Source organism: Eurosta solidaginis, chromosome 3 (assembly GCF_040869045.1).
Source record: "Eurosta solidaginis isolate ZX-2024a chromosome 3, ASM4086904v1, whole genome shotgun sequence".
Lineage (NCBI taxonomy): Eukaryota > Metazoa > Arthropoda > Insecta > Diptera > Tephritidae > Eurosta > Eurosta solidaginis.
Genome location: NC_090321.1, coordinates 256,538,652 through 256,610,740, shown reverse-complemented (window position 1 = coordinate 256,610,740; position 72,089 = coordinate 256,538,652). Strand labels below are relative to the sequence as shown.

General features: G+C 36.5%; 2 protein-coding genes across 4 annotated transcripts in view; both read right to left on the bottom strand.

Annotated features, from left to right (window-relative positions):
- Positions 1 to 5,284, bottom strand: part of Tsp42En (Tetraspanin 42En) — a 9,849-nt gene extending 4,565 nt beyond the window's left edge. Inside the window, exons 1-2 of one of the 2 annotated variants that reach the window (XM_067778168.1) lie at positions 4,825 to 5,284; positions 4,577 to 4,750 (exon numbers count right to left, since the gene is read on the bottom strand). In XM_067778168.1, coding sequence (XP_067634269.1) covers positions 4,577 to 4,750; positions 4,825 to 4,884 — 234 coding nt within the window. In that variant the 5' untranslated portion in view covers positions 4,885 to 5,284. The remainder of the gene's footprint in view (positions 1 to 4,576; positions 4,751 to 4,824) is intronic. The other variant, XM_067778169.1, reaches the window with a different exon arrangement.
- A 27,721-nt stretch (positions 5,285 to 33,005) lies between these two features.
- On the bottom strand, positions 33,006 to 53,619 carry lbm (late bloomer). 2 transcript variants are annotated; one of them, XM_067778166.1, is made up of 4 exons: positions 52,855 to 53,619; positions 33,822 to 33,980; positions 33,406 to 33,744; positions 33,006 to 33,324 (listed from the first exon to the last, which is right to left on the bottom strand). In XM_067778166.1, the coding sequence occupies exons 1-4, from the start codon at positions 52,912 to 52,914 to the stop codon at positions 33,253 to 33,255; spliced, it is 630 nt and encodes a 209-aa protein (XP_067634267.1). In that variant the 5' UTR covers positions 52,915 to 53,619; the 3' UTR covers positions 33,006 to 33,252. The 2 variants fall into 2 exon arrangements, with proteins under 2 accessions (XP_067634267.1, XP_067634268.1); XM_067778167.1 differs by lacking the exon at positions 52,855 to 53,619 and adding an exon at positions 52,268 to 52,370.
- Positions 53,620 to 72,089: the final 18,470 nt, after the last annotated feature.

Sequence of the window (72,089 nt, the reverse complement as noted above, 5' to 3'; positions counted from 1 at the left end):
TTACCTTCTTTTAAAAGTGGACGGTGCCACGCCCATGGTCCAAAATTTTACTAATTTTCTATTTTGCGTCATAAGTTCAACTCATCTACCAAGTTTCGTCGCTTTATCTGTCTTTTGTAATGAATTATCGCACTTTTTCGGTTTTTCGAAATTTTCGATATCGAAAAAGTGGGCGTGGTTATAGTCCGATATCGTCCATTTTAAATAGCGATCTGAGATGAGTGCTCAGGAACCTACATACCAAATTTCATCAAGATACCTCAAAATTTACTCAAGTTATCGTGTTAACGGACGGACGGACGGACATGGCTCAATCAAATTTTTTTTCGATCCTGATTATTTTGATATATGGAAGTCTATATCTATCTCGATTCCTTTATATATGTACAACCAACCGTTATCCAATCAAACTTAATATACTCTGTGAGCTCTGCTCAACTGAGTATAATAAGAAAGTTTAGTTTTAAAATGAGAATATAATATCGTACGTGCTTAAGTTTTAAATGAAAACAACTATGCACAACAGCACCTCTTTAATGGAAAAGACATCAAGTAGGCAACGAAAAATCAGAGTCACCTATGCGAAATATGACAGGAAAGAAAATAATAATATTATTAATCGAGTAAAACAGAGCAGAAGTAATAATGCAGTTCTAGGACAATTGTGCTATTTGCGTTGAAAAAATTGATAGAAGAGCGATTTCGCGTATTCTACCATGTAAGCACCTATTTCACGAACACTGCATACGTTTTCCATTGAACAGGGATGACAAAATGTGCCCAATTTGTCGCCAAGAAATAGATGGTATGGTCAAATGCAGACAAGCTAAAATCTTTGTATACCTATATGTATTTCTATACGTATAATTTTTCAGATACCGAAGAATGATCGAGAAAAGTTTATAAGAAAAAATCAAAGGAAGACCGAAACAGAGTTATGGTTGGGGCTGGATAAAGTCTGGACGCACCGAACATGAAACAAGGGGCGGCTGCAAACCCAAACTTCTTTCTCGGGAACAAGTCGATGTCATGGTTTCGTGGTTAGAGCAGAACTGCAGTATTACCCTTACTGCAATTCAGATGCGAGTTTGTGCTGAGTTCAACGTGTCTCAATAACCATGAACAGCAACATTAATATAAAAAAAGTTATAATATGCGACAATGCTCTATATCACTCTATACTAGAGAACGCTGTAGGTAGCCATTCAGGGGGACGATCGCAGGTGTTACGCCTTGGCCCTTAATCGCACATGATGAACCCTATTGAAACCATATGGGCTAAGATAAAAACATATTCATATATGTGAGGAGTCACATGACCATTCCCATTGCAGTACTTGGAAATTTTGGTAAACGGAGCTAAAGTAATCATAACTGGCGGTGATTGTGCACGAGCGTTTCAACACTCATCCTCTTTCCATACAAATGCTGTAGCTTTACATAGAAAATATGCCTGTAGGCAATTAGTTATAATCAAATTGTTATAACATTTTTTATACCCTTCATGAACATGAAATGGTATATTAACTTTGGTCCGATGTTTGTAACGTGAGAAATATAGAAGATATACTCACCATTAAGTATACCAATTTGATCAGGGCAACGAATTGAGTTGATATAGCCATGTCGGTCTGTCCGTCTGTCTATCTGTTTGAACGCAAACTTCTCCCTCAAATTTTGAGATATCCCAATGAAATTTGGCACAAGAATGTATTTTTGTTTTATATTAGACATTTGTCGGACCCGGTAGGATCGGACCACTATAACATATATCTCCCATACAACCGATCGTTCAGATAAGACGATTTTGGTCATTACTGCCGCAATTTAGGAAGTATAAACGTGAAACTCGGTGATATATATTCTAATATATCATATAAGATATCCTGAAAAAATCACTTTGATGGGAGCTATATATAGTTATATCCCATACAACCGATCGTTCAGATAGAAAGATTTTTGGCCACTTCTCCCTTAATTTAGAAAGTATAAACGTGAAACTTGGTGATATATATTTAAATATATCATAGAAGTTTTTCTGAAAAAATCACTTTGATCGGAGCTATATACAGTATATATCCCATAAAACCGATCTTTCAGATAGAAAGATTTTTGGCAATTTCTCCCTCAATTTCCAATATAAAAACGTTAAACTTGGTGATATTTATTCTAATATATCATAGAAGATTTCATGAAAAAATCATTTCGATCGGAGCTATATGTAATATATATCCCGATCGTTCAGATAGAAAGATTTTTGGCCATTTCTCCCTTAGTTTCCAATAAAAAAACGTGAAACTTGGTGATATATATTCTAATATGTCATAGAAGATTTCTTGTTAAAATCATTGCCATCGGAGCTATATATAATATAGATCCCATACAACCGATCGTTCAGATAAGGGGGTTTTTTGCCATTTTCTTATATTTATCTTAATATCGTTTAGGTATGTACATCTGTTCACTATATATTTCCTATCTTATACAGCGCATTATTTGGAGATTACGAATGGGATAAGATTATTGTTCAGCACCATTCATGAAAGGTATGAAGTCGCGTCCTTACTTGTTTTTTCTCATTTTCAAATGGTGGATTGTCGTTTTCAAATAAAAATTTCTGTTTTTGAAAATATATTCTCTTATTTTTAAATGAAATATTCTCGTTTTCATGTGGCTTGTTTTATTTTCAAATAAAGGTTTTCTATTTTGAAATGAAACATTCCCAAATGAAATTGTCTCATTTTAAACTGAAGTTTTCATATTTTAAATTGACTATTCTGATTTTCAAATGAAATTTTCTCACATTAAACTGAAGCTTTCTCGTTTTAATTTGTCTGTCCTGATTTTGAAATGAAGTTTTCTTATTTCAAGTTGAAGTTTTCCCATTTTAACATGAAAATGGTGTACTTTTCTATGGACTGTAGTGGCATATTCATAAACCATTTCTTGTTCGTCGAATCTCAGTAACTAAGTCCGTCGAATGTGATGCCTACCGAAACCTACCAACGCGGAACACATTTCCTTAAACAGATATTACAAACTGGCAATAAAAAATCTAGAATTTCTCTGAAGGATCCATGCTATCGAAAATCTAGACAAGGTTATTCTTAAATAGAACTTCATTTTCGAGTCTGGAAACTGTATATACGAATATAGTCGATAGATTAAGGCAGTACTTAAAACCTTCAGGCTTACAGTTTCTTTACTTTTTCTACAAAAAACTATATTTACAAATAATTTCCAGTAGCGCGTAGATACTTAGGTAGGGTTGAATTGGAATAATTTCATTTAATGTAAGTGGCGTCGTTGGAAACCACAATTCATTTTACCAGGAACTTCTAATCCTATATAGTAGAAAGTGGAGCTATATAATGACTAGCTTTTGCGAGTATTGCGACGCAAAATGTCGAAAACTGACATTTTGGCTGCAGTCTTGGACATCGAAAAAGGCAGCGCTCTCTCTGAATATCCTGATGGCTACTCTAGAAACAAATTTACTGGGATTCTTTGTAGTCAAAATATCAGTTTCATACTAATTATAGTAGATATGAGTTCTCTTCACATGCCCTAGAGGATAAATCGCTCCAGATTTTTTTACCAAGCATTCGAGGTATTTAGGCAGCCAGCCTGTAGAAGGTATTAAGCAATATAGTCTGCAGTTCGCCACAAAACCATTGCAGATTTGATTACTACTTTTGAAGGTTTGGACTTATCTATGACTGTGAGCGCTATATCTTGGTCATGTTAAATGTTATTAAGAACATTATCATCCTCGAAGCTTAGACATTGACATTAGCAACCTTTGCGTTACTAAACTTCTCGCTCGACAATGGGTTCAAAGCCTTTTCCACCACCTGGTACTGTCTGTTATAATCCTAGCTTATTGTTGTTGTTGTGTTAGCAGTGCTTTGCCTCATTCATTGGCGCAACCACTCAAAAAATGTCACCAAAGTCTTCTAACGGGAGTCCAAGGAAACTAGCAGTTTAAACTTGTTATTGCTATTGTTATTGGATAGGTGAGCGTTCAGTTAATTAAGCTGGCACCACATCTTATCAGGAGTCGAGGTCTTTCTAGCGAATTGTTGACTGAAAGCACTCAGCGGGACTGTTCTGTTTTTACTAAAGTTCATATATCCATGATCATTGGAGTGCTAACAGAGCGAAACTCTGTAGAATCCCAGCAGGGGTTGGAGAGTGAGGCGTAAAAGTCCCGACTGAGACTTTTTCAAGTCTCCAGAGGAAATATCCAGGATCCGTAACTTTATCGTGCATTATCAGCATTAGATAATGTAATAACACAGGGGACCATTGAAGTGTCCAACTGAGATGTCTCTTAACAGGGCATAGTTCACCAACCTAACCTAAATAACCCTAACGCCAGCTATGGAATTGTTGAAGTCAAGGATATGCTGCGCAGAATTAGTTTTACGAAATGCTTAACTTTCTCGAATATTTAAAAGAGGAAAAGCCCTCTATCTTAATTAGTAGTACCGCAATGCGCTCTTTACTATGTTGAAGCTCATCCATCATAAATTTAAAATAACTTATTTTTACAAACTATGACAACGAGACTTACCGTCCAAGTTAGACTAAAGGATGCACCACATAATCCAAAACAACCGAGGAATGAGGTGAGCACAACAAATGAGCCCACAAATATTTGTATAACTATCGAAATGTGTTGCATAGTACCAGGCGTTGATGTATTTAGTTCATAAACAGAGAGGGCGACCAAACCAGTACCAAGTAACTGTAAAAAATACCAAAAATCGTATTTGCAACACAAATTTAGCAACAAACTTAACAAATGTTACTCATACGCACCGGTAGCACTGTGTTTATTATTGCCAAAATGGCTTTTAATATAGAAAGTTTTAATGCCATTTTTGAAAATAACTTAAATTGGTTATTTGCTTTGTAGTTGCAGTTAGCTTCCTCCAAACACTTTTCATTGATTTCAATTTGCTGATTACGTTATCTTATGCCAAGCTTACTCTAATCGGTATATATGTAGATGTGTATGTACACGCTTTTGTACGTCACAGCGCTCGGCTCATCTACGCGCATGTTCAGTTATTTAATAACAAAACAGTTTATCAATTTGTTATAACTTCAGTGAATATATTAAGTTCTCCATCTCTTACATTGCTTCAATATAGAAAATTAAATTGTGCTTCTTCTACAATTCAAGTTGCAACTATTTTTCCAAAACATTTCCTAAATACAGAAAAAGTTGCGTCCTTGAAAAGCACTTCCTTAACAAACTGCTCTTGACATGCAACTAAATCGTCGAATTACGTTAACACCTCTTACAACTCAACTCCATCATCATCTACATCCCCCAATATGCTTTACCTAAGGGTACTCAGCGGCTACTAACAGCTACGCATTATTACGGCATATACGATGTGTGCAAGTATGTGTTTTCTAAGCAACACACACCCACACATGGGCAGCTGCGCCTTATTTTGCAGCCCTTATTTTCAGTTTGTTTTCAATTCATAAATTAAGACTAATGTGCTTCTTCTCTCCTTACTTGCGCTATATGGTTTTTGTATTTATACTCAGCTGAGCAGAGCTCACAGAGTATATTAATTTTGTTCGCGTAACAGTACCCCGTAATGGCATAAACTAATCGAGATAGATATAGACTTCTATATTTCAAAATAATCTGGGCGAAAAAATAAATTCATTTAGCCATGCCCGTCCGTCCGTCTATCCGCAAACACGATAACTTGAGTAAATTTTGAGGTATGTTAATGAAATTGTAAGTTGTATGTAAGTTCCTGGGCACTCATCTCAGATCGCTATTTAAAATGAACGAAATCGGACTATAACCACGTCCACTTTTTCGATATCGAAAATTTCGAAAAAACCAAAAAGTGCGACAATTCATTAACAAAGACGGATAAAGCGATGAAACTTGGCAGGTGGTTGACCTTATGACGCAGATTATAAAATTGGTAAAATTTTGAACAATGGGCGTGGCACCGCCTACTTTTAAAAGAATGTAATTTAAAAGTTTTGCAAGCTGTAATTTGGCAGTCGTTGAAGATATCATGATGAAATTTGGCAGGAACGTTACTCCCATTACTGTATGTGTGCTTAATAAAAAATAGCAAAATCGGATGACGAAACGGCCCACTTAAAAAAAAATTTAAAAGTCAAATTTTAAGAAAAAATTGAATATCTTTACAGTATATAAGTAAATTATGTCAACATTCAACTCCAGTAATGATATGGTGCAACAAACTACAAAAATAAAAGAAAATTTCAAAATGAGCGTCGCTCCGCCCTTTTTCATTTAGTTTGTCTAGAAAACTTCTAATGCCATAAGTCGAACAAAAATTTACCAATCCTTGTGAAATTTGGTAAGGGCATAGCTTCTATGACGATAACTGTTTTTTGTGAAAATAGAATAAATCGGTTGAAGCCACGCCCAGTTTTTATACACAGCCTACCGTTTGTCCTTCCGCCCGGCCGTTAACACGATAACTTGAGCAAAAATCGATATATCTTTACTAAACTCAGTTCATCTGAACTCACTTTGTATTGGTGTAAAAAATGGCCGAGATCCGACTATTACCACGCCCACTTATTCGATATCGAAAGTTACGAAAAATGAAAAAAATTCTATACCAAATACGAAAAAAGGGATGAAACATGGTAATTGGATTGATTTATTGACGCAAAATATAACTTTAGAAAAACTTTTTAAAATGGGTGTGACACCTACCATAATAAGTAGAATAAAATGAAAAAGTTCTGCAGGGTGAAATCAAAATCCCTTGGAATCATGGCAGGAATACTGTTCGTGGTATCACATATATAAATAAATTAGCGGTACCCGACAGATGATGTTCTGGGTCATCCCGGTCCACATTTTGGTCGATATCTCGAAAACGCCTTCATATATACAACTAAGAGCCACTCCCTTTTAAAACCCTCATTAATACCTTTAATTTGATACCCATATCGTACAAGCACATGCCAGGGTTACCCTAGGTTCATTTTCCTACATGGTAATTTTCCCTTATTTGACAAGGATGAAGGAAAATCGTTCCAAAAAACGTCACCCCTGGTCTACAATTTGGTCGATATTTCCCAAACGTATGTGATATGGAATTAAAAACCACTTATAAAACATCTGCGAAACCCTACGAAACCAACGCAGCTAAGCTCTCAGCTGAGTTTGTAATGTTCGGTTACACCCGAACTTGGCCTTCCTTACTTGTTTTGTTTTGGCTTTACCCAAAGATTTATATCGCCAAATTTTATACAAAGATACTTACGCATATTAGGGTGCTTCTGATCGCCCCAATGGGTTAGGGGGCTTGGAATATACCCGCGGCAGGTATGCCTGTCGTAAGAGGCGACTAAAATACAAAATTGGTTCAAGGGGTTGTGTAGCGCAACCCTCTCAAGAGGTTGCCATAGCAATATATAGCTTCTCCAACCCAAATGTCAACCTCATCTACCCGTGGTGAATCCTGTTTCATTAACCGCCGAGGCTCTGGCGACCCCGAACTCCTGATGGATCTAGGGGTTGGGAGGGCGGGATAGCGTATAAGGTTTCATGTGGTCATACCAAATCGTTCCCTAGATGGTCGGGCTAGTACCTTTATGGTGCTTGTTACCGTAACGTACCGGATCTGCATCGGGCAAAGGACCGTCAACATCGATAGCACTCCCCAAGGCCTTCGGAGAGTGTTCTTATCGCTACAACAACAACAACAAGGTGCTTCAGGTGAAATATAGGAATTTTTATATATAAATATTACAGCATCACTCGTTACACTTAACTACATGGTTGACTTAATATAAGTCAAATGGACACCGAGGAAAAACTCAGTGAGTGAACATAAAGCAAACCATTACAATAAATCAGAGAAGTGGTAGAAAAAGAAAAATAGGCAGGAAAAGGGAAGGAGGCGAGAAGGTATTAAATTGGATAATTCCTAGGAAAAGAGAGCATGGATATTAGGGAAAAGGTAAATGTAAGATTTGAAATTGAGAAGAGAAAAAGGAATAAGAATTAAAAAAAAAACTCTTAATATCGAAAACCCAAAGCTCGAAGGTTCAAATTCTATCAAAAGTTTCCACCCTTAAACCAATCGCACTAATTCCACACTAGCACAAAACTATCGAGAGAGCTACTAACACGAACTCTGTCTTCTCGCTAAGTTTTTTAACTAGTTTAGTAGAAGGTGGATCTGGTTTAGGCGCTGCCTTTGATTAATTGATTCAAATCAAAGATTGCATTTAATTTTTACATAGAAAACGTTATATACGTTAATCACGGATTACATTCGATATCCAAGAACAATAAAGGGCTTTCTCAGTGTTTTATTACCTACGGTTTTTTTAGAACTGTTAGGTACTTTTAGGATCAAGATTCAGCACCCGAAAAGCTGAGCCGATGAAGAAGTGAAGTTCAACTAAATGAATCGGCATTAACAAGCCGCTACTAAACCGTTATTTTTCGATAACAAATCAATATTTTTTCGACGACAAATAGATGATTTTTCGATAAGAAGGCTATACTTTTTCGATAACACATCGATATTTTTTTCGCTAATATATCGATATTTTTACGATAAAAAATCTATATTTTCGATGACAAATAGATTGTAATCTCTTCCATAACAAATTAATATATTTTCGACAGCAAATATATATGTTTTCGATAAGGAACCGATATTTTTTCGGTCAAATTTCGATAGCTTATCGATATTTTTACGATAACAAATTGATTGAGTTTTCATTAGCAGCTCGATATTTTTTTGAAAATGTATCGATAATAATCCGTGAAGCCATCGATAACGTTTACTATCGATCTTATATTTATATCTCTTTGATAACAATACTAGGTCGAACGAGATTTGTATTTTTTGGATAGTCGGTTGTTCTTCTTTACTGACCATTTCGTTTATTTTGCCTCCAAAACGGTCGTTCTCTGCGAGCAATCCAAACCAGCAGTACCTGCGTTTAACAGTTATTTAAAAAGTGTTCATTAAATAACTGTTTTAATTGAATATATTGATTTGGAGAGCTGTTCTGTTATGTGCAGTTCAGAATTCAGCACCGCTCTGCATACGACTCATGTTTTCTAAAAAGTAGTAAAAGAGCATACCCGATTCATAACCGACAAAGGACTTTCCATATCCCAGACACTTCTCAAAAACTTCGGGGAGTATTGATATGGTCACTTATTTACTTAATTAGTTGGTGCTTAAAAGCTGAACAGTCGCCAACGCGAGTTCTCTTGAAGAACTTTTTTTCGAACACTACCAGAGCTACCTCATATGTGACCTGTATAGCATGATTTTCGTTTGTCTAGAGAGGATTTCACTTTTTAATTGCCTACCTAGTCCAAAGTAGTATTTATTGGCAAGATTGATTCTTTGCTGGATTTCAAAACTGATGTTGCTCGTGTTAATGCTGGTTCCCAAATAAAAGAAGTCATTTAATATTTCGAGATTATGGCTGCCAACAGTGGCGTGGTAGACAGTAGATACTCCATTTTGCCCTCATTCACCATCAAAACCCATATTCTCGGCTTCTTTTCCCCAGTTTGGAGTAAGCAGAATTTACGGCGCAGGTGGTTAGGCCGATGATATCAATTTCGTCAGCCTACGCCAGTAATTGCTTGCTTTTATAGAATATTGTTCCAAAGCGGTTAGGTTCTGCAGCTAGTATAATTTTCTTCAGCATCAAATTAAAGAAATTGCAAGATCGGGATATAAGCTGTCTGAAATCTCGTTTAGTTTCGAACTACTCGGAGCGGCTCTTCGCAATTCTGACTGAGGTGATGGTGTTGCTCAACGTCATTATTTTGTACAGCCGTATAGAGGCATAAAGGCATCACCTTTTCGTGCTGTTGAAAGCGGCTTTAAGTATAATAACCTAGAAAAATACGCATTTTTGGGCAGCTACTGTTGTGGAATTCAGCTAGGACAAATGCAAAAAATCGCCTTAAAATAAATACCCTTATAATACACATACATACAACAAAAGCTTTCACTTATTTATACATACGAACTTATTAAAGAAATTTTCTTATCTTTCACCCTGTTTAATGATGTCATAGTTGGTGCTCTTAAACATTTGGCTCACGTCATGTTTTCCTCGTTATTAGCGCCTTCACCTTCTGCTGCCAAACAAATTTGACCTTGTAGTAAAAAATGTCATAAGCATTTCATAAATATTGTTCATTAGTTTTCTTGATGGCCAAATGACAGTTCTACGTCTAGTCATATATTTTTAGATTTCTTTAAATTAAATTCTTATTATAATTTTATTTTGTTTGGTTATTCTTTTAATTTTGTATGATATAAATATGTATGTGTGTATTAAATTAAAAATCTATTTGAAACAAGTAAGGAAGGCTAAGTTCGGGTGTAACCGAACATTACATACTCAGTTGAGAGCTATGGAGACAAAATAAGGAAAATCACCATGTAGGAAAATGAACCTAGGGTAACCCTGGAATGGGGTTGTATGACATGTGTATCAAATGGAAGGTATTAAAGAGTATTTTAAGAGAGAGTAGGCCATAGTTCTATGGATGGACGCCATTTAGGGATATCGCCATAAAGGTGGACCAGGGCTGACTCTAGAATGTGTTACGATATGGGTATCAAATGAAAGGTGATAATGATTATTTTAAAAGGGAATGGGCTTTAGTTCTATAGGTGCACGCCTTTTCGAGAAATCGCCATAAAGGTGGACCAGGGGTGACTCTAGAATATGTTTGTACGATATGGGTATCAAATGAAAGCTGTTAATGAGTATTTTGAAAAGCAGTGATCCTTAGTTCCATAGGTGGACGCCGTTTCGAGATATCGCCATAAAGGTGGACCAGGGGTGTCTATAGTTGTACGATAAGGGAATCAAATGAAAGGTGTTACTGAGCATTTTAAGAGGGAGTGGGCATTAGGTCTATAGGTGGACGCCTTTTCGAGATATCGCCATTAGGGTGGGCCAGGGTGACTCTAGAATGTGTTTGTACGATATGGGTATCAAATGAAAGGCGATAATGAGTATTTTAAAAGGGAGTAATCCTTAGTTCTATAGGTGGACGCCTTTTCGAGATATCGCCATAAAGGTGGACCAAGGGTGACTCTAGAATGTTTGTACGATATGGGTATCAAACGGAAGGTGTTACTGGGCATTTTAAGAGGGAGTGAGCATTAGGTCTATAGGTGGACGCCTTTTCGAGATATCGCTATTAGGGTGGGCCAGGGGTGACTCTAGAATGTTTGTACGATATGGGTATCAAACGAAAGGTGTTACTGAGCATTTTAAGAGGGAGTGGGCATTAGGTCTATAGGTGGACGCCTTTTCGAGATATCGCCTTTAGGGTGGGCCAGGGGTGACTCTAGAATGATTGTACGATATGGGTATCAAACGAAAGGTGTTACTGAGCATTTTAAGAGGGAGTGGGCATTAGGTCTATAGGTGGACGCCTTTTCGAGATATCGTCATTAGGGTGGGCCAGGGGTGACTCTAGAATGTTTGTACGATATGGGTATCAAACGAAAGGTGTTACTGAGCATTTTAAGAGGGAGTGGACATTAGGTCTATAGGTGGACGCCTTTTCGAGATATCGCCATTAGGGTGGGCCAGGGGTGACTCTAGAATGTTTGTACGATATGGGTATCAAACGAAAGGTGTTACTGAGCATTTTAAGAGGGAGTGGGCATTAGGTCTATAGGTGGACGCCTTTTCGAGATATCGCCATTAGGGTGGGCCAGGGTGACTCTAGAATGTGTTTGTACGATATGGGTATCAAATGAAAGGTGGTCATGAGTATTTTAAAAGGGAGTAATCCTTAGTTCTATAGGTGGACGACTTTTCGAGATATCGCTATAAAGGTGGACCAAGGGTGACTCTAGAATGTTTGTACGATATGGGTATCAAACGAAAGGTGTTACTGAACATTTTAAGAGGGAGTGGGCATTAGGTCTATAGGTGGTCGCCTTTTCGAGATATCGCCATTAGGGTGGGCCAGGGGTGACTCTAGAATGTTTGTACGATATGGGTATCAAACGAAAGGTGTTACTGAGCATTTTAAGAGGGAGTGGGCATTAGGTCTATAGGTGGACGCCTTTTCGAGATATCGCCATTAGGGTGGGCCAGGGGTGACTCTAGAATGTTTGTACGATATGGGTATCAAACGAAAGGTGTTACTGAGCATTTTAAGAGGGAGTCGACATTAGGTCTATAGGTGGACACCTTTTCGAGATATCGCCATTAGGGTGGGCCAGGGGTGACTCTAGAATGTTTGTACGATATGGGTATCAAACGAAAGATGTTACTGAGCATTTTAAGAGGGAGTGGGCATTAGGTCTATAGGTGGACGCCTTTTCGAGATATCGCCATTAGGGTGGGCCAGGGTGACTCTAGAATGTATTTGTACGATATGGATATCAAACTAAAAGTATTAGTGAGGGTTTTAAAAGCGACTGGCCCTTAGATGTATATGTGAAGGCGTTCTCGCGATATCGACCAAAATGTGGACCAGGTGATCCAGAAAATCATCTGTCGGGTACTGCTAATTTATTTATATATGCAATACCACTAACAGTATTCCTGCCAAGATTCCAAGGGCTGTTGATTTCGCCTTGTAGAACTTTTTCATTTTCTTCTACTTAATATGGTAGGTGTCACACCCATTTTACAAAGTTTTTTCCAAAGTTATATTTTGCGTCAATAAACCAATCCAGTTACCATGTTTCATCCCTTTTTTCGTAGTTGGTATAGAATTATGGCATTTTCTTCATTTTTCGTAATTTTCGATATCGATAAAGTGGGCGTGGTTATGGTCGGATTTCGGCCATTTTTTATACCAAGATAAAGTGAGTTCCGATAAGTATGTGGGCTAAGTTTAGTAAAGATATATCGGTTTTTGCTCAAGTTATTGTGTTAACGGCCGAGCGGAAGGACAGACGGTGGACTGTGTATAAAAACTGGGCGTGGCTTCCACCGATTTCGCCCATTTTCACAGAGAACAGTTACCGTCACAGAATCTATACTTCTACCAAATTTGAGAAGGATTGGTAAATTTTTGTTCGACTTATAGCATTAAAAGTATTCTAGACAAACTAAATGAAAATTGGCGGAGCCACGCCCATTTTGAAAATTTCTTTTATTTTTGTATTTTGTTGCATCATATCATTACTGGAGTTGAACTTTGACTTAATTTACTTATATACAGTAAAGATATTAAATTTTTTGTTAAAATTTGAATTTAAAAAAATTTTTTTTTAAAAAGTGGGCGTGTTCTTCATCCAATTTTACTAATTTTTATTTAGCACATATATAGTAATAGTAGTAACGTTCCTGCCAAATTTCATCATGATATCTTCAACGACTGCCAAATTACAGCTTGCAAAACTTTTAAATTACCTTCTTGTAAAAGTGGGCGGTGCCACGCCCATTGTCCAAAATCTTACTAATTTTCTATTCTGCGCCATAACGTCAACCCATCTACCAAGTTTCATCGCTTTAACCACCTTTGGCAATGAATTATCGCATTTTTTCGGTTTTTCGAAATTTTCGATATCGAAAAAGTGGGCGTGGTTATAGTCCGATATCGTTCATTTTAAATAGCGATCTGAGATGAGTGCTCTGGAACCTACATACCAAATTTCATCAAGATACCTCAAAATTTACTCAAGTTATCGTGTTAACGGACGGACGGACGGACGGACGGACGGACGGACGGACATGGCTCAATCAAATTTTTTTTCGATCCTGATTATTTTGATATATGGAAGTCTATATCTATCTCGATTCCTTTATATATGTACAACCAACCGTTATCCAATCAAACTTAATATACTCTGTGAGCTCTGCTCAACTGAGTATAAAAAGTTTGCTGACTTTCATGATACAATGAAAGATAATTTTTTTTCAAGATCTTACCTTTTTAGTCTCTAAAGAAAGTGGGAAGGAAGGAATGGAAAACCCTTAGTTATATCCTAAGTATGAATGCCATTTCAGCGTATTCCAAATTATCTTCGGGAAGCGTTTTACCACAACAACAAAAATACGAAAGAGTAACAAGTGAAATATCACCAAATGTTACTCATACGCCACGCCCTGAAAAGTGTACCGTCGGAAAAACTCCTTAGAAAAACTGCTCTAAACGAAAGCAGCGTCCTATTATTCTTATCCATAAAATCATAGACTTTACAGTGTTTATGTTTTAAAACAATAACTTATAACTGACGAGTCAAGAAAGATGCTCAGCGAGTTTACATAAACCTAATCAGAACAACAGGAAAGTTAGAAGAGTAGATAAAAGATAAATGTAAAGGAGCAGAATAGGAAAATTGAATGGAAAATGACTAGGGAAATAAAATGAAAATATGAAAAAGGTGAGAGAGAAGAAAGGGGAAGGTAGACAATAATAAAAAATAAAAATAAATGTAAGGCGCGATAACCTCCGAAGAGATCTAAGGCCGAGCTTCTCTTCCAATTTGCGTCGTGCTCCTCTTGATTTTCCCTACAAATTGGCCGGACGGGACCTACATGTTTTATGCCGACTCCGAACGGCATCTGCAAAGCAGATGAGTTTTCACTGAGAGCTTTTCATGGCAGAAATACACCCGGAGTGCTTGCCAAACACTGCCGAGGGGCGACCCCGCTTAGAAAAATTTTCTTCTAATTGAAAAATCTTATTTCTAAAATTTTGATGTTGCTTTGCCCGGGAGTTGAACCCAGGGCATACGGTGTGTTAGGCGGAGCACGCTACCCATCACACCACGGTGGACAATAATAAGAAGAATATTTATGATAATGAAATTTTCGAGTATCGTGAAGACGATGGAAATGATAGGGATGGTTCCTTGAGAGGCTTCTAGATGTGCCTATCAGCAATAACATTCACATAGGAAACCTTACGATCAACACGAATACTTCTACATTTTCAAATTTTATGCAAGCTGATGCAGACCGCAGTAATCCTCGGACTCAGGGCGCTACAAAATACCATCTTTCAAAATATTGAAATCAAACTGGTAAGGCTCAAACTTTCACCAGAAGCTATTTTGGAGTTATTTAAGACAATAATTTGAACTGGGATGTCGAGGAAAGATCCAAGACGGTTATGAAGTCACGCGTTATGCATAGGTTGCACACCACGGTCGTTAGAACAATCTTATTCAATAGTATTACAGTTGGGTGGCGGGTATTCGAAATATACAGCCCAGTTGGCAAGATAAATAGACTGCAGCAGTCAGTCGCAATGCTTATCTCCGGGGCACAATCCCTTCACACGGACAAAGGCTCTTCAAGTAATGCTCAACATTCTTCCAAGGGACCTGTATCATAAAAAGAACTCCAGTGGGTTAGGGGGTTTAGAATATACCCGCGGCATATATGCCTGTCGTAAGAGGCGACTAAAATAACAAATTGATTCAAGGGGTTGTGTAGCGCAACCCTATCAAAGGATGTTTCTTTAGCACCCGAAGCTCTATCGACCCCAATTTCCTCATGAATCTAGCGGATGGGAAGGCGGAATAGCCTAGAAGGTTTCATGTGGTCATAATATATCGTTCCAGATATGGTCGGGCTAGTACCTTAATGGTGCTTGTTACCGGTACTGCATCCGGCAAAGAGCCATACACATCGATAACACTCCCATGAATTGTCCTTATCTTTACAACAACAACAACCTGTATGATAAGCTACAAGCGATTTGTAACGCGGTTAAAATGAATGGTAATGGTATCTACTTAGAAGATCTTTCTTAAGTATTAGGCTGTCAAGCCACTCTTTCAGGCAGAATCATACGGCCATCGCAGAAACAGCCAAGCAGCGATCAGGCAATAGCGCTTCCTCAAAGGTGGGAATAGATTGCAGATAGTCTCTAAATGAACCAGCGCACCTAAATACTGAAGTGCATCGCAGCTCACAGTAATGTAGCTGCATTCCTGACGAACTAGCGAGGAAAGCCAATAAACAAACCGCGATACGGTGAGATGTCTCGACTAATTGTATCGACTCATTTAATCTATTTAAAAGAGGTTTCCTATTGCCTGCCATTTAATTCAATTTACGTAAATGTCTGCGTGTAGGATTGGTTGGCTTCTGTTCATGGCTTGATTAACCGGACAGTATTGCTTGTTTTCAATTAATATAAAAATGTATATATGTCATTCGGAAAGATGTTACTACCATAATTGGAATAAGAACATACCCACTTGCCCATCCAGATAAAGTTTAAGGTCAACAAGCGTCATGACTAGTCAACAAATGCATCGCATGAGCAACAAGTGGCTGTGTATGCGCCCTTCCTCAATTTTTTTGCGACACTAAGAAAAACATAAACAACCTAACCACATGGCGATAAAAAAATTCCAGAAGGAACCATAAACACTGAACTCATATAGCATATCCCTCACACTTAAATGAGCTATTTTGCGAAACCGTAAAAGTCAACACTTTTCTGGTTCTCATGCACTTTTAGCTGGTTCCCCGGCGAGAATTTCAAAAGAATTTTTCAGCATTGCATTGGCTGCGAAACTTTTATGCACCATATTAGCTTTCACATGGAGTAAAGGGGCACATATCTTTCCATGGTTAAGTTAAATTTAACTGACCGGTCCATGTGAACAACATATAAATTGAATGAGTCCGTAGTTTTAACAAAAGTTTATTTAACGACTAAACTGAAAACCCCTATCAAAAACCAGGACCTGTGCTATAAAATAACTCCGCCCTCTTGGAAAATACAAGAAACTTTCTGGCAACTATGCCATTTGCTGCTTCTAGATTCGGCAGCCGTGTCACTCCTAATAGCTGGAGTCTTAGAGTTGACAAGCGCAGGCCGCGAGTACAAAACGTGCTCGATCGTTTCCTCATCCAATCTGCAATTCCTACATCTACTATCACTGGCTTAGCCTAATTTGAAGGCATGTAACGCCAGTAGATAGTTTCCAGTCAGAATACCCGTCATGAGCCTACAGTCGTCTCTTTATAACGATAGGATTAACTTTACAGTGCCGAGCTTAGTTCCACGTCCTACACGCTGGGTCTATCATGTGCACCACTCGCCTTCTCTTAATCTCGCCCAATCTAGTTTGGATATCTATATAGCCTGTGCATCCGCTTTTTCATTGACATCTATTTCCATATACCTTTCTAACCAGTCTTATTTTATTTAACGCAGATTTTAGCGTTATAAGGTGATGAAGTCAATTAGGCATTAAATTTTGAGTTGCTTAGTCCTGCGCTCACGATGAAAACGTCGGACAAGCTTTTGAAGTTTCTCTCCGCCCTTCTCAAGTGTTGCCGTTTACCGAGCTTGATAGTTAGGAATAAACAATATTTAAAAGTGTAGTCTAATTTCATAAAATGGCGTTATATCCCATGATTTTATTTCACTTCATCAATATAATGGTTTATTGAAAACAAAAAAAGCGTGAGCACCCCGTACTCGTAAAGTTCGTTGTGGAAACACGCAGGTGTACGTCTATAAAACTAATGTTTTTAGGTTTAGCAAAGTTAAACCACAACAGAGGCCACAGGTAACTTCACGAGGAACAAATAATTTAGGGTTTTTTTAGAAGAGCTACGACGGCTTCTTATCGGTAGCAAACGAGACCGGCAAGTTATTGGTTTCTTAACGGCTTATTATCAACAGCTGTTTAATCGTATGTACATTGAAAGTTTCTCCAAGCTTAGGCATAAAGCGATTAGGGAACTTATACCTCCTTATAAGCAATATCGTATCCATCGTCCCCAGTTGCCCAGATATGTATATTCCGAAGCGCCGGATCCATCAGAGAACTAATTATTGGAAGGCACTTTCCAATTTTTCCAATTATAATAACTGCAATGTCATCTGGGCACGCCGAAAGTTTGCAGGTCTCACTTCGGGCCACCTGACCAGTCGGTTGATGACCAATGTCCACAGCACTTAACACAAAACTTGATTCAAGACATTTCCACAACGCATCATTGCTATTCAGCCGTTCTTCAAAAAAGGGCATTGCTTTTTACAAGGCTCTACAAACCCTCAAAAGGACGAATGCTCCAATGTCCATTAAAAATATGCTATTATGACGAATATTAGCATCACTAAGCTGATACTAAGTGAATAAAAGTACAACAACAATAAAGCAAGCTGCCACTCTTGTGTACATCAAATCAATCATCAATTACACACATACATACAAGGCAACGAAGAGATAACTCACACACAGATGTAGTCATCAGCCGAAGTGTTACTCACACATACATACGCATATATGTATGTAGCTCAATTACCAAGCAGAAGATACAGCAGTTCTAGAAGGCGAAACGTCTAGACTTTAGTATAAATATGCGAATGAAGCAGCGGAGAGCATAAAAGCAGCGCAAGCTGAGTAATCAGTAATTAGTTTTGATTTAAGCACGCTATTGGTTGTGAAGTATAAGTGTTATTGTGAAGTACTCTCAAAGTAGCATAATAAAGACCATTTTGCATTATTGAATATTGGAGTTATTTATTGAACAGTTTAGCGATTCGTACGTTTGCAGAAGGTGTAAAATAAACAAGATTTCCCAAAATTCGTTACACTATTTTCCCCATTTATTTCAGCTCACGTCTGCTTTGGTAAGCTGGGTATAGTCTACTGTCAACCAAAGGATATAACATACAGATGTATGCTTTTAACAAATACATATACTTGTTTGTGGCATGGCCTGGAAAAACACTGAATTTTCACTGCGCAAAGCACAAAAAACACGTAGGTACATACATACCATAAAAAATTTATTTTATTATTGGTTTAGTAAATTCTTTTTACGACTTATTTCACTTCTTTGTCATTTTACAAAACGTGCTTACGAGTTAGTTACCCTAAAGTTATTCAACTAAGATTTTACGGGTTTTCACATGCAGACGATTTTTTTCTACGCAATTAATTAAGCTAAAATAGCAACAAGTGGCACTGGTAATGTCGGTCATATTTCACTACACAATACCAAAGATATTTATCTGTTATTTGCAGATGCTTTAGAGAGATATTGAAAGCTTTCGGTTGGTGTTTTTTTTATTTAGAACAAGTAAGGACGGGACTCATATCCTGCATGAATGGGGCTCAACAATAATCTTATCCCATTCGTAATATCCAAATAATCGGCTGTATAAGATATGAAATATATAGTGAAAAGGTACATACCTAATACCGATAAATTTAAAATAAACAAGTAAAGGTGTCTAAGTTCGGGTGTAACCGAACATTATATACTCAGCGTGACTTTCAAGTGCACATTTCATTTCAGATAAATTACTTTTCTACATAACACGTGGCACCGCCCGTTTAAAAAAAATGTCTCCTCATTTCCTCTTACAATAAAACTTGATAAGTGAAATATCATTGATTCAAAACTATTGTTTGCTAAGTTATAGCTAAATGTTATATATATAAAAGGTGGGCGTGGTTATCATCCGATTTCCAAATTTGGTGAAGATATCTCAATATTTACTCAACTTATCGTGTTAACGGACGGACGGATATGGCTCAATAAAATTTTTTTTTCGATACTGATGATTTTGATACATGGAAGTATATATCTATATCGATTCCTTTATACCTGTACAACCAACCGTTATCCAATCAAAATTATAATACCCTGTGTACAAGTACAGCTGGTTATAAAAATAGGTAGGTACATTATGTGAGAATGCATAGTTTCACGTTTTTTGTGGTCTGCATGAAATAGCTTTCACCATGCATCACTTATCTCAACAATATATAACGTAAACGTAAGCATTTGGTGAAATTTGAAATTTCTAGCTGTTAAAATGCGGAAAAAATTACGAAAAGCTTCTTAGCTGAACAATCGGTTGTGGGGGATATATGCTATATATACGTCCGATCTCATCCATTTTTTCAGACAAGAGCATGTGCAATATACGAAAGTAAGTGGTGAAGTGTGAAGCTTCAACCTGATAAAATGAGGAAGATATGACACAATTCCTCTTTTCTAAAAAATCGGTGGTATGGGGGATATATGCTATAGTGGTCCGATCCGACCGATTCGGTAAAATGTCTAATCGGACACCAAAATATACCCACTCACCAAATGTTATCAAGATATCTCCAAAATTGAGGGACTAGTTTGCATACAAACGTACAGACGGACATGGCTAAATCAACTCAGCTTCATCCTGATCATTTCGGTATACTTATTGGTGGGTTTATCTATTTTCCTTTAAGGACTTACAATTTTGATATTCGTGACAAACTTAATATTTATATCGTTTCATTTTCAAGAAAGGTACAAAAATTAGGTCAAAGTTTACTTCATTAATCCATTCAAATATTCATTAGCTGTCTAGAGAGCCTTGCAACTGCCTCGTGGCAGCTTAGCAAACAAAAAGACCCACTCACCACATCCTAGCGACAATCGTCAGCAATTGGCAACACCAAGGCAGATCACTTCCTGCCTTTTGCTATTGGTGTGGCAGGTCAATACAGAGCGCAGTACTTTCAGGGTTGTAACTATGTCATTATTAAATCTTTTGCGACACTAAACGTTGGCGAATACAAAACGTTGCTATATACGATGATGACCTACTGTTTTCCCGTTCCGCCAATTTATAGAAAAAATTAAAAAGAGCACGATGAAATTTCGAAAAGACTCTGGGCCTAAAATGTATTCGGAAGTTATCGTCCCTTACAGTTTTATTTGAACATCAGATTTATGAATTTTGTTTCGTTGTTTCGTGTTGCTTGTTGTTGTTGTTGTAGCGATAAGGTTGCTCCCCAAGTTTCATGTGTTGTTCGCGGTACATTCTTCTATACCTTCCGCTGAGGTAAATTTACCTGTTATTGAAGCTACAGAATTTAAGTGCATTAGAACCCAGCTGGGAATAGGTTTTACCTATATTGGCATTTGCTATATCCCACCATCTTCAGATCCCTCGGTGTATATGAACCATATTTCGTTACTGAAAGATATCAGTACAATGTTGAAGCCTATTGACTCGATAATTGTCTTGGGTGACTTTAATCTTCCGCACGTATCATGGACCACATCCGACCGTGGTATTGTACCGTTTTCTTCAAAATTGTCCAGCATCGACTTTTTAGCTGAAATAACTGAACTTTGCCTAAGACAGATAAATATAGTTCCAAACATGTTCGGGAGGGTACTTGATCTGGTATTTGTTGATGATACATCAAAATCCATTCTTAAAAGGGGTGAACTACTTACTTTACCTAAGGTCCCTTACCATCCTTCGCTGGAAATAGTTTACGAATTGGAAAAAAGTTCTCGGAGTTGCACTACCACAGAAAACGACTCTAGTTTTAGATTCGAATACGCGAAGGCTAATTTTAATAAATTCAACCAAATTTTATCTACAATAGTTTCGCCCAAATACGGTGCAGATATTGACAAAAACGTTTCTGACTTCAATGCCATCATTCACGCTATTCTGGAAAGATATGTGCCTAAGCGTAAACGTGTTTCCACTGAACTAGTCCAAATATGGTACACCAAAGAACTGAAATTTTAAAAAAACAAAAAATTGCGTTCCTTCAAGCTGTACAAGAAGACGGGTTCACACTCCGACTACTTGAAGTACTCTATATTGCGTCATAAATATTTTGAATTAAATAAAAAGTGTTACAATACCTATCTCTGTGCGATGAAAAAGAAAATAACTTGCAATCCGAAAGCTTTCTATGATTTCGTGAACTCTAAACGTAGGGTTAAAGGCTTACCTTCTGGTATGAAATACCGTGATGATTTCTCTAGCGACGATCAAGATATTGCTAACTTATTTGCACAATTTTCAAATCTAACTATTCCGCTGAATTAATTTCTTTGTCTAGTGAATACCCGTATCAACTTAACTTACTTAACGCAATTAATATTCCATCAATATCTCCAGAAGAGGTTCTTGCATATTTAACTTCTTTGAAGGAATCTTATAAATACGGTCCTGACTTAATTCCCACATGTTTTCTCAAAAAATGCGCAGAACACATTTATCAGCCCCTAACTGATTTATTCAACATGTCCCTAAAACATGGAGTTTTTTCTTCTGCTTGGAAGCAATCTTTTCTACTACCCCTCCATAAAGACGGCAGTAGGCCATGTGTAGAAAATTATCGAAGAATTGCAAAATTGTCTGCCATCCCAAAGGTATTTGCAGCCATTGTTACCAAATAGCTAATATTTTCCATTTCTGCATTGATTGCAGACTCTCAACATGGATTCTGTAAAGGCAAATCTACCATTACCAGCCTACTTGAATTCACAACTCATGTTTCTAATGGATTTAGAGAAAATCTGCACAGAGATGTTATTTACACTGATTTCAGTAAAGCATTTGACAAAGTTTCCCATTCATAGCTTATCCACAAGCTGGATCGACTTGGCTTCCAACCTGGTCTCACTCAGTGGATATCTTCGTATCTCTGCGGTAGAACGCAACAAGTAATTTTTCAAAATACTCTTTCAGATGTCATTAATGTTCCCTCTGGCGTCCCACAGGGCAGTCATCTCGGTCCAATTATGTTCTTGCTCTTTATTAATGATATCTGTACCATAATAAAATATTCCAAAATTTTAATGTAAATAAAAAGGAACGTAGTGTCTGGAAACCCTACGAGGAACTGCAACAAACAATCGGCTGAAGTCACTTGGCTTCCTTTTCCTGGGCCGATTAAGCTTTACAGGGAAATAAAGTTCAGGCAAAGCAACCTACAGACAACAGAACGCGTGCTTTCGGCCGACCATATTTTAAATAAGCGATTGATGTCTGCTCTTAACCAACACTTCGCATGCATTGTTTCCTAACGCTTTGCTGTTTCTTGGTCGGCAATTCTTTTCGTCAAAGTAGGGTGCCGAAAAGTGTATTCCGTCATTAAGTATTGGGGTATAGCATTCATCATCTCCGTGGCTATCTATGAGGAACATGTTCCAACTTAAGCACGCTCTGTAATATGGCTAGCATTATCGTTCCTGTAGGAACTTGCATTATTCCTATTAGCCAGCATCTTTAACTCTTCATACTCCTGTCGACCGGCTTTTATTCTAACTAGGTCTCTCACTTACCTCTACACGTCACGGAAGTGCTTACAAACAACGTTCAGTGCTATGTGGGTACTTACACTGTGGGCAGTGTTGTTCTTTTCCGATATAGCGCGAGTATTGTTTCGCAGTAATATAAGTGGATTTTCCGGTACTACTGTCTGAATCGACGGTATGCAACGAGTAATAAATATGCTCTCACTGCTCAGTTATATCGTCAGTTTGGAGATTAGTCTTAGCGGGATGATGTGAGAGCTGAGTGGAGCAATCCAGTGTTTTCTGCTTGGTTTTGTTGTTGGGCTATCGCTGCGTGCAAGAAAATATATATTTCCCACCACAAATCCAACATCATATATATCTATCGCTGTAATTACACATCCAAATGTGGTAGTTGTCCAAGATACTCACTATAGCTGGCAAAACTTTTAAATTACCTTCTTTTAAAAGTGAGCGGAGCCACGCCCATTGTCCAAAATTTTACTAATTTTCTATTCTGCATCATAAGGTCAACCCACCTACCAAGTTTCATAGCTTTATCCGCCGTTGGTAATGAATTATCGCACTTTTTCGGTTTTTGGAAACTTTCGATATCGAAAAATTGGGCGTGGTTGTAGTCGTTCATTTTAAACAGCGATCTGAGATGAGTGCCCAGGAATATACATACCAAATTTCATTAAGATACCTCAAAATTTACTCAAGTTATCGTGTTTACGGACAGACGGACGGACGGACGGAGATCATTTTGATATATAGAAGTCTATATCTATCTCGTTTTTTATGCGGTTATGGGGTACCGTTATGCGAACAAAGCTAATATACTATGTGAGCTCTGCTCAGCTGAGTATAAAAGGCTGAATTAGCTAAAGGAAGGTAATGGTCAGTTTCCACCTTACTTGGTGATACTTAAGTCTTTGAAACAGCTGGATGGTAAAATCGGGTGAATCTGCATTGCCGCAGAGCAATTCTTCAAACCTTAAAAGGCAAAACGGCGCAAGAGTGAAGGTTGTGGATATAGCACTGAATCCCGTAGCGAATGCTGTTACTTTAGCAGCCGAGGCTCTGGCCTTAAAGGTTTCATGTGGGCATACTAAATCGTTCCAGAGATGGTCGGCCTATTGCCTAGTTACCGGAATGTACCGGATCTGCATCCGACAAAACGAGTATCACTGCGGAAAATACTCTGTAAGCAACGTCTTGCTTTCTTGAGATTGTGAGTCATCCTTCACCCGCAGTGCTTGATTACATCGTTAATTCAAAGATTGGTTTTAGCGATAAAATAATTATGCGATTTCTTTTTGGTGATCAGCTCTCGACGGCAGCAAAGTTTCCTTGTGTCCATGTGTGTGAAATATTCGTTCACAGAAGTCTTTGCTTATTTTGTCCCAATCGACATCCAGACTCTAGGGCCATCCCAGCAACCGATCACAAACCGCCAAAGATCACACTATTGCGACGAAGTGGGTCAACCCGTTGGGAGATTTTACGGCTGAATTTTCCAACCCCTTTTTCACCAGCTCGGCATTAAAGCCAACTAGCGTGATTTTACAGGTCAGCCATCTTATATTTTTTCTAAGATGGCTTCTTTAGTATGGTGTGATTTGGAGGCTAATTTTGTTTTTGGGTTCAGTGTACTCCACTGCGTGATATGCTAATTTTCAAACAAATTTTCGCGTTTCACTCTCTACAGGAGCATGAGTAAGTGGTATATCGCTAAATAAGTAAATATTTTCCTAAATTTACTTTGTTTATATTTATTTTCAATGGCGCAGTGACACATCTGACGGACTTATTTGTTTATTTTTATACGCATTTAATGTGCTATTAATACAAGTTCTCTGGATAAACATTTAATGCATAAACATTTTGAAATGCTTTAAACCCTCGTGTATTTTCTGCACACATGAAAAATTAATTTTAATTTAATAGATTATTTGGGTTTATTGGGCTATAAAAAGTCGTGAGTGATTGCTTGTGAAAAGGAATGCGTGGGCGAATACGTAATTTTTGTGTACACCACTTTTAATGACAATCGATATCGAAATTTCGAAAAATGGGAAAAATGCGGTAATTCATTACCAAAGATAGGTTAGGTGCTGGTACTCGATATGTTGGTAGACGTTATGCCTAAAATTGATATGTTGGTAGACGTTATGACTAAAAACAGAAATTTTGTAAAATTTTTAAAAATGGGCGTGTGGGCACACACCACATTTAGAAGAAGAGAATTAAAAATTTTTAAGCCGTAAATCAAAAGCCGTTGAAGATATCATATTGAAACATGGTCCATGCATTATCCTAACTATTAGCCGTGTTTTTTAACACGCGCGTATACGTTTCGTTTGCGCGTGTTAAAAAACGCCTATCTTCGCTTAGATAATGCTTAGGAGACCCATCTAGCGGCTGTGGTAAAACAACTAGCTACAGCAACAGGGTGTACCGAAAAGCGGAGACGCAACGCTCTGATGGCCATAGGGTATAACATATAGCTGAATCAGTTGCGATGAATTGTGGACACACATTTTATACATAGAATTAGTGTACAGGGTGAAACAAAGACACATATTTCAGTTACATCTGAGTATAATGCGTATTGAAATTTAGTAGGACAAAATTTATGCGCAGCAATTTCAGAGGTGTATTTATAGTTTGTCTCTTAGCAGTCAATATAAAGTTTAAGCGTAAACGGATATACGCGTGTTAAAAAACACGGCTATTATCTATAATATTGTCACGGGTATTAGCATCACTAAGTTATCCCATCACTAAAGCCCCCATTACTGCTACTTAGCATAGACTTGACTTGACTTGGCGTAAACTTGGCAACTTAGCCACGATTATACTCCACTTGGCGCATAAAATCTGGCATCATAATCAGCGTTGAAATTTATTTTTAAATAAATGTCAATTTGTATGACAAAATGTCAAAATGAAATGGAATCAAACAAATGGCATCTCAAAATGTAAACGTCACTTAGAACTTACATAGAAAATCAAAATTCAACAGACTTCTAAGTCAAGTTAAGTTTTGAGTAATCAGTAACATGCAATGTTCATTTATCAGAACTGTAAGTGACAGTTCGCCAGCCAAGTCAAGTCTATGCTAAGTATCAGTAATGGAGCCTTAAGGCGATGCTAAGGCCACGATAAGCAGTATTTACGTCAATAATCAAATCATGTATACACATATATAAGGCAGCGGAAATAAGTCACACACAGATGCATTTACTTATAGGCCTATGTATGCGCGAGAGACTGTAAACTAAAACATTCACATCAATAATTCAATCATTAGCCGTGTTTTTTAACACGCGCGTATACGTTTCGTTTGCGCGTGTTAAAAAACGCCTATCTTCGCTTAGATAATGCTTAGGAGACCCATCTAGCGGCTGTGGTAAAACAACTAGCTACAGCAACAGGGTGTACCGAAAAGCGGAGACGCAACGCTCTGATGGCCATAGGGTATAACATATAGCTGAATCAGTTGCGATGAATTGTGGACACACATATAATACATAGAATTAGTGTACAGGGTGAAACAAAGACACATATTTCAGTTACATCTGAGTATAATGCGTATTGAAATTTAGTAGGACAAAATTTATGCGCAGCAATTTCAGAGGTGTATTTATAGTTTGTCTCTTAGCAGTCAATATAAAGTTTAAGCGTAAACGGATATACGCGTGTTAAAAAACACGGCTATTATGTATCTACATAAACGAATAAATAATTGCGTGTACACATATGTACGTATACGAGCAGCGGAGCGGCAATGCACAAACACATGCATATATCTTATCGGAGTTGTCACAAGAGAGAGCAATAATTTGTGCACGTAGTTGTGGCTGGCGATTTTGTAGCCGAAACAAACTAGTAAGTTCTGGAAATCGAAGAGCCTAGAAGTATGCAGCGTAAACTATAAAAGCGGGGCAGGCGAGTAAGAAGTAATTCAGTTTGAGTTGAGCTATCCATCAGTTATTGATTAAGCACGCGATCTGGCGGCCACTAGTAGAGTTTGGTTATTAAGCCAGGGAGTAGCAAAGTATAAGTGTTATTGTGAAGTACTTTAATAAAGGTCATTTTTCCATTATTCAATATTGGAGTTATTCATTCAACAGTTTAGTGATTCGAACTTAGCAGAGGATTGCAAATAAGAGGATTTGCAGAAAATTCGTTACAATATAAAAATAAGTCGCTGAATTGCGCGAATCTCGAGAACGGTTGGACCGATTTCGGTAATTCTTTTTTTAGAATATACATACCTTGAGGTACGAGGATTGTTCTTACGGAGAGAAAAATTCTAAAAATTGCCTAAACAAGTCTAAAAACTGTACTTTTGTAGTAAAAAATAATTAAATTTTTTTTACAAAGCTATAAATCCAAAACGGATTGATCGATTGGAATACCTTTTCTTTGCTATAAAACTTTGAAATATTTACCCTCGTTTTGCATGAAAAAAATACGTGATTCCTTTCTTATATCAGCAAAAGTCTTTAAACAAAAGTAACATTTTTACAAAAAAATGTAGTGCGTGTGATTGTTCGCTATCAACTGTGCGCGCAAATTGCTTTTGAGTGAGACATGATCATAGGTGGGCACCACTACATATACACGATTACCAACTTGATAATGTGTTATTATACACGAACGCGTGGCTAGCACGAATGCAAAATCAAATATTTATTTAGTTTGATTCCAGCGCTTGTACTATAAGCACGTATCACACGCAGTCTTGGTACAGTGTTTGGTCGTACAATACGAAAGTATTGTACGTACTTATGAATGCAAAATGTTTCAGATTGAATGGGAAGTAGAGTTTTTTTTTTTTGTTTTAAATAGCGCCAATAAGCAATGCTTAGTTTGCGGGAAAATTATAAACTTCATTTGCAAGCAAAGCTTAAGTCGACATTTCGTTTTACTCCACAGGAGCGTAAATACTCTTACACCTGAGGAAAAAATGATAAAAGTTCTTCGAATGTAAGCTTGCTTTTTTGGAACGTTCAAAAATAAATGAAATGGAAGAAAATTTGTCTCAAGCAAAATTGAACGCTTCTTTCGTGGTTAGTTTTGCTTTAGCAAAAAAAGGTAAGCCATTAGAAGACGGTACTTTTTTTAAAGATTTGGCTGTAGCCGTCCTGGAGTGCTTTAAAGAAAAAGGGCTGGAGTTAGCCAAACATGTTGGTGATATTCCCTTATCACGACGTACAATTACGTGACGGATAACTGATATTTCAAGATTTTTAAATTTACAATTGAAACAAAATATATTAACCGCCAGGTCTTATTCCATTCCATTTGATGAAAGTACCGACATTAGTGACACCTGTCAACTTTTGGTATGTGTGAGGACTGTTGACGGTAACTTTAACATTTCGGAGAATATGTTTTGTTTGCGAGGACTCGAATTGAATGTGACGGGAAGCACAATTTATGCGTGTATTGAACGCGAATTGTTTGGATTTGCAGATAAAAGCAAACTATCGTCAGTTTGCACTGATGGTGCTCCCGTAATGATTGGTGCAAAAAACGGACTAGTAGGTCAGTTCATTCGCAATGGCCTAAACGTGCCCACATTTCATTGCATTTTGCATCAACAGCAATTAATTGCTAAAAGTTTCAAGGTGGGAGAGGCTATAGAAATCACCGTCAAAATTATAAAAAAAAAATACGTGGTGGACATAATGCACTTATGCACCGAAAATTCCGCGCATTTCTGGAAGAAATTGAGGCAGAATACGGTGATGTCTCACTTCACATTGAAGTAAGATGGCTAAGCCGAGCTAAATGTTTAGAGCGCCTTTTAAATTTGAGGGAAGAAGTTATATGTTTCTTCGCTGAGGATCCGTCTACTGAAACTCAAGAATTGATAGGCAAATTAAAAGATCCAAATTTTTTGCTAAGCCTTTCCATTTTGTGTGATGTGTCAATTTTATTTTCGCAATTAAATATATGTAAGTACTCAAGAAAATAACAAATTTATTTTTGACTATATTGCAGCTCTAGAAATATTCGAAAAGCGACTTGATATTCTAGTATCCCAGCTTCGTGAAGGCATTTTACATAATTTTAAAAATACTGGGGATGTATGTGACCGATTTCAAATCCAAGACAAGATCTCTCAATACACTCAGAGAAAAACGCCGTTCTAAAATCCAGCACCACCGGACTCAATTCAAGCTTTTCATGTTCTTACTTTTTTGTTCTTGAAAAACGAACGACCTGTTCTCAAAACAACAACCTTGTTCTTGAACTGACAACCATTTTCTTGAAAAGAGAACGGCTGGTCTTAAAATATGAACAAATGTTCTATTAATGAGAGCAATATTCTTAAATTAAGAACAATGTTCTTAAATTAAGTTCAAGAAAAAAGAAACAGTATAATTCGTGTGCACTACAATGTTAAATACAACATTTGGCACAAGCTACCAAGCAGTTGTATTAGCCCAGCGGCTATGATGTTGCGGTTACTATCGTGTGACGCGAGTTCGATCGCCGTCAAACTCTGAGATTTTTTAAAATAATTTTTTCATATTCTATTTTTTTAACTCTTATTTTTCGTTCAGCTCCATTCACATATGCACAGCTAATTCTCAAACTTGTTATGAAATGTTTTAAATATATATTCAGATTGCATCATCAAATAATAAAAATTTCTCGATAGGAGAAAATGAATTATGCATTTTTTCCAACCTTTTTGGAATTTTAATAATAATTTGTTTGGTTATTAATATTTTTTATTAATGACAAATAAATTATTTATTAATAAAAAAAAATAAATGATGGGTACCTACTTGAAAAAATTACCTTCCCCACTCCCCCAAAGATCAAGCACAAACCGTTCTTGAACTAACACCGAAAAATGTTAAATCGACCACAAATTGTTCTCGAAGCGTGAGAACGCAAAATCTTAAATCAAGTCCAAGTAGTGCTTGAAATGAGCACAGAAGGTTCACACATCAATACCAAAGTGGTCATAAAATACAAACGGTGTGCTTGGAAAAACTGTTCTTAAAACAAGCCCATCGGTCACGAGTTAAGAAAAAACGTACTTAACAGACTTTTGTCAACGAATGTTCTTAATTTTGAACTTGTTTCGTTCGTTTTAGAACGATTTTTTCTCTGAGTGTATTTACCGTCATTTGAAGATCTCAAAAATTGTTACCAACAAAGATTTCATGATTTTAATAAAATTAAACTTTTGATACATTTATACGGAAACCCTCTGCTGTGTGCAGTAGAAGATATGGAACTGCGGCTGCAAGAAGAGATAAAATTATTTCACAATGATTTCGCCTTGCCTTTAGGAGGGGCAATTCAATTTTGGAAGGTCATAGATGAGCAGAAATACCCTTTATTGAAAGCTGAAAATTTTAAGTTGTGCTCGATGTTTGGAACAACTTATATGTGCGAATCAATGTTTTCATCTATGGCTTTTATTAAAAACTCGTACAGAAGCAAGCTCACTGATGAACACTTCGAAGATCTGCTAAGAGTTAAAGTTTCAAATTTCGTTTTAAATTACGATGATTTAATTAAATATATTTTTTCGTAGTTTTTCTATTTTATGGTTTAATGGAGTTGAGCTTTAATTTACTTTCTTATGTTTTTGTTATTCATTATTTTTTATAAAGCATTGTCTCCCTATGTTTGCTATTTTAACAAAAACAACTTACATGGTGGAATCACCATATGAATAACAAACTTAAACTGTTATGAGCAGTAAGATTCCATCGATATTCACCTACTGGTTAATGTGAAGATAAAATAATATTTCGATCCTTGCGCCACCTAGCGGCGATATGAAATATGAGCCTAATCGGACCACAAATACGATTTTTTGAAATATATTATATTCCAAGTTTCAAGCTTGTACCTTATCGGAAAGTTACTTAAATTTTAATTACAAAATTCGTTCACAACGGCCTGTCAAGTCAAGCTAAATAAAACAGTTTAAAAATACTAAAACTACCATATTTTACTCCTGAAAAATGCAAAAAAATTACGAACACTTTTTCGCACCATAGATTTTTCGATAGCACTTGAGATCAGGAAAAAAAGTTCCACTACGGATACCCAAAAAAATAATTTTCGAGCCTTCGAAAAAAATGGCAAATGGTAAATTTTTCGACCAAAACACTCCCCAAACCCCAAAAAATATTTTATTTATAATCATTTGTAAAAACGTTGGCGATAACAGTTTTTTGAAAAAAAAAAATATTTTTTGGGTTATGTTGAGTGTTTTGGTCGAAAAATTTACCCTTTCGCCATTTTTTTCGCAGGCTCGAAGATTATTTTTTTGGGTATGCGTAGTGCAACTTTTTTTCCTGAGCCCAAGTGCTATCGAAAAATCTATGGCGCGATATCGGTTGACAAATCGACCTAGTCTAGTATATATGTACATTGTGAGAATAAATGGAATCGGTTGGAGACCACATCCACCTTAAAAAATCTTAATCGATATTTCGGTAAGTGGGAGAAATGCGTTTATTCATTATCAAAGACCGAACACGTTGTTGGGTGAAGAAACCCAGAAATTAGGTAAAATCTTGGCAAATGCAAACATTTATAAGAGAAATATTGTAAAGTTAAATCAAAATCCATTGAAGATATTATATTGAAGTTTGACGCGAATGCTATGATTACTATTACAAATATGCTTTGTGATGATAAACGGAATCGGTTGACGACCAGGCCCAATTTAAAAAGATCTATCCAAATTTCAAAAAAGGAAAAATGCTATAATTCATTACCAAAGATATATACATCGTTGAAACTGGATATATGGAATGATTTGTGGCAAAAAATAGAAGCTTGAGGATATGGCATGGTGATTGGCCTTGCTATTATATATGCACCTTGATAAATTAATAAAATGGGTTGGCAAAATCGCCCACTTGAACAAAAAAAATGTATTTAAAGTCTAATGGTAACAAAAAATTCAACAGCATACCGCAAGATATGTAACTAAATCATACTGTTGTTTCACCACAGTAGTGAGTAGTGATATGGTGTAGCAAAGTACGAAAATTTAACAATGTACATATAAAAACTTTGGAAAATGGGCGTGGCACTGCCATATTTAATAAAAGAAACTTATAAAGTTTTGCAGGTCGTAAATAAGAAGCCGACAGTATGACTTTAGGTTGTTTCTGGTACTCAAACATAACTTTTGATATCAAAGTCGAACAAAAAGCGGAAAATTTAAATGAAACTTGGTAAGAATATTGTTTCTATGACAGTTGCCGTTTCACAGCTGCTTAGGGCATACGATATTTGCATATGTATAGGAGGTATGTTTAAGCTTTTATATAATTTAATGTTATTGACATTTCCCTTTAAATAGATTGTGGTGAATATTACCATCACTATGATATTAGTAAATAATCACAAAATTAAAGATCAAGCTGCTGCAATTATGTACAAGTCAACGAAGAATATTTCACACACATAACCAGCAGCTTGAAACAAAGAGATTATTTCACATACACATATGTAGTCATCAGCTAAGAGCAGAAGTTGCTATTCACACATACACACGCATATAGCTAAATAACCAAGTATGAAATACAACTTTTCCAGAAGGCATGTTCGTGAAAAGTCTAGACCTTGGGAGAAATATGCGAAGGAGGCAACATAGAGTATAAAAGCAGCGCGAGCTGAGGAATAACTAATATGTTTGATTTAAACACGCTATTAGTGAAGTATAATTGTGATTGTGAAGTACAACTCTCAAAGTAGTCTAAATAAAGGCCATTTTGCAATACTGAATATTGAAGTTATTTATTCGACGGTTCAGCGATTCGAACAAACATCGGAACATCGGAATCTCATAAAATTCGTTACAATATATATGAGAAAGCCCGCTGGGTATATAATGCTCGATTTCGCCGGAACTTAATCGTCCGTAATTGTATTGGTTCCAATATTTAACAATATCAGTTATTTGCAAGCCCTGCAAAAAATACTTTTCTATATGTTAATATTTTTCACCATTTTTAACTTTAATAGTCTACTTTGCAATGACTCTAGGGAATAGTGATTACAGTAAATACATTTTAGCAAATAAGTTACAATAAATTACATAGGTATAAAGGCGTTCTTTCTTAAATAAATATATGAAACCGAAAGCGTGCGTTTAAAGCGACGCCTTCCGTACTTTTCGAGCATTAAATACATAAATTTGTACTGTTACTTCACAGTGATCGTGACATCTTAGAATTGCATACGCCGTTGTTTATTACGGAAATTAATCAGCAAAAATAATGCCAACAAAAAGCCAACAATCTGTGTGAAATGAAAGATGAGGAAGAATACATTTATGAGTAAAGATAAACACAAATTTATTATCATAATCATATGTCCTACCTTAAAGCCAACAATTACCCACGAAGTAACCGCAATGGTTGTTGTCTCATTATCATAATATCGCTGTAATTTAGCGCTGCAACCTTCTGTGAACATTTTATTTGCATCGACATCATTTTGTCCCTCATAGCAGCTTAACGGTATTTGACGATTCAACAAAATGTAATCCTGTGAACTGTCCTTACCACAACATTGATATTTCACTTGTAAGCTATCAATTTTATCATGATCCCAAGCATCTTCCACTTTGGCAATGCCAGTTTGTGCATGACGATCGTTGAGTATATTTAATGTCACGATAACTTGTAGAATTGCCAACATTAATAAGAAAACTGCGCACTAAAGAGTGGAAATGAATTTTTTTTTTTTTTTAAGTGATAAACTAATTAGGAAGTTAGCATTGTGCTTATACTCACTGTTACTGTAAGGCAAATTGATTCACGCAATGCTGCTACACAGCCAATTATAGCGAATAATATAATAAAAGCGAAAATAATATATGCAGGTATATCCCAATCATCTGGTATCGAGCCCGGATTGACTGCAATTAACACAACTGCCGCAATGCCAAGAAGCTGTACAGAGAAAAGAATTTAAAAGAAAAGAAATTATTTTAATTATAGTTTTATTCAAAAAGCACATTTTTATTAATCAAATACTTATTTAATTCATGGCTTTTAATACCGGTTAGTAATAGTTGTTAGTTTCTTCCAGGCATGCTTAACCAACGAACCGATATCATTTCGTTACGATAATTAACGTTAATAAACGAAACAAAGTCATTTCGTTTCGTTTATTAACGTTAAGAACGTGAAATTAACGAAATGATTTCGTTTCGTTTTCTGCCGTATCAAAACGGAATCAAATCGTTTATGTTGATTATTAATTTCAAACTATGCTGGCAAAGCTGATTGATGGCGGAGTCATTAAAGGTGAAAGCATTAGCCAAGCTGATTGCAACTTTTCTCATGAATTTTGACAGTACGAACATTTCTCAGAGTGTTTTTGACATTACCACCAACGAATTACACAAACAAATTATATGGAATTTGTGTGTGTATGTGCGCTCGTTGTTACCACCTTACGGCTTCACCATGGCTATAGCATTGCCAGCACAATTCAAACATAAAGTATCACGTTTTTGTTAACGTTTTTAACGTTAACGAAAGCTTTTCGTTTCGGTTAAAAACGAGATACAATTTATCTTGATAATTTCTTTATCGATAATATTTCGAAGTGTTTCAACGGAAACGGTGGAAATTTTTTGATAAACGATTAGCTTAACGTTAAGGTGCATCCCTGGTTTCTTCTATCAGACTATAAATCAAAGTCTTCAATTTTGAAACGAAGTAATCTCGAACAGTATTGATCGTATTGGTATGTAATTTTATTTAAAACAGTTCTTACATTTAGCTCTAAAAATATTGCTCTTCAAAGAACAATAAGCTCATAAGCGTTGAGACGAACGAACGCAAGTTTAGTGCTGTAGCGGCAAGAGGTATGATTGTGTGAGCCGTAAGTCAACCCAGCAAAAACTGCCATAAGCGGTTAAAAGCAATAAGTAGTACTGGTTTCACTCCTGACAAAAATGAATAAGTATAGTACATCATCAGAATAATGTAATTATGTACATCATACGTCTTATAGTAACGCCTTATTTCAGGCTTATTTACGCTACAAATAAGCTTTATCCCTAAGGTAAACAAAAATTAAAAATAAAATAATAAAAAAAAAATTTTTTTTAGTTAAACGGTTTTGTTGAAAACAATACCTACATGAAGTAATAATAATATTAAAAGCTAGAAAATAATTAGGTAGGTCCTAGGTACTAGTCATCACACTCCTCATCAATGTAGGGCGTCGTTCAGACAATTAAATAAAAGCGTTGGGCGCGTGAAATTTCTAAAAATGTGAGGCGTAGCATAGGTTCAGTTGGTCTTACTTATGACTATCAATAGAAATTTGACGCGTCCAACGCTTTTATTTAATTGTCTGATCAATGCCCTAGATTGACGAGGAATGCGATGACTAGTACCTAGGACCTACCTAATTATTTTCTAGCTTTTAGTATTATTATTACTTCATGTAAATATTGTTTTCAATAAAACCGTTTAACTTAAACATTTTTTTATTATTTTATTTTCAAGTTTTTAGTCTTTATTTAATGCCTATTATTTCTCGTTCTATTTAGTTCATTAAGTAACTCATTATTACACGGAATCTTTCCTGATAATTTGTTACAATCTAAGGCCTCAAAACATAATCCTTCCAAAGACTTTACTCGACTGTGCGCCACGTATGCTTGTCCCTCCTCGAACTCCAAAATAGTTTGATGTCACTTCTACAGGACTATATGTAATATTTGTTCCAAATATGAGCCAAATCGGACATCATAGGTCGCTTTCTATTCATGTAAGTATTATGTGTTCCAAATATGGACCAAATCGGACCACAAATGCGATTTTTTTGAATATCTCGATCTTTGCGCCACCTAGCGGAGATTTTTTTTATTATTGCAAGGTCGCTTTCTATTCTTGCATGTATTATGTGTTCGAAATATGAGCCAAATCGGACCACAAATACAATTTTTGTGAATATCTCGATCCTTGCGCCAACTAACGGCGATTTTTTTTATTATTCCAAGTTTCAAGCTTGTAGCTTATCGGGAAGTTACTTAAATTTCAATTACAAAAAAGTGCTGTCCAATCGGCCTGTCAAGTCAACCTAAATAAAACCGTTTAATAATAATCAAAAGAATGTTTCCTGGAAGGATACATATAAATAGAACCTAGCTCATTAATCTTCGTAATATATCTAAGGGAACTGAATTTTCTTTTTCTTTGATAACTTTGTTTAAAAAAGAAGATCTACTTCTTATTTTTTCAAAAAACCCATAAAAGATGGAAATTCTATATTTCTCACTGTCTGCGCAATTAGTTTTTTTTTTTATCTTTCCTGTACATTAACGGGAGCTACGTGTTACACGCCGACTCTAATTGACATCTGGGAAATGCCATATGTGAAATGAATTTTCGAAGAGAACATTTCCATAGCTTGTGGCATATGACCTAGATGATGGCTGATGGCTGATGACCTAGCTATTGCTTACAGAGGCAATTTTCCTCAAACTTTATGCGACCTGAGGCAGGTAACATTGCGAGAGGTTCCCCATGGGGCTCCCGATGCGGGCCCAGCGTCAGTTTCGATACAGTTGAGCTTGTCTTATATACCAATCGATACAAAATACCCCCGTCAGAATACAATGAAATTTTAGACAAAGCCAAATTCCTAGGCGTAGCTCTGAAAAAAAAACCTAAACTTGAATGCCAACTTTATTACATACGTGTAAAAGAGCCACTGGCGAAAAATGCGGCTCACCCCCAACATATGCAGATGGGTTCACACCGTGCTCATCTGACCAATAGTACTGCAAGCCTTGAGCAAAGCGTCAAACCTAAACCTGTTGGGTCAAGTCCACAGATCTAGTATGATCAGCATAAATTGTGCTCTTAGAACAACGCCTAGCGAAGCTCTTCAGATCATTATTGACATCCTAGTATTAGATCTAGCTGGTTATCGAACAGCGGCAACGTCAGTCCTACGTTTAAGAGAGTTGTGTTATTGGAGCAATATATAGGAGCATCTAGGATAATAAACAAATAAATCGCTATTCACTTGCGGAAAGCAACATCCCAGTAGGGATGATTGGGCACAGTGTTCTTCTGTTGACGGCAGCATTTTCATATACACCGACTGTTCTAAGCTTAACGGCAGAGTCGGAGGTGAAGTTCAATGGACCTAGACCTCCAATTCTCCTTCTGACTACCAGATCAATGTAGCACCTTCCAGGCAAAAGTATCAGCCATCATGACAGCCTCGGTGAGGATAGGGAAATAGAATATCAGCAACGAAAGCTTTGTTTTCAGCGACAGCTAGGCTAGGAAACTTGGCCAAAATGGGATCCTAAAAGGTCCCGTTACGTTTACACACTTGTAAGAGTAGGAACTGAGCACTGCCTTGTAGGTAGGCATGCAGAAAGTCATAAAGAGGAGGAGTTTTAAAATGGATGAAGGGGAGGAAACGGTGGTTAACCTCAACAGCAAATACCCGATACTAAGGCAGCGCTTTATGGGAGCTTCCTTTCTGTATAATCTGCGTCAGGTCGTGTCTTTTCGTGGTATCACAACGGGGCTAATATCACTTCAACCTAACCTGTCTTATGTATGGCTCCAATGTAGCCGTTTACTCATTACCTCTTACTCACTTAGTTTTATTTCAACAACCTTCCTTTAATAATACACTTTTAGTTAACAACGCGTGTAATTGAATTAATTACATATGTTGACCTCTTATGACTTGTCATCCTACTAACGCCGAGCTCGTCATTAAAAATTCAACATCATATGGATGGTCACACGGCGAACTTTTGATTAATAAATCAGACTGCAGCTTTTTATAAAACAATCGTTTGTTTTATCGTTACAATAACAACAGCAACATAAACACAGCTGTTATATTGAGCAATTTATACGAATATCCCAACAGTTCTCTAATCTCTGTAATTTTTCCTTTTTCGGGTTGCGATCCCAGAACAGCCGGAAAAAGTCAGAATCAGTCAGATTCTACTGGAAAGTAAAATGTTCTCTGACTACAGTCATGACTACAGTCAGAAGTACGCAGCAACAAAAATCTAAACACATCATGCAACTGTTTAATTTAATCCTTATCACAGAACCGTATTCGTTGCGCTAGACATGTCGAAGGCCTTCGACACAGTCAACCACGGCACATTACTGCAAGGCATAAAAGAGTCTATGCCCTTAAAATTGGACCGCGAAGTACGTCAGTGGTCGGCAGAAGTAGTGTCCATTGTTTTCTAAGCTGATGACTGAATAATCCTTTCCTAGATGACACACGCTTTAAAGTCAGCGACAATCTGCCTAGTATTTTTCGTCTTTTCACTTCGCGTAACTTCACGTCGATGGCATCACGCTATCGACTGACAAATATCCAAAGGTACTGGACGTGACGTTGGGTAATGTCCTATGCTTCCATAAACATCAACCGCAATTTGGGGTCTAATGTAAAAACTTCTCTGTCCTATTGAATGGATTCTAATGTTCTCCCAAACTGGTCATGCCTTTCCACGTGAACAGGTGTTAGTTTCCCACGCGAGAAGCTGAAACGTGTTAGTTTTCCATGCGAACAACGAATCGTGTTAGTCTTCCATGGGACCGACGATATAATCTCACATGAACTGTAAAGGTTTACTGAATTAAAAATATCGAGAAGATCCAACAAATTGTTTAAAGAAGACATCAAATTAGTGCTTAAGAAACTTGTGTTTAAACTTATTGTAACGAATTTAGGGAAATTCCGCTTATTCCAAACCATCTGCTAACGTTCGAATCGCCAAATTGTTGAATAAATAATTAGTTGGCGCTTAACCGTTTAAACGGTTATGGCCGTCCAACAAGGCGCGCCAGTCGCTCCTTCTCTCTACCAACCGGCGCCTTCAAAACCAATAGCGTGCTTAATCAAAACTGAATCGTCATGCCTCAGCTTGCGCTGCTTTTTTACTCTCGGTTTTCTCGTTCACCCATTTCTCCTAAGGTCTGGTAATTTCGTGAACTTTATGTTTGGTTACCAGCCATATACATGTATATGCATGGGTATATGTGGGTATATGTGAGTACTACTTCGGCTGATGGTTTGTTTACTTACATACGAGTGGCTACTAAGTCTCGGCTTAGTGATGCTAGTATCGCTTAGTAATGCTAATATTCGTCACATTATTATATAGTATGTACATAGTTTCAGCAACTACATACGCTTATTAATAGAACACAAAATTAAAATCAGCGGCCTTTTGAAAATTATATGAGTACGTAGTTTTTATGTGTGTACAGTGGCTCGCAAAAGCATTTTGCATCTTACAAGCTAGGTGACATTTTTATTGAAAGATCAGAAAAACGCGTTAAGGGAGCGATAATTTAGAAAATATGACAAAGAGAGAAAACATCGACCCCAAGAACATAGCCCATGATGTTAAATTGATACTTTTCAACACTAAACACTTACAAATATCTCAATAAAGTCTTGACATAAATCCGGTAGAACATTTTTGGTCCTATACCTAGAAGATGACGTGCACAACATAAAATTTTGTTGAAAAGTGACCTTAAATCTAATTTGCTCGAAGAGTGGGACAAAATTCCGACAAAATTTTGCAGAACCTGGTGGAATCTATTACGAGTCGTTTGGATCTTGCTTCCAAAAATGATGGCTACTTTTCTACAAATACTTGTGAAAAGCAAATTACTTATGTGAGCAAAGAAATGCGAATTTTTTATGTTTTGATAACACTAGTTTGAATCATTAGCTTTATTACCACTGAATGAATATTTATAAATTTCGTGTCACAATGTTCTTCCTTGATGGATTCATAAACTATTTAACCAATTCTAATCGAATTTTGCACACCCTGTGCAGTGCGGATAGCGTTCCTTTGAAGTTTCTTTCCAAGAAATGGACCAGTGCCCGATCTATTCGAACAAATTCTATTGACGGTTCGATTCCTTTTGAAATTTAGTATATAAGCTTCCCTTTGCCTAACTATGTATTTACGAAATTTTTTTTCGGGAAGGGGACCATAGCCAATCAATTCGAAAAAATTATATTCATGGTACGATATGCCTGAAATTTGGTATATAGGTAGCCCTTTGTCTAGATAAATACTTACGACATTTTTTTTCTGGGGAATGAGGCAGGGACCGAATGGGACTGGAACATTAGCTGAGACTGGAACTGAGAACAAGGGATGGATAAGAGTAAGAAGAACTAGAGAGGAAAGAAAATAGAGAAGGAGAAAGAGTTAGAGTTATACAATGTTGCATAGAAAGATAGGTATATATGACCCAGAAAAAGAAAAACGCGGAGAGAAGAGTGGATAAAAAGATGAGGAAAAGGGGTAAGAGGGGTAAGGAGATTCAGAGGTAAAAACTGCTTAAAAGGTATGCAGATATACCAAAGCTAGAGCAGAACAACGTCTGCCGCGTCTGCTAGTAAAATATAAAATTAATGAAAAGTTTTTATAATCTTCTCCGAATGTAAAATACTTTTTGTGAGCCACTGTATACATACATTAATGGCCAAAATAATAGGTTTGCACCGAACCTGTGCCGATTTTCTGGCAGAAAGTGTAATAATGGTTATTTGGTTTTGGAACAGCTGTCTTTTTATGATCAAGGTGGAAGAGTAGAGCGGCAATTATCAACAATGTGCCCAACTCATTCGGTGATTTTGCGTTATAGCAAGAGGTGATCATTGTGTCGTTAAATTTGTTTGGCCAATAAAATAGGCGTAAATAATATTAAAAAAAAAAAAAAAACAAGTAAAGGTGTCTAAGTTCGGGTGTAACCGAACATTATATACTCAGCGTGAGCTTCAATTGTACATTTAATTTCAGATAAATTACTTTTCTACATAACACGTGGCACCGCCCGTTTGAAAAAATGTCTCCCCATTTCCTCTTACAATAAAACTTGATAAATGAAATATCATTGATTCAAAACTATTTTTTGCTAAGTTATAACTTATTATTCTAGTCTACGACCCTTTTAAACTTGTTTTATATCTAAGTTGCCGTGGTCTTTAACCGATCCCGTCCATTTTTACTAGAAATATTGTCTGCTATATGGAAAATATGTGTACATAATTTCATAACGATATCTTAATTTTTCTTCGAGTTATGGCTCCCGAAACATAAAAAATTACTTAGTCATAAAAGGAGCGGTGCCACGCCCATTTATTAAAATTTGAAGTTTTTCCTATTTACTGTTATAAATACACTTGGGAAATGCAATACCAATGTTATAAAGCTCTTTTTTGCAAAGATATAGCGTTTTTTTTTTTTCGTCCACGACCCTTTTAAAAATCTTTTATATAAAAGTGAGCGTGGCCCTTAACCGATTTCGTTAATTTTTCTTCAAAGCTTTCCTTATGGTAAAGGCAACCTCTCCGCCGAATTTTGTTATGATAGGTTAACGATTTTTGGTTTATGATTAATAATATTTGTAAAACTGATTTTATCACAAGTGGTGGTGACCCGCCAATTTTAAAAATGTTTTTCAAATTTTTATCAAGAGTCTCAATATCAGTACACACGTCATATTTCAACATTCTAGGTGTATTATTTACTAAATAATCAGGTTTTTTGTGTTTTCCAAAATGTTATATATATAAAAAGAGGGCGTGGTTATCATCCGATTTCGCTAATTTTCAATACCAATCTATGCTGGGTTCAGATAAGCTCGTGTACCAAATTTGGTGAAGATATCTCAATATTTACTCAAGTTATCGTGTTAACGGGCAGACGGGCGGACGGACGGACGGACATGGCTCAATCAAATATTTTTTCGATACTGATGATTTTGATATATGGAAGTCTATATCTATCTCGATTCCTTTATACCTGTACAACCAACCGTTATCCAATCAAAGTTAATATACTCTGTGTGCAAAGCACGCTGAGTATAAAAAACGATCTAAATTGGGATAATTTGGTGTATTCAAGTAAATACTCGACTTTATATCCCTAAGAAGCAGATAAAAAAATAATTTTTTATAAAATAATTATTTAGAATGTGTCGTAAACGCCATTGCACAGAAGTAGAGCGGCGATTCCTTAAAAAATTGTGCGCTGAAGAAAAAACTTACAAATTTATTGCCAATACCTTAGGGCGGTCAGAAAATTTTGTAACCAACGCTTTGAAGGAAAAGAATGAGAACTCGCGGACGTCCAAAATTAACTTACGCGATTGATTATAGAAGCATACTACACATGGCAAAAAAAGACCCTTTTGTGTCTTCGCGAAAAAATTGCAGCTCAGATTGGATTAAAGATTAGCTCGCGAAGAATACGGCGTCAATTGGTGGATGCTGACTTAGTAGGGCGAAGACCAAGAAAAGTTCCTCTTCTTCGAAGAGTACACATACAGAAGGGGAAACCTTTTGCCACTAAACATCAGCATCGGTGCTCCCCATAAATTCAGAAAGCAAAAATTCAGAAACACATTTTTTCAGAAAACATTAGTCAGAGCCCTTTTTTTCAGAAAGACAAAACTCAGAGGTCAAAACTCAGAAGTCAAATCTCAGAAGTCTAATTTCAGAAGTCAAATTTCAGAAGTCAAATTCAGAAGTCAAAATTCAGAAAGTAATCAGACGACAGAAAAAACATAAAATTTTTCAATTTTTGTTGTTATATCGGCCTACTGATTTTAAGATCGCGGGTTCGAATCGAGCTCAAGGCCTAACAATAATTTTTTATTATTATTATTGTTATGATAAATTTTTTCTTAATTGAAAAAATTTTTAAATTAGAATAGAAGAAAGAAAAAATTTTAGACAACTGCCAAAGCTCGTTGTATAGATCCATTTCGGGAACTGCTAAATTCCTTCATCGGCAACGTTTAGGCGCCGCTGCTATAACCATTCAGCCACCACAGCGGTTTTTTGTTTGTCTTCATTAATCCTACTTCTATTCTGGTTCGTGCCAATTGATATTCACACCACTGCGACATCTGTTGCAGAATAGCTGTGAAAATTGGACTTTTTTGTTGGCAATGCTGCCATAGTGTCAAATTTTATTGACACTTTTTATCCCCGTGCTCTGGGATGTATTAACAATTTTTGTTGTTATATCGGCCTACTGATTTTAAGATCGCGGGTTCGAATCGAGCTCAAGGCCTAACAATAATTTTTTATTATTATTATTGTTATGATAAATTTTTTCTTAATTGAAAAATTTTTAAATTAGAATAGAAGAAAGAAAAAATTTTAGACAACTGCCAAAGCTCGTTGTATATATCCATTTCGGGAACTGCTAAATTCCTTCATCGGCAACGTTTAGGCGCCGCTGCTATAACCATTCAGCCACCACAGCGGTTTTTTGTTTGTCTTCATTAATCCTACTTCTATTCTGGTTCGTGCCAATTGATATTCACACCACTGCGACATCTGTTGCAGAATAGCTGTGAAAATTGGACTTGTTTGTTGGCAATGCTGCCATAGTGTCAAATTTTATTGACACTTTTTATCCCCGTGCTCTGGGATGTATTAACAATTTTTGTTGTTATATCGGCCTACTGATTTTAAGATCGCGGGTTCGAATCGAGCTCAAGGCCTAACAATAATTTTTTATTATTATTATTGTTATGATAAATTTTTTCTTAATTGAAAAAATTTTTAAATTAGAATAGAAGAAAGAAAAAATTTTAGACAACTGCCAAATCTCGTTGTATAGATCCATTTCGGGAACTGCTAAATTCCTTCATCGGCAACGTTTAGGCGCCGCTGCTATAACCATTCAGCCACCACAGCGGTTTTTTGTTTGTCTTCATTAATCCTACTTCTATTCTGGTTCGTGCCAATTGGTATTCACACCACTGCGACATCTGTTGCAGAATAGCTGTGAAAATTGGACTTGTTTGTTAATACATCCCAGAGCACGGGGATAAAAAGTGTCAATAAAATTTGACACTATGGCAGCATTTCTAACAAACAAGTCCAATTTTCACAGCTATTCTGCAACAGATGTCGCAGTGGTGTGAATATCAATTGGCACGAACCAGAATAGAAGTAGGATTAATGAAGACAAACAAAAAACCGCTGTGGTGGCTGAATGGTTATAGCAGCGGCGCCTAAACGTTGCCGATGAAGGAATTTAGCAGTTCCCGAAATGGATCTATACAACGAGCTTTGGCAGTTGTCTAAAATTTTTTCTTTCTTCTATTCTAATTTAAAAATTTTTTCAATTAAGAAAAAATTTATCATAACAATAATAATAATAAAAAATTATTGTTAGGCCTTGAGCTCGATTCGAACCCGCGATCTTAAAATCAGTAGGCCGATATAACAACAAAAATTGTTAATACATCCCAGAGCACGGGGATAAAAAGTGTCAATAAAATTTGACACTATGGCAGCATTGCCAACAAACAAGTCCAATTTTCACAGCTATTCTGCAACAGATGTCGCAGTGGTGTGAATATCAATTGGCACGAACCAGAATAGAAGTAGGATTAATGAAGACAAACAAAAAACCGCTGTGGTGGCTGAATGGTTATAGCAGCGGCGCCTAAACGTTGCCGATGAAGGAATTTAGCAGTTCCCGAAATGGATCTATACAACGAGCTTTGGCAGTTGTCTAAAATTTTTTCTTTCTTCTATTCTAATTTAAAAATTTTTCAATTAAGAAAAAATTTATCATAACAATAATAATAATAAAAAATTATTGTTAGGCCTTGAGCTCGATTCGAACCCGCGATCTTAAAATCAGTAGGCCGATATAACAACAAAAATTGTTAATACATCCCAGAGCACGGGGATAAAAAGTGTCAATAAAATTTGACACTATGGCAGCATTGCCAACAAACAAGTCCAATTTTCACAGCTATTCTGCAACAGATGTCGCAGTGGTGTGAATATCAATTGGCACGAACCAGAATAGAAGTAGGATTAATGAAGACAAACAAAAAACCGCTGTGGTGGCTGAATGGTTATAGCAGCGGCGCCTAAACGTTGCCGATGAAGGAATTTAGCAGTTCCCGAAATGGATCTATACAACGAGCTTTGGCAGTTGTCTAAAATTTTTTCTTTCTTCTATTCTAATTTAAAAATTTTTTCAATTAAGAAAAAATTTATCATAACAATAATAATAATAAAAAATTATTGTTAGGCCTTGAGCTCGATTCGAACCCGCGATCTTAAAATCAGTAGGCCGATATAACAACAAAAATTGTTAATACATCCCAGAGCACGGGGATAAAAAGTGTCAATAAAATTTGACACTATGGCAGCATTGCCAACAAACAAGTCCAATTTTCACAGCTATTCTGCAACAGATGTCGCAGTGGTGTGAATATCAATTGGCACGAACCAGAATAGAGGTAGGATTAATGAAGACAAACAAAAAACCGCTGTGGTGGCTGAATGGTTATAGCAGCGGCGCCTAAACGTTGCCGATGAAGGAATTTAGCAGTTCCCGAAATGGATCTATACAACGAGCTTTGGCAGTTGTCTAAAATTTTTTCTTTCTTCTATTCTAATTTAAAAATTTTTTCAATTAAGAAAAAATTTATCATAACAATAATAATAATAAAAAATTATTGTTAGGCCTTGAGCTCGATTCGAACCCGCGATCTTAAAATCAGTAGGCCGATATAACAACAAAAATTGTTAATACATCCCAGAGCACGGGGATAAAAAGTGTCAATAAAACTTGACACTATGGCAGCATTGCCAACAAACAAGTCCAATTTTCACAGCTATTCTGCAACAGATGTCGCAGTGGTGTGAATATCAATTGGCACGAACCAGAATAGAAGTAGGATTAATGAAGACAAACAAAAAACCGCTGTGGTGGCTGAATGGTTATAGCAGCGGCGCCTAAACGTTGCCGATGAAGGAATTTAGCAGTTCCCGAAATGGATCTATACAACGAGCTTTGGCAGTTGTCTAAAATTTTTTCTTTCTTCTATTCTAATTTAAAAATTTTTTCAATTAAGAAAAAATTTATCATAACAATAATAATAATAAAAAATTATTGTTAGGCCTTGAGCTCGATTCGAACCCGCGATCATTAAATTTTTCTCAAAATTCAAAAACGTGTATTTATTTGGAAGGAATTATGTATAAAGAAAAACTAGTACAATCTAAAATTTTGAATTGTGTGCAATAGCAAGCATGTAATTCATTAATTTTTTCGCGTTTATCTTTTTCAAATGAATTTACAATTTTTGTTGTTATATCGGCCTGCTGATTTGTAAGATCGTGGGTTCGAATCGAGCTCAAGGCCTAACAATAATTATTTTATCATTATTATTGTTATGATTTTTCTTAATTAAAAAAATTTTAAATTAGAATAGAAGAAAACAAAATTTTTGACAATTGCCAAAAATCGTTGTATAGATCCATTTCGGTAACTGCTAAATTCCTTCATCGGCAACGTTTACGCGCCGCTGCTATAACCATTCAGCTATCACATCGGTCGTTTGTTTGTCTTCATTATTTCTACTTCTACCCTGTTCCTTGCCAATTGATGTTCACATCACTGCGACATCTGTTGCAGAATGGATGTGAAAATTGGACTTGTTTCGTGGCAATGATGCCATAGTATCATATTTATTGACTCTTTTTCCCCGTGCTCTGGGATGTATTAAGAATTTGTGTTGCTTCAATTAAGGAAAAATGTATCATAACAATAATAATTGGGCCTTGAGCTCGATTCGACCCCGCGATCTTTTGAATTTACAGTATTAAAAAAATGAAGTCTTTATATTTTTTCTTGCGTTTCCGATATGGCTCGGCTCCAGCTGAAAATTGCTGCAGTTTTGTTTCTATTATTGCCTGTTCGTTTTTTATTTTGTTTATGCAATTAAGTATGTTACGGTGTGTCCCAAACTCACTTCGAATGACGTTGTGCCACCTTTCGATGGAATTATTTGAATGAACTTCACCCAATTTGGTGTTATTACACATATTCCATAATTCGATTTAATCTTTCGACGTTGCTGTGTTCCAGGCCGAAAAAGTAATTCAGAAATACAATTTCAGAAGTCAGAAGAAATTTTGCGCAAAATTTAATGTTTTTGTGCTGCCTGATTACTTTCTCAATTTCGACTTCTGAAATTTTACTTCTGAAATTTGACTTCCGAATTTTGACTTCTGAAATTTGATTTCTGAATTTTTGGTGAGGTCCCACTGGAGAAAAAAAATGCCGAAATATCTTATTTAGTGATGAAGTAAAGATTAATTTGTATGAAAATGATTCTAGAAGTAGTGTACGTCGCCCGAAGGGCAAAGCCCTTTCATCTAGATACACGAAAAAGAAAGTGTTGGTCTTTTGTTTTGGATGAAGGACACAGTGACCGCTATGGAGTACAGGGATATTTTACAAAATGTTATGCTGACATGTGCTGAAGAAAACATGCCTCTCAGATGGTGCTATCAGCAAGATAACCCAAAACCCAAAACATACGTCAAGATTAATATCTGAGTGGCAAACTTATAAAAAACCACGGTGGATACACCGGTTATTAAAAAAACCACGTGTTTAAGCTTTTATAGCTGAAAACAAAAATACACCTATTATTTTAACCAATGGAGTCTTCTTATTTTGAAACCATTTTCTTTAAAATTAATGAATTTATATAATTTCCATACATTTAGTATTAGTAAATAAAGTTGTTAATTAAGCCATACAAAATTTGTTTTCATTAGCAAATCGTGTAAGGTTAGAGAACATAACCTATGCAGACCTATTATTTTGGCCATGAGTGTATAATTGTGTATCTTCGTATGAAATTTAAAATTGTTATTCTATGGAAAAAAGTTTTTCACAAAAGGGTAACAACGACCTACTTTACAAGAATTATTCGTGGAAATTTTCCATTAAATAACTGCGTAATAGAAATCTAAAATCACGATTGAAAATTATTTTGAAATTACGAAAAAGTTGTTAAAATAGTATGTATGTATGTACGTATATAAAACCATCGTAAATGACTGGTAAGTAGAAAGGGAGACGCCAAAGTCAACATTGTCATTTATTTTTGTGTAGCTGTTTGACGGGAAATTACGGTAAATAGGTCAATTGTGGTGTGGTTAAACAAATGTTAGGAAATATATGACAAACCCGTCAACATAACGTCAATATGCATACATACATATGTGTATATGTGGGTGGCATTGGTGGTGGGTAATTTTTGTTCTTCATGAAAACAGTTAACAATATACATATGTAGATGCAATTCATACGCACATGTATAGAGAAACGAAACATGCACAAAACTGTGTATTACCAATATATGTATGTTTTTATTTTCGTTAAGTTAACTGCAGAGCACAAACTAAACGGAATCAAACACAAATGTTGGCATTAGACTGGGTCGATTTATTAACCGCTATCGCGCCACGGATTTTTCTATAGGATTTAGGCTCAGGAAAAAAAGTTCCATTACGCCCACCCAAAAAAATAATTTTCGAGCCTGAGATATTTCATTTTTTTAACTTTTTTTCGACTTTGATTTTTAAGGTTTTTTTCATTACCTACTAAAAAATTTTCATTTGATTATAAAATTTTCATGTATACCCCGTCCGACCCCAAAATGACCGCTAAAAACTTTGGCGATAACAGTTTAAAACAACAAAATAGGATACATATGAACAATTTTTAGTAGGTCATGAAAAAACCCTTAAAAATTAAAGTTGAAAAAAAAGTAAAAAAAAAAAAAAAAATGAAATTTCGAAGGCTCGAAAATTATTTTTTTGGGTATGCGTAGTGGAACTTTTTTTTCTGAGCCCACATCCTATCGAAAAATCGATGGCGCGATATCGGTTAAATTTGGCCCATACAAATCGACCCACCCTAAACTTTAGAACAGAAACTAACCGGAATCAAACACAAAAGAGGGCATATCTAGGGTCTTTAACAACAATAAATAAGCAAATAATGTATGCGCAACAGTTCGTATCGAATATCGAACAATACAACTAAATGAGAGATTAGGTATGCAAATGATAATTTTTTTTTTTTTTTTTTCTTGGGTATTATACTTGTTATACCTTTTATGAAACTAAAATGGTGTGTATGTATATTAAGCTTGTAAATTATAAGTCCCTAAAGGAGAAGAGATATGTCCATCAACAAGTAGGTATACCGAATTGATCAGGATGACGATCTGCGTTGATTTAGTCTTGTCCGTGCGTCAGTCCGTCTGTTTGTTTGAACGCAAACCTTTATATTTTTGTGTCGAATTAGACATTTGTCGGAATCGACCGTATCGAACCACTATAGCGTATATCCCTCATACAACCGAGTTTTCAGAAAAGAGGTTTTACATTGTAACCATTTGAAATTTCGATGTGGGTGCCATATGTAATGGTCACAACTTCATTTGACTTTGTGGCCAATTGAAGTGGTCATAAGGTCAATTGACGTTATGGACATTGACCTTATGTCACCCTTCTAGCAGATGCAATTCCGACCATATTTTGCATAAAAGTAATGAATGTCCTTTACATAGTCTTCGCTTCCGTGTTTGAATACCTCAGCCCGTAATTTGTCGCTTGTTGTTTTTTTTTTTTTTAATTTGGGAAAAATTTGACTTTAGGACGGACAAGGCGACAGCTGTTTCGATTATACCTTGTAAATCTCTTCAAAGACTTTTCTCCCGGGAGCGGGATTTGAACCCGCACTTCTACTATGGTTCAAGTGTTACAAACGCATTCAGCCACGTCATGCCTTAGTTGTCGTAAACTTTATCCCAATTGCCTTCCTTACATATTTTATCCTTTTTGCACAGTACATACTTTGTATGTAATCATGTGTTAAAGGTATGCTTTTCTTTTGAGGTTGCAATGAAACTAGTATTTCTTGTTCTATTTATAGAACTACAAAGAAATAACCAATGTTGTATATTTGTATGAATTAAGTGGGAATTGCCCTCATTGCTTTTAAATGTATGAGAACATTTATTTGAAGCGATTTTTAATTTATAATTTTTTATTGTTTTCCTAAATATTCTTTTCTCATTAGTTAGTAGTCTCCTTGCGGAATGCATATTCCACCTTTAGGGAGCAGAGTATCGGTTTCCTTATCTCACTCGTGAGAAGAGGTCGATCACCGGGTCACCATTATCGTTGCGGGCAGAAATTTGTGCCGGTCTCTAAACCTTCAGTTATCTACCGTGTTTTTTGGTAGATTTTTGAGCTATTATTTTATCAACCAACATCTGAACCTCTTTGCACTCACTCCGTTCTTCCTTAAGTTTCTCACTCGATCAACCTCGCGTTGTGGAGGCTGAATTTTTTGACGGAAGAACCCCTTTGTGGCCACCCTGAAGTTTGGCGCAACTTTAATTTCGATGTACGCCAATCGTTAAGAATATTGCTAAATAACCACGTCTTTGTGGGGATCTTGTTACTCTAATTGGGATTTTATTACTTCTGTGGTAGATGACAAAATAATATTATCCCCTTATTTTGTCTCAGCCTCCGCGTTCGTGTATTGCAATCATGTCAGCCTTTGTTGTAACGAAGACAACAACCAACCGGACATAGGCATCGTCATCATTATCATTAATTAATAATTGGCCGCCTAAGCGATTTTGACCGTTTCGTAATAAGGCACGCCAACTATTATTATTTCGCCACAACTAGCGCTTATTGAGATCTGTATCTTCCAACTCAGTAAAAGTCTTCCCCCTCCTATTGCTTCCAAACTGTGGTGTCGACCGAAATACTTTCTTGACAGGAGCATATTCGTCCATCCGCATAACACAACCTAGCCAGCGAAGCCTTTGTGTTTTTATTCACTGCACTATGCCATATCTGAGTGGAACTCTACTTATACATCTTTCGATACTGCCGTGCGCATCACTGTCTCAAACTAAAATTTAAGGCGACATAGCCTCCGGAGAGATTTTAGGCCGAGCTTCTATTCCAGTTAGCGTCGTGCTCCTTTTTAATTTTTCCTATGAATTGGCCGGACGGGACCTACTTGTTTTATGCCGACTCTGAACGGCATCGGCAAGGCAGATCAGTTTTCACTGAGAAGCTTTTCATAGCAGAAATATACTCGGAATGCCTGCCAAACACTGTCTCAAACACTCCAATTGAAATTTTATATCGTCTCAACACCGTCCATAATTTTGAGTCATACATCAGAAGCCATGAATCAGAGCCCCTAAAACTCAATTGGCATAATTCCAAGGAAAAAATTGACATTTTCCGCTTGGAAACAAGGAGTGGCCCCTTGAAAAGTGTCATCTTTAATCATATCTCGTCAATAAAGTTCGTTTATTTTCGATAATTTATGACAAAACTTCTATGAATTTTGCAACTGAAACTATGCCAACCAATTTGAAAAACATTTTCCGTAAAAAGTCGATAAAATGTTTATGAAAATTTCAAAGTTTTCAGAATTTTTTTTAATTATGCAGTTTTTTAGCCCAATTTTTCAAAGTACAAATCTCACAGGTCTCTCAAAATTTTTATTGATTTTTGACATTTTTTTTTTCCGAAGGTTATCGTTATTTCAGAAATCGCTAAATATAAAAATCGAGATTTGCGTAAAACTTTCTCGAGTTTTCGTTTTTTTTTTTCAAAATATTTTTGAGATTGATTAGCATAGTTTCAGTTACAAAATTCAGGAAAGTTTTTTCTTAAATTATAGTTTTATGTATAAATTATGTATAAATTGGCCTCATCTAATAATCTAGAATGAATATTTAATAATTCCATATATGGAAATGTGTATTATTTCACACAATTTCGATCAGTGATGCTACCAATAAGTTTCGCGTTCACCTATATTCGAGCAATTTCAAGTTTTTTACGTTGCGTATATTTTATTATAATTTTCTTTTTTTTTCTTTTATCGTTGACCATGACATCATAATATTCAACCATCGACCGCTACCCACAGAAACGCATAGAAAATATCAATCAATGTAGTCACTAACTGAGCTAAGGTTAAGACTAGGGCTCTTTTTTACTAATCGAGTAACTTCTGCATTGATTGAAAATCGACTAACTATCATTATTCAGCATTCGAAGGTTTAATAAATGATTTTTTTTTCACTAACATATGAGATTAAAAAAATTGAAGAGCTAAATTTGTTGCCATAAAATTAAAGAAAAAAAAAACACTTTCTGCTAAATGCGTGTCCGGAAACTTTTTTTCTAGTTCCGGGGATGCAAACGAAGCAAAGTGCAAAAAATCTATATTGAATAAAGGGCTAATTAATGGTGACTTATAACCGTAAAACCATAACCAGATAAAACCGCTGATCGTACCAACCTTATGTAAATCGATGTAATCGATTAATGTTGTCATACCATAACGTTAACGCCATAACCATACCATAGCCAACCAATTGGTTTTTGGTTTCTCGCCATATCCATAACCTAAAAATATTTGAGTTGGTGAATTTAATAACTTTTTGTAGATTTTATTCATTGTTTTGGATACATTATGACTAAGAGACTTATTTTTTGTGGAATATGTTTATAATTTTTTGCGTTTTCTTCATTTTTATGAAATTTTCACGATTTTTAGGTTAAGGCACCATTAATCGATCACATTGGAGATGGTTATGGATTTGGGTATGGTTACGACTATGGCGTTAGGGTTACGGAAGTTTAATTAGCCCTTAAGGCATACAATAACTCCACAACGTCTTTGCAAAAAGCAGAATTCATTTAAAATTACAAAGAAAGAACGATTCGAATAGACGAATATGTCCCCAGTCGAAAGCAAATAATTAGTCGATTAGTGATAGTCGAATATTTTACTAGCAACTTTTGCTAATCGACTAATCGATTAACCGAATAGTCTATTATCAAGAGCTCTAGTTAAGACAGCCATGCAATGAAAAAGAAACTCACCGCCAAAAGAACGTTGAGAACAATTGAAGATATTTTAACGGTAGTTGTAGGGCAACCCATTTTGTGGTGGTTAATAAATTTTATTTTTTTGTTTATAAAAATCAGTTAAATTACTGCGTTTTTATCTGTTTTTTTATCGATATTATTGAACACGTATAAATTTATTTGTTTGTAATTTTTCTTTTTGTAAACTAATTTCAGTTTATTTATTATTTAAACCACCTCACTTATTATTTTCACTCACTACACGTCGTTAACAGATGTTAATTTCCCATAAATAAATAGTGCGCGTAAAAATTTTTAAATTCCAAAACATGAAAATTGTTTACGATGCCACTTGCTGTTCTAGAAATATAAATTCACCACTAGATTTTGGTTGTTTTGGAATATTTTTTAATTTTTTTGTTTGTGTTTTTTTTTTTTCTCAAATAATTTTATTTGTTTTTATAGCGTTTCAACAATTGCCCAGTCGCCTTGCCAGATATCTAATTGAATGAGCGTTGGCACGAATTGCGTAGGCGTTTTGGCAGTTTATTTATTAATCGTACGGATGGAGGCAGAACTCAAGCGGTATTCGGTGAAATTTATTTTTGCAAAATTTCTTTCTTATAGGAAAAAAAATTTTTTGTTTGTTAATTTTAGTTATTCTTAATATTATTATTCTTCCCACTTTCTATTTAGCTTTCTTCTTCGTTGACACTTTCTATTTCGATTTGAAAACTTAAAACTTTTTCGTTACACGTTCAGTCGCAGACTGATACAAAAACTCACGATATTGTTTCATTCAAGTCGCCGATTCTGCTGCTGCTATTGTTGTTGTCAATGCTACATTCATAGATATTGTTGATTGTTATATTCTATGCCATGCCACTTTGCTGTGAATAAAAATTGTTGTTAGCCAAACGAAGGCGGGGTAGCGTCACACAGTGGTCCATGTTTGTACTAATAAGCGGAAAAAATTTAATATCTACGTTGAATTTAAAAAGCAATGTTGAGAGGGCCAATCTCAGTGACTGGGAATTTATAAAGAGAATTTATGCCAATAAATGTTAAGAAGTTTACTAACGACCTCCATAGCCTTATCATCAAAAATCGTCATAAGCAGTGATGCTCATTGTAGGGATTTACTACACGTTGTTATGAAATACTTGTTGTTGTTAACACTTTAATTATTCTTTAAAAATCGAGTTTCAAGTTTTTATATATCATGTTTTTTTTTTTGTTTTTTGATGTGAAAATTTTTATATTGTTTTTTTTTTTTGTTTTTTTTTGAATTTATATTGAACAAATATAATTGAATTGTACGTTATTGTTTAATAATATAGTTATTAACAAATATAATTGAATTGTGCGTGTTCATTATATCTGGAATTTCATGAAACTCATTTCCATCTTATCGGTTGTGTGAATAAGCAAAAGTTATACAGTACGGAATTATTTCATAATCAAGTAGAGATTGTGGGACGGGAGATAGCGCAACGTCATATAATAATCGAGTAATAATCAGAATGAAGCTTTTTCGACCCAGATCTCGAAAATTAAGCGGGTTGATCAGCCGATTTAAGCATTCCAAACTCCTTTTGTGGCGTAAGCGCACATTTGTCCGATAAGGTCCAAGCGGTAATTGTTATCTCATTTTATGAATTAAATAATTTTATTTTTTTTTTTCGATATTTTAAAAAGCACGTCCAACTATGTATTTTGTAACTGAAAGTTTTAAAAGCATTTTGCGAAAAATTCAAAAATTCGAGAAAATTTTACAAAAATTTTCTAAAAAAAAATTTGGATAATGCAGTTTTGTATCCCCAATGATTTTATTTAAAAAAAATATAAGTTAAAGGTATCCCAAAATTCGTTTTGATTTTTGTGAGAGACTTTAACTTGCTCTTTGTTATACTAAAATTGATTGAGCTACAAAACTGCATACTGAAAAAATTATTTAGAGAACTTCCAGTACACGATTGTTTTAATTTTTTCAAAAACGTGTTTGAGATTGGTTTGCATAGTTTCAATTGCAATCGTAACTTTTTTCTTATAATATCGAAAAATAAAACAGAAGAATTTAATTAACGAAATTTGAAAAAAAGATCCCAATGCTATTTCTCGGTTCGTTTCTGTATATATAAAGAGGATGTAGAGGAAAACGTTTTACATTTTAATAAAACCATTTATACTTTATTTGAAAAACATGTGCCCAAACGCACATGCTCGTACATTGAACCAGTGCAAGCCTGGTTTACTAAAGATTTAAAAGCTTTAAAAAATAAGAAATCACGTTTATTCAAATTATATAAGAGAACCGGTTTACAATCTCATTATGCACAGTACGCTATTCTCCGTCATAAGTATTTTGAACTTAATAAAAAGTGTGTGTTATAAAGCTTACATATGTAAAATTAAAAGAAACATTATTTCCCACCCGAAGTCTTTTTATGATTTCGTAAATTCCAAACACAGAACTAACGGGTTTCATTCTGCCATTAGGTTTAGAAATAGCATTTCCAGCGACGATCAAGAGATCGCAAACTTCTTCGCTCAATTCTTTCACTCTAATTACTCTGCTGTGGTTGATTCATCACCTACAAATTATCCGTATGAGCTTCATTCTAGTAACTCAATATATGCCCCACATTTGCTGCCTGAAGATGTTCTACTACATCTAAATACCCTAAAAGAATCCTTCAAATACGGTCCCGATTTGATCCCAACATGTTTTCTTAAAAAATGTGCGGAATACATTTACCAGCCCCTTACTGATCTGTTTAACCTCTCTTTAAAAAATGGCATTTTCCCGACGGCTTGGAAGGAATCTTTTCTTATCCCACTCCATAAAAAAGGAAGCAAGTCGTCTATTGAAAACTATCGTGGAATAGCAAAGCTCTCCGCTATCCCTAAGCTTTTCGAAGCAATCGTTACTAATCACCTTACATTTTCGATTTCTACATTGATAGTTCTCAGCATGGCTTTTGTAGAGCCAAATCAACCACAACCAATTTGCTTGAATTTACAACTCACGTCTTTAATGGGTTTAGAAACAATCATCATACCGACGTTATATACACTGATTTCAGCAAAGCATTCGACAATGTACGCCATTCATTACTTGTTTATAAACCCGAATTGCTTGGTTTTCAACCTGACCTAACTCGCTGGATCTCCTCCTATCTTTGCGGTAGAACTCAAAGGGTCATTCTTAAAAACATTTGTTCGAATGTCATCGATGTTCCCTCCGGTGTGCCTCAGGGCAGCCATCTCGGTCCTATTCTGTTTTTGATCTTTATAAACGATGTTTCCACAACTATAAAATATTCTAAAATTTTAATGTATGCCGACGACGTAAACTTTTTTAAGTCATACGCGTCGGTTGAAGAACGTTCTGTACCCCAGGCGGATTTAAATCGTTTAGTTACTTGGTGTAATGCGAATTTTATGCGTCTCAACATAGAAAAATGTAAATCCATGTGTTTTTCACGTGGGAACATACAGCCAGCTTCCTACACAATTAACGGCCAAACTCTGGAAAGCGTTGATGTTTTTGTCGACTTGGGAGTTACAATGAATTGCAAACTTAGTTTCAACCCTCATATTAATGCCAGAGTCAATAAAGCGAGAGGAGTTTTAGCATTTGTGAAAAGATGGACAAAGGAGTTTAGTGATCCTTACGTTACAAAAACCCTTTTTACATCATTGGTGAGGCCGATATTAGAATATGGATCGATAATTTGGAATCCGCGTTATTAAGTTCATGTGGATAGACTAGAATCAATTCAAAAACAGTTTTTACTTTTTTCCTTTAGAAATCTTCAATGGGTCTCTCCGTATAATCTTCCTCCTTACACTAATCGATTAAAACTAATAAATCTTCCTACCCTTGCAAGTCGTAGAGAAATACTAGGTGTACTATTTATGGCTAGACTTTTAAATGGATCGATTTCAAGCCCATTTCTATTGAACGAAGTAAACTTGAATGTTCCATGCCGAGTTTCAAGGCATTATAAACCTATAATTCTTAAACAATGCAGAAGCAATTTCCAACTACACGAACCCTTTCTATGTTTGTGTGAAGATTATAACTCTCACTGGAGAATAATTGATGTTTCGGACTCGCTCTTTGCCATAAAAAAGACGGTTCTATCTTCTCTTAATAATTAAAAAATTATATTTATACTTTTAGTCTATTGTATTTTGTGTATCTATATTTCTAAGGTGATGAGTTTCTCTGTAGCTGAGCGGTTTTGGATCTCGGCGCTTAAGAAGCCACTGCCTCTCAAAGACTCGGTAACAAAAAAATTATAAATAACACATAAATAAGTATTAGGTTACAAAAAAAAGTACAAAAAAAAAACACAAAAAAAAGTATGTATGAATTAAAAAAACAAAAAAAAAAAACAAAAAAAACAGGATTAGCCTGGTTTCATCGGGCCACTTGAGGGCAGTGCGCTGCCACAACGTCCGAGAAAAAAAAATAAATAAAATAACAATAATAAAAAAAAAAAATAAAAAAATATTTCGATGTGCTAGAACAGCTTGTCTGAGCACCTTTGAAATATCTAGAAAATTGGTCGAAATCGGTAGATTATTTACGGTTTTTAGTGGTTTTCTTGCAACTTGAAAAAACATCCAGTATACAAAAAAAATATATTTGAAATTTTTTTTCTAATCTTAGGTTAAACCCACAAACTACTTTAAATTCCAGAAGCTTATATATAACAAGTAAAGTTGTCTAAATTCGGGTGTAACCGAACATTATATACTCAGCGTGAGCTTCAATTGTACATTTCATTTCAGATAAATTACTTTTCTACAAACACGTGGCACCGCCCCTTTAAAAAAAATGTCTCCCCATTTCCTCTTACAATAAAACTTTATAAGTGAAATATCAGTGATTTAAAACTATTTTTTGCTAAGTTATAGCTTATCATTCTAGTCCCGTCCGTTTTTACTAGAAATATTTTCTGCTGTAAGGAAAATATGTGTACACAATTTCATTACGATATGTAAATTTTTCTTCGAATTATGGCTCCCGAAACATAGAAAATTGCTTAGTCATAAAAGGGGCGGTGCCACGCCCATTTTTTTAGATTTGAATTTTTCCTATTTATTGTTATAGGACCACTTGGGAAATGAAATACCATTGATCTAAAGCTCTTTTTTTGCAAAGATATAGCTTATTTTATTCATCCACGACCCCTTTAAAAATATTTTATATAAAAGTGGGCTTCGTCCTTAACCGATTTTGTTAATTTTTCTTCGAAGCATTTCTTATAGTAAAGGCAACCTCCCTACCGAATTTTGTTGCGATAGGTTTAGCGATTTTTGATTTATGATTAATAATATTTGTAAAATTGATTTTATCACAAGAGGGCGGTGCCATGCCCATTTAAAAAAAAATTTTTTTAATTTTTTTCAAGAGTCTCAATATCAGTCCACACGTCAAATTTCAACATTCTGGGTGTATTATTTACTAAATAATCAGTTTTTTTGTGTTTTCCAAAATGTTATATATATAAAAAGTGGGCGTGGTTATCATCCGATTTCGCTCATTTTCAATACCAATCTATTCTGGGTCCAGGTAAGCTCGTGTACCAAATTTGGTGAAGATATCTCAATATTTACTTAAGTTATCGTTAACGGACAGACGGACGTCTATACTGATGATTTTGATATATGGAAGTCTATATCTATCTCGTTTCCTTTATACCTGTACAACCAACCGTTATCTAATCAAAGTTAATATACTCTGTGTACAAAGCACGCTGAGTATAAAAAAACAAATTTTACGTATCGTATGATAAATTAAGGCACACGACAATAAACACTAACCTTCCATTTTGATCCACTGTTCTTCACTGCCTCTGCTGCTGTCAACGTTTGTATTTATTGCTCCGTATGAACGAGTTCACTACGTAGTACGTACCTACTATTATACTTATGACGTCACTTTGGTACTGTGACTCTGACCAGATGCCTCAGACGATTGCTCATCGATGGTGGAACACAAGCACACCTCTTTTGTGTAGCGAGTAGGGCAGCGACAATCTGCAGGGGGAAATGTATGAAATGTGAAATGAATAAAAGCTTTATTTAACAAAGAAATATATACAAACATGCGTAAATAAATATAATTTTACTTAAGAATACTTAAATGTTAATATACATGTGGTGTGTATTTACATGTATGTACATATGCACGCTTTGCAATTGTTGCTTTCGCCTTTCGAGCATTGTTATTGTGTTTTGTTTATTTTTTTTACCGTTGTCATAACAAATAAGTAATTATATTTTTGGTAATGCTAGAAATACTAAAGCACACAGTTAACATACACATGTGAGTATTTAAGAGTATTTTCAGGAAAATATCACTTATAAGACCCCGAAAAGAATTTCACACATTAAAGAAATATGTTTGCTGTGTTGGATGATGCCATCTCGAAATACCTGAATGTCTCGTTATATTTAAAAACTTTTAAAATTTGTCGTATTTTGCTACCAAAATGAGGTAATGATGTGATTTGACGTGATGTGATGTAGTCACATGTGATTAAATATTATCAAGCGTTATAACAGATGATATGATATGTATGAATGAATATGACATGAACGATTTTTTTTTTTTTGCATCATTTAACAAATCATATGCGATGAAGCTTTGAACTGGCGCGGATTCATCACATATATATGTTCCCTGACCTACAATAATTTAAGAGCAATATGAGATGCCGGCTACCGGCTTGAATATTGCACTAGAGCCGTGGCACCTTGGTTCCCGGTGCAGCGTGGCCGGCTACGTGACTAGACAAGTACCTGACCACTATCGATATCATAGTGGTATTTTCACGGAACCACGAAGATATCTAGGATACGAGATGAGAAATAGGTGGAGTGGCAATCATCCTAGAATTAGTAAAAGACTTCGTTTATTTGGAAACCAACATTGACACAAACAACATCAGCTTTGAAGTTCAGCGAATAATCACTCTTGTTAATAAATGCTACTTGCACTGAGTAGACAATTGAAAAGTAAAGTCCTCTCTCGGCAAAAGAAGATAATGCTCTACAAGTCACTTGTCGTACCCGTCCTACTATATTGTGCATGAGCATGGACCACGACAACATCAGATGGTAGAGAGAAAAGTTTTACGAAAAGTTTACGGACCTCTACGCGTTGGTGACGGCGAGAGCCGAGAAAATTTAATGATGAGCTGAACGAGATTTAAGCAGACATCAACATACATAGTTCAGCGAATTTAAACAAAGCGCCTACGCTGACTAGGCTGTGTAATGCGAATTAAAGATGATGCTCAGGCTAAGAAAGTATTTTTATCGGGACCCGCCATTCCGCTGGAAGGACTACATAGGTGGAAAACATTTTAAATTCCCTTGTTGTTACCAATTGGCGCCAGTTAGCGCAGCGGAGAAGCAACGGCCACATCTGTCTAAACGGTTGAGCGCCAATCAAGTTAGTTAGTTAGACAGACTATTATGTTCTGACAGCTGAGGCGAGGGACTCAACTGGGACAGTGAGCCACTTAGCTAGATTGCGTTGAAGTTGGTAATGGGGGTTAGTGAGAGACTTCCTGCAAGGATATCGATTTAAGCCAAAATTGCAAGTTCCTTTATCACTGTGGCGTCTTCCTAACAAAATCTGTCGATTGTGAAGATGCGATGAATGGGATGTTTCAGTGCTGATATGGACATCTACTCGGTTAGACGAGTGACTATTAACGCCCTGAGTCAATGTGATGCGATTGAGATTGGTCTATGACTGCCGAGACCTTACTTGCAATTGGCTCGAATTATTTTAAGATTAGAATCAACTGCGACCTGGGCCATAGCAATCCCCCGAGCCACTGTTCCGCAGATCTTCTAGCTAGCATCGGTACAACAGCACTGGGCGTAGAGGACTACAGGGAATTTAGAGTTATACTGGCCACTAGTGTGATCTGATCCTGCACAAATGTACCTCGATGCTTTTGCTAGCGTAGTCATATTATTACTTAAACTACTTATAATTTGACATAGCTCTGAAGTCATATGTTGAATGTCACATCATGACTAATATCTACTACAAATGACTACATAAAAAAAATAAAATAATGGACTCCTAAATTACTGAACCGTTTTTGAATTTGTTTTGCACCCCGTGTGTAGTTTGATCTAACTTGAAATATAGGATAGGTGACTGGGTGACTAGGATCTCGAGATATAGGCCAAAACGTGGACCCGGGTACCCGTAGAATGTGTTTATAGAATACGGATATCAAATGAAAACTGTTGATGAATGCTTTAGTAGAGGGTAATTTTTATACCCCTGGGTGACTAGGGTCTCGAGATATAGGCCAAATCGTGGGCCAGTGAATGCCTAGACAGTGTTTATACAATATGTATATCAAATGAAAGCTGTTGATGAGTGCTTTAGTACAGGGTAATATACTATCCAGAGACGGAGTGGGACTGAGACTCGGAGTGGGACTGGGACCGGGGTTGGAATAAAATACATACCACCCTCTGGGACAGGCAATAAGGGATACAGAAGAATGAGAAGAAATTTAGAGAAGAGAAAAGAGGGAAGGAGAAGGAGATTGAGAAAGAGATAGAATGAGACAAAGATGGAGATAGATGAAGCGAAAAAGACGGAGGGAGGAGTGAATAAATGATTAGGAAAAAGTGAAGAGGGGAGAGGGCAGAACCAGACGAAAAAAGCGTATTAAAATGTATGCAGATAGGCAAAATTTAGGGCAGGACAACGTCTGCCGGGTCTTCTAGTACACTTATATAAACTAATTTTTGTTAAAATAACAAAAATACCAGTACCATATCTAAACAAAAAAAATTAAAAACCCGGGCTCGAAACAAATGGAACTAAGAGCCATGTAATCGCGAGCCCGTGTTCAGTATCAGAAAATGCAGAGACACCCACTCGGTTGGCAGAGACAGGTAGAGGAAGACTTGATCTCCCTTTGTGCTCGCGATTGGCGTGAGCTTTTGCGAAACGGGGATGACAAATAAACTGTCAAAAACAGCCTCTACGCGACATTTTTTCATTAGGTACTGGGTCAATTCTTACTCCAGCAAGATTACTCCTATTTGCTTAAGTTACCTTAAATTCACTTCGTTCAAGATCAATCCAATAAATACAAATTAATAATAATTAAGTCATAAAAAAAAATTGGGAACAAAAAAGTGCACTCATTAAAGCTAATGAATATTGTAACTAAGCAAATTAAATTAAAACAAGTAAGGAAGGCTAAGTTCGGGTATAACCGAACATTACATACTCAGCTGAGAGCTTTTGAGCAAAACAAGGGAAAATCACCATTTAGGAAAATGAACCTAGGGTAACCGTGGACTGTGTTTGTATGGCATGGGTATCAAATGGAAGGTATGAAAGAGTATTTTAAAAGGGAGTGGGCCATAGTTCTATAGATGGACGCCTTTTTGAGATATCGCCATAAAGGTGGACCAGGGGTGGCTCTATAATGTGTTTGTACGATATGGGTATCAAATTAAAGGTATTAATGAGGGTTTTCAAAAGGAGTGGTCCTCAGTTGTATATGTGAAGGCGTTTTCGAGATATGGACCAAAATGTGGACCACGGTGACCCAGAACATCATCTGTCGGGTACCGATATATTATTTATATATGTAATACCACGAACAGTATTCCTGACATGATTCCAAAGGCTTTTGATTTCGCCCTGCAGAACTTTTTCATTTTCTTCTACTTAATATGGTAGGTGTCACACTAATTTTACAAAGTTTTTCTAAAGTTATATTTTGCGTCAAAAAACCAATCCAATTGTTTCATCTCTTTTTTTGTATTTGGTATAGAATTATGGACTTTTTTTCATTTTTCGAAATTTTCGATATCGAAAAAGTGGGCGTGGTCATAGTCGGATTTCGCCCGTTTTTAATACCAAGATAAAGTGAGTTCAGATAAGTACGTGAACTAAGTTAATAAAGATATATCGCTTTTTGCTCAAGTTATCGTGTTAACGGCCGAGCGGAAGTACAGACGGTCGACTGTGTATAAATACTGGGCGTGGCTTCAACCGATTTCGGCCATTTTCACAGGAAACAGTTATCGTCATAGAAGCTATGCCCTTACCAAATTTCACAAGGATTAGTAAATTTTTGTTCGACTTATGGCATAAAAAGTATTCTAGACAAATTAAATGAAAAAGGGCGGAGCCACGCCCATTTTGAAATTTTCTTTTATTTTTGTATTTTTTTTCACCATATGACTACTGTCGTTGAATGTTGACGTAATTTACGTATATACTGTAAAGATATTCAATTTTCTTTTAAATTTGACTTTAAAAAAGTTTTTTTTTAAAAGACTGGGCGTGTTCGTCATCCGATTTTGCTAATTCTTATTTAGAACACATATAGTAATAGGAGTAACGTTCCTGCCAAATTTCATCATGCTATATTTAACGATTGCCAAATTACAGCTTAAAAACTTTTAAATTACCTTCTTTTAAAAGTGGGCGTTGCCACGCCCATTGCCCAAAATTTTACAGACCTTCATAAGGTCAACCCACGTACCAAGTTTCATCGCTTTATCCCTCTTTGGTAATGAATTATCGCACTTTTTCGGTTTTTCGAAATTTTCGATATCGAAAAAGTGGGCGTGGTTATATTCCGATTTCGTTCATTTTAAATAGCGATCTGAGACATGTTCCCAGAAACTTACATACCAAATTTTATTAAGATATCTCGAAATTCACTCAAGTTATCGTGTTTACGGGCGGACGGACCGACATGGCTAAATTAATTTCTTTTCTTGCCCAGATCATTTTGATATATAGAAGTCTATATCTATCTCTGTTAGTTTATGCCGTTACAGGGTACCGTTATGCGAACAAAATTAATATACTCTGTGAGCTCTGCTCAGCTGAGTATAAAAAGGCAACTAAAAACTTGTGTCTTCATCATAAAAATATTAACGTGCGCATGTATTTATGTCAATAAATTTAGTTGATATATGCCTAAGCGCTCGTCTTTATACACTTATCTGCAATCAATATGGGACACACAGCTCTACCGCCCCTCCCCTCCCCTCTCCCTCCCCCTCATACTTCATTAGACTCAATAAAAGTAAATACGAAATCGAAATCGAAATCGAAAGGAGAACTTGCATACAGACGAAATTCGATGAGGTCGGCATTAAGCTATCAACCACAACAGAACGATTTCGATGGTCTGCCACAAACAGATGCAGCTGCAGCAGAGTGAGTACCAATGGCAGTGGCACAATAAACACACAAAAAGTCTAATACATGACAATCAACCATTGTAACCGAATGCTAGAGCATGTGCACTATGGGGCAATGGAAAACAAAATCGACCACCGGCAACTTTTGAATAGACGCCATCAGTATTAAAGTTGTGGCACTACCCAAACTGAATCGTTCCATAATTAGTCGTTAGGGTTGTCCGGATGAACAGTCACTTCCATTTCGATACCATGTTTAGGATGGAAAATCGTATGTACAGTTTTCTTTGACTTATGACTTTTGGCCACCAGCACGGCTTTATTGGCCCTTAGTAAGCTGCACTGTTAATGTCTCTACTTCACGCCATACTATACCTATAGCTAGACGGCACGCACACACCCACATGCGTATCAGCTTTACAAACATTTACAACGCATTTTATTAACTTATTAAAGGAAAAAAGCTCTACTACTTACAAAAGCTCATATTTAAGCTTTTATAATTGAGAATTCAAAAGTGAACATTTTTTGCGCATACAATGACTCATGCGTACAGCCACACATTCGCATGGAGCATTTCATGCCAACTCATCCCGTTATCGTTGAAAAAACGTTTATGATTTTATAAAATTTTTTTTCCAGCCAATAGGAACATACAAATTTTTAATTTTTTTTTACATTTTTATATCTTGATGACAACTTGTCTAATATTGTTAATTTTTTTAAATATATGGGTTTTCAATAAATTTTCTGAAAAAAAGCCAATTAAAAAAATTTGTTACTTCCTTTATATTAGGTCGGTTGAATGTTTGTCCGCTTGTCATACAAATCTTGCAATCGATTTTTAAGTAACTTCTCATTGAGCTACAAACGTGAAACTTTACACATACGTCAGAACACCGTGACAATGCAACAAAAGGAAAAAATCCATTAGGTAGCGCACGGCTCGAAATAATTAGATAATAATTTGAAAATTTTCAAAACAGCTTTTAAGTAACTTCTCGATGAGCTAGAGACTTGAAATTTCAAACTTATTTCAGAGGTAGATGACAGCCTATGACACGGTACAAAAAGATTCGCTAGGGGCGTACGAGATGAGATATTTAGAAAAATCGTACGAAAAGGGAATTTGGGATTGATATTTTTTAAGTTTAAATCGCCGGATCCAGATGGTATATTCTGTCATGCTGCATATCGCAACTAGAGTGATCGTGGGATGGCATAAAATACCATTCGACGGGTGATAAGACTTAATCATGCACCCAACTACTGGGGAACTGCTCGTGTCGTTTTCCTACCAAAGTCAGGGAAGATGTATCCCAAAGACTATAGACGAATTATCTTAACATCATTTCTTCCACAACCTTTGGGAGGCTGATAGATGTTTATATAAAGTCCAACATGGCTGAAAAACTGTTCTACAAAACAAAAGATGCATGCGCCAAAGGCAAGTCTGTAGACACTGCACTGCATAGGGTGGTTATAAACATTGAGAAAGCCTTAGAATATAAGGAGTATGCCTTAGGAGTCTTAGATATTGACTGGGCTTTCTACAATGTCTTTAAACAGGGCGATCATGGAGGGACTTAAGTACATTGAAGTAAATTCAGCCTCAACCAGATGGATCACCTATATGCTTAACTGCAGGGAGATAACTTGGCAGTGGGGGCTGTATAGGGACACAGGGTGGACAGCGGCACACTGCAGGGTAGGGTGCTATCACATCTTCTGTCGACGCTGGTCATCAATCAACTGCCAAGGCGTTTGGATGAAGGACCCGCCAAACTTACGGTGTACACGGATGACGTTGCAGTTGTCATAAATGAAAGAGCCTTCGAACATTTAATGGATCAGGACATCTTATGTCGGGTTGAGCGCCAATGCGGAGAAGATGGATGGATGGTCTTATTGATTAAGAGGTATAAAGTCCCGAATCGGACTAGGTCTAAGCTAGGAGGGATGACCCTGTCGGAAAAACCTTGTACAAAATATCTAGGAATCATTCTAAACACTACTGGAAGTTCAACGTGGTACAGATAGTGAAGAAAGCTTCGACGGCACTTTATACATGTAAAATAGTGCACGTGGGGTCTATCTCCCTCCCCCTCGCATTAAATGTTTACAGCGACTGTTAAGCCTACCCTATGCTATGGCATCGATGGTGCCAAAGTAATGAAAGGAGTAGGGTCAGCAGTATACTGCGCTGGTCGGGAAATAAACAGCTCCAACAATCTACCAGATGACTGTAGTGTTTTCAGGTGGAAGTAGTAGCCATTACTACAGCGGTAAATACACAGGAATAAAGTAGGTTAAGCTGCAGCATCGTCAATATTTATATTGACAGCCAAGCGGTAATTAATGCGGTAATCTCTCATAGCGCAACATACAAAGGCGTAATAGAGTGTAAGCAATACCTGAAAATAATCGGAACTTCTAGCTAAACAGAACGTATCCCTCGAACCTTGTACCGTAGAAGTCGCAATCAGATTGGATGAGATTAAATGAAGACGAGAAAAGCACATAATCGACCAAGCAGAAAAGCCGTGGAACCAAAGTGTCGAAGATTATGTGCAGGTATATAAGATATAAGGTGCCCGATTTCAGAACTCCCTCGATTGGAGGGGTACCGTTGGTACTTTCTGATAGGGTTAAATATTTGGGGATTGTTTTGGACAAGAAACTGTCCTGGAGACCCAATGTGGAAGATCGGGCCAGGAAGGCCGCCATTGCCTTGTACTGCTGCAGAGGAGCTATCGGAAAGAGATGGGGACTCTCGCCAAGAATAGTACACTGGCTTTATGAGATGGTGGTCAAACCGATTCTGCTATATGGGGTGCTGGTCTGGTGGAAAGCACTGGACACGGCGAGCACCTCCAAAATGTTAGTGTCAGTGCAACGGACGGCGCTGATCGGTATCAGTGGCGCTCTCAGAACAACGCCTACCTTGGCACTGAACGTCATGCTGAACATATACCCAGTAGATATTGCGGGAAAGGCGGCCGCGGCAAAGTCGTTGGTCAGGCTTCGTGATATGGGATATAGACTTTCTGACCGCGGACACTCTAGCCTTCTTACCAGTTTCGACTTCATCCCGGACAGAACGGACTACTGTATGCCGATAACAGCTCCCTATACAACCTTCACCCCAGTTATTCCAGAGAGAGAGGATTGGGGAAGAGGAATTATCTGGGGCATGGGACCGGTTAACTTGTTCACGGATTGGTCAAAGCTGGATGGAAAGGTTGGTGGGGGGGTCTTTTGTCAAGAGATAAATTTAAGCCGCAAGTTTAAGTTGGCTGATCACTGCAGTGTATTCCAAGCGGAAATTGCTGCGATTAAGGATGGAATGCTATCCAGTGCTACCACGGTTAGGGAATTTAACATCTACTCTGATAGCCAATCGGCTATCAAGGCCTTGAGCTCAACTACAGTGCGATCGAGGGTGGTCTGGGAGTGCCTGACCTCTCTTGCGATTGCATCGAATTATTTTACAATTAAGATTATCTGGGTCCCGGGCCATAGTGATATCCCGGGTAACTGTCAAGCGGATCTCTTAGCCCGCATCGGTACAACTGAACCGGATGAAGATGGCTGTAGGGACTTCGGGATCCCGCTGGCCACCTGTGGATTGCTCCTCCATAGCTGGGCCTCGAATCAGCTCAGCAAACGTTGGGCGGATACCACGTCTTGCAGGGTAGCAAGATCTTTCTGGCCGAAAGTGGATGGCAGGAGGTCTGCTGAAATAATTGGGTTCACTAAGGCTCACCTATCAATGGTCATTGGGATTTTGACAGGGCACTGTCCCATGGGTATCCATGCGGTACGTCTCAATATACTGGAAACTCCATCCTGCTGCAGCTGTATGGAGATGATGAGGTGGAATCACCAAATCACTTTATGCTTGATTGTCCAGCTTTTGCCAGAATTAGGCGAAAGTACTTCGGTCGCGACTCACTTGGATCTCCCGAGGATATATCCAAAGTTGAGATCGGTATCATTCGGAGCTTTATCGTTGCTACCCAACGATTCTCTAAGTAGCTGGATCTAGGTCACCGGTTTTTTTGGTGTATGTGGTATCACAACGGACCTTCGTGTTGTCCAAGTGAGCTATCCTTATCAGGGCAGCTACCACCTAACCTATCTTACCTATCCTATGTGCAGGTTTTACACCTAGAGACTAACAAAGTTGATCTTATTGTAAATAAGGGACTGTGCTGGGCATTCTGACCGGCTGCTGGCTTTACATGCTTTTAAATTAGGCATAGCCAGTGTTAGCAGATGCAGAAAGTCCGGGTGGGAGGAGGAAACGATCGAACACGTTTTGTGATCGCCAGACAAGAGGATGCAATTACTTTATAACATATCGATGGCTGATTGGAATATTACTCTACCTCAGCTGCCAGTTCGCAAACTCCCTATCTGAGAATACTTTTCAAAAAGAGCCTAATCAGAACTTGTTTCAACATCGCATTTGGGCTCAGGTAAGGCGTTTTTGAAACAAACTCTTAAATAGGGCGTTATTCAAACGTTTTATGAGATAGTGCGTTTTCAAATCGGCAGCCAAGATAGAGGCACATTCCACTCAGCAGTCGATATGTCCTAGTTTTTGATAGGGTTTTTCAGTTTGGTCGTCATGAAAGCTTCTGGTAACACTATGGACTCATTCACTCATGGACCGGCAATTCAACCTAACTTAACCTTTATTGGTTATTATTTTTCCCCAAATTATTAAAAAAAAAGCCAGTAAAACATTATATATTTAATTTAAAAATAAAAACACCTATTTATTTTATAATCAGAGTTTATCAAACATTTATTAATTAAAAAACACCCAACTCGCACATCATCCAATAAGTTATAAAAACAGGAATACATAGAATAATTAATATCTTTTTATTTACTGGGAGAAAAAAAGGAAAGAAATCATAGAAACCTTTTTCGAGCGGTATAAAAGGATGTTAGCGAAGTCGGTGAAGCAAAACATATGGGTAAGATGAGTTTGCATGGAATGCCCCTATACGTTTCTATGTTGCAAAGTGGAACTAAATTTGTATATTTACATACGATTAGCACGCAAATAATGACAAATGATATTGTTGAAGGTCGTGAAAATGCATTAATAAAAGTTGAGCGCATCAATAAGTGAACCAACAGAACAAGAGTGTGTAGCGTGGAGAGTAAACTCACACATAACGGCATTTATGTACGTAGTTATTTAATTTACTGAGAGGCAAACTTGAACTTAAAAAATACAACGGTCTGTAGTGAAACGAGTCAATCCTGATCAATAATTTACTGAGGTTGACTGGGGTAAAGTTCCGAATGAGCAATCCCATAGAATCCATGTTCTTTAAAAGTCTAGTTTGGAAAACACACGTATAAACTATTTCTAGTTTAAAACTCGGAAATGTCGCTTATTTGAGACATTTGACGCCACAGAGATAATAGAGATTCGGAAGTTTCATATTGATCCTAGCTTCTTGCCTCTGGGGTTCATAAGCAGCAGTATATGGTCCAATCCGCTTTGTGAACTCACAAAGGCACACACTAGAGAAACCCTATGTAACTGGAAAACAAAACCGTACTGATGATACTGGATTGAATTCCCGGACAAAGGCAGACCAAATTGTTTATACTCCCAGCAAGTATAGTATCAGCTAAACTCATTTATCTAAGCACAGAAGACCTACGAACTGGGAACTATACGGGACTCTGTAGTCTTCGATATCACCTAAGTAAGTTAAATCAATTCGATATACAAATCTATCACTTTTGTAAGCTGCTAATGCGCCGTTTTAGCAAGGCGGAGACTCTTCAATCTTGGTGGCGGGAGTCTTAATTATGATATGGCATAAAATGCCTAAGAGTACAGTAATAGGCTGAAAGGTCAAGCACAATAAATCTAAACAAAGGTCGCATCGAGACGTAAATTTAAGAAGTGCTTTTGAGAACTTTAGATTTAACGAAATTTGTCGCTTATATTTCCTTAATAACCTTCCATAAAATCGAACTATGAACCTAGGCAAGGTATGCCCACATCTCGTTCACCAATCCATGAGAAACTGTTAAGCATCGAAAATTGCTGTCAAACCACACCTCGCCTTTAAATTTGCATATTTTTTGAGAAGTGATAGAAAACACAAGTAAGGAAGTCTAAGTTTCGGGTGAAAACGAACATTAAATACCCAGCCGTACACTTGAATTGCTGTTGTTGTTTGGTTTGCGTGCTTAATAGTGTTACAAGGCTGCGCAATAATACATAAACATACTGAACTAATTTCTCTTCGAGTTATGGCTCCTGTTTAGGCCACCAGCCTAAATTTTTCGGACCACCCTAACGCGCGCTTTAGTTTATTTACCGGTAACAGCTAACACCTGCTGAGCGCTAATTTCGAAGGGGAAAAACTCGACGAAAGTTAGCTATCGGCAGGTGGCGCGGACCTTTTCTCGGTAACACTCTTTCTTCTTTTTTGGAACGTTCACGAGCCAGCAGCTAGCCCCCAGTTGAGTTATCCTACCATATATCCTTTTGAATTATAATCAATTTATCCAGTTCACATTTAATAATTTGTTATTAAACATTTTTATAATTTTGAATGTCCTAAGTGGCGGTGCTATTTATTTTCATTATTTATAAAGTGAATAAATTGTTATTACTCGTTACTAATTCGGTTTTTTGTATTTGCGTGCACCGCGCCCGACTACCCCGACTACCCAATTGCTTAGTCATAAAAGGGGCGGCGCCATGCCCATTTTTTTAAATTTGATTTTTTTCCTATTTATTGTTATAAATCCACTTGGGAAATGAAGGTGGGCGTGGTCCTTAACCGATTTCGTAAATTTTTCTTCAAAGCATTCCTTATAGTAAAGGCAACCTCTCTGCCGAATTTTGTTACGATAGGTTTAACGATTCGATTTTTTTTCGATACTGATGATTTTGATATATGGAAGGCTATATCTATCCCGATTCCTTTATACTTGTACAGCCAACCGTTATCCAATCAAAGTTATAATACCCTGTATACAAGAACAGCTGGGTATAACAAGTTTAAGCTACATTCAGTCCATATTAATAGAAAAACTTCAAGGTATTGTGTGCTTATAAAAAATGACGGTGATATTTTATTCATTAATTAAAGCTGACTTCGATGAATATTTAAATATGTATGCTTTAACAAATGATCTTATGATTCAGTTAAGTTAAAAAATATTTCTTGGAACCTATAGTGACTAGAGCATTTGGTTCTAATGCTGGAAAACACTTACATAGCGCTAAATGATTTGATCGGAAGCTCGTCTTTTCTGAGTCATTCCTAAGCTTTCTATCCCTGCAGGAAAAATTGGAACAAGCCGATATTCGCTTTACATATTTATTAACTACCTACGAACTGGCGCTAATGGAATGCAAAGAGGGACAGTTGGTAGCCACATTCGTACCAACACCGCTTAAGTCTGAGCTATATGTGTTTAAATTTATTAAAAGCCCGCAGAGCGGGGCAATTGCCATTTCGAAGGACATCACATGTTAAAAGTGCCAATTGAAAGAACTGGGAGGGGAAAGAATTATTGGCTTGAAAATAATTGTTTTGAGGAAAAAATGCTCCCTTATCTCGAAACAGCACTTTTCATAGTTTACATTATAATACCTAACTTGTTCATTTTTTAAGTACCTATTTATGTACAAATTTATAATTTTTTTTTTTATTATAAGGTTGATAAAACGAAAATGCTCTGCAATTATGGCCTTCATCATATCTCCCATGTTATAATAAATATATTACAAACCAAAAGCACAAACAACGGGGAAGGTCGTCGCGGTGAGATTCCTGAAAGTATGAAAACCCTTATCTCGATGTGATATGAAGATGTATGTACTTAATTAGCTAACATCTGTAAAATTAACCGACAAGTGAATAGATAAACGTTAATTAAGTCCAAAATGACGGTGCGTATGTGATTTAAAAAGTATGTAATCGCTTACCATATTAAATCTATGTAAAAAAGGGATCATTGGACAG

Excerpts from the sequence above, each read along its gene's own strand:
- lbm (XM_067778166.1), bottom strand. The coding sequence starts at position 52,914 with ATGGGTTGCCCTACAACTACCGTTAAAATATCTTCAATTGTTCTCAAC. Across the intron at positions 33,745-33,821 it reads CAATTTGCCTTACAGTAACA|TGCGCAGTTTTCTTATTAAT; the intron begins GTGAGTATAAGC and ends TCCACTCTTTAG. Across the intron at positions 33,325-33,405 it reads GGGTAATTGTTGGCTTTAAG|ATTGTTGGCTTTTTGTTGGC; the intron begins GTAGGACATATG and ends CATTTCACACAG.